Source organism: Phaseolus vulgaris, chromosome 9 (genome assembly GCF_051622355.1).
Source record: "Phaseolus vulgaris cultivar YP4 chromosome 9, ASM5162235v1, whole genome shotgun sequence".
Lineage (NCBI taxonomy): Eukaryota > Viridiplantae > Streptophyta > Magnoliopsida > Fabales > Fabaceae > Phaseolus > Phaseolus vulgaris.
Window position 1 is genome coordinate 27,608,220 of NC_143506.1, and position 71,278 is coordinate 27,679,497.

At 33.7% G+C, this 71,278-nt stretch overlaps 7 protein-coding genes and 3 pseudogenes across 9 annotated transcripts in view; 3 read left to right on the forward strand and 7 right to left on the reverse strand.

The window, feature by feature from the left end:
• Window positions 1-8,768: 8,768 nt before the first annotated feature.
• Window positions 8,769-11,082, reverse strand: SOBIR1 (Leucine-rich repeat protein kinase family protein). Its single transcript, XM_068624656.2, has one exon. The coding sequence runs from the start codon at window positions 10,942-10,944 to the stop codon at window positions 9,064-9,066; it is 1,881 nt and encodes a 626-aa protein (XP_068480757.1). The 5' UTR covers window positions 10,945-11,082; the 3' UTR covers window positions 8,769-9,063.
• Window positions 11,083-12,267: 1,185 nt separating this feature from the next.
• On the reverse strand, window positions 12,268-16,802 carry LOC137820711 (protein SIEVE ELEMENT OCCLUSION B). Its single transcript, XM_068624925.2, has 7 exons — window positions 16,518-16,802; window positions 16,281-16,379; window positions 14,742-15,190; window positions 14,548-14,657; window positions 14,203-14,345; window positions 13,637-14,116; window positions 12,268-13,139 (listed from the first exon to the last, which is right to left on the reverse strand). The coding sequence occupies exons 1-7, from the start codon at window positions 16,731-16,733 to the stop codon at window positions 12,522-12,524; spliced, it is 2,115 nt and encodes a 704-aa protein (XP_068481026.1). The 5' UTR covers window positions 16,734-16,802; the 3' UTR covers window positions 12,268-12,521.
• Window positions 16,743-24,114, forward strand: LOC150025234 (tRNA-uridine aminocarboxypropyltransferase A-like; annotated as a pseudogene).
• Window positions 24,115-24,199: 85 nt separating this feature from the next.
• Window positions 24,200-24,944, reverse strand: LOC150025235 (uncharacterized; annotated as a pseudogene).
• Window positions 24,945-25,924: 980 nt separating this feature from the next.
• On the forward strand, window positions 25,925-28,422 carry LOC137821714 (protein-L-isoaspartate O-methyltransferase 1). Its single transcript, XM_068626441.2, has 4 exons — window positions 25,925-26,214; window positions 26,521-26,791; window positions 27,390-27,554; window positions 27,923-28,422. The coding sequence occupies exons 1-4, from the start codon at window positions 26,017-26,019 to the stop codon at window positions 28,171-28,173; spliced, it is 885 nt and encodes a 294-aa protein (XP_068482542.1). The 5' UTR covers window positions 25,925-26,016; the 3' UTR covers window positions 28,174-28,422.
• A 4,462-nt stretch (window positions 28,423-32,884) lies between these two features.
• Window positions 32,885-35,230, reverse strand: LOC137820242 (28 kDa ribonucleoprotein, chloroplastic). Its single transcript, XM_068624207.2, has 4 exons — window positions 34,703-35,230; window positions 34,485-34,586; window positions 33,423-33,707; window positions 32,885-33,177 (listed from the first exon to the last, which is right to left on the reverse strand). Exons 1-4 carry the CDS (start codon window positions 35,150-35,152, stop codon window positions 33,109-33,111), a joined length of 906 nt encoding a protein of 301 aa, XP_068480308.1. The 5' UTR covers window positions 35,153-35,230; the 3' UTR covers window positions 32,885-33,108.
• An 8,072-nt stretch (window positions 35,231-43,302) lies between these two features.
• LOC137821313 (putative galactinol--sucrose galactosyltransferase 2) lies at window positions 43,303-47,240 on the reverse strand (annotated as a pseudogene). The gene is made up of 13 exons (XR_016515359.1): window positions 46,933-47,240; window positions 46,361-46,632; window positions 46,164-46,254; window positions 45,932-46,072; window positions 45,722-45,829; window positions 45,520-45,639; window positions 45,022-45,432; window positions 44,788-44,929; window positions 44,628-44,695; window positions 44,387-44,521; window positions 44,075-44,286; window positions 43,882-43,970; window positions 43,303-43,783 (listed from the first exon to the last, which is right to left on the reverse strand). The product of XR_016515359.1 is annotated as a putative galactinol--sucrose galactosyltransferase 2 (transcript).
• A 7,403-nt stretch (window positions 47,241-54,643) lies between these two features.
• Window positions 54,644-56,933, reverse strand: LOC137821025 (aldehyde oxidase GLOX). The gene has a single exon (XM_068625434.2). It carries the CDS (start codon window positions 56,745-56,747, stop codon window positions 54,984-54,986), a length of 1,764 nt encoding a protein of 587 aa, XP_068481535.2. The 5' UTR covers window positions 56,748-56,933; the 3' UTR covers window positions 54,644-54,983.
• Window positions 56,934-57,898: 965 nt separating this feature from the next.
• On the reverse strand, window positions 57,899-61,940 carry LOC137821026 (E3 ubiquitin-protein ligase RGLG2). The gene is made up of 12 exons (XM_068625436.2): window positions 61,623-61,940; window positions 61,108-61,344; window positions 60,647-60,731; window positions 60,426-60,566; window positions 60,222-60,335; window positions 60,030-60,127; window positions 59,238-59,317; window positions 59,040-59,145; window positions 58,799-58,926; window positions 58,526-58,697; window positions 58,299-58,355; window positions 57,899-58,190 (listed from the first exon to the last, which is right to left on the reverse strand). The coding sequence occupies exons 2-12, from the start codon at window positions 61,330-61,332 to the stop codon at window positions 58,110-58,112; spliced, it is 1,287 nt and encodes a 428-aa protein (XP_068481537.1). The 5' UTR covers window positions 61,333-61,344; window positions 61,623-61,940; the 3' UTR covers window positions 57,899-58,109.
• Window positions 61,941-70,661: 8,721 nt separating this feature from the next.
• LOC137820395 (Rhodanese/Cell cycle control phosphatase superfamily protein) overlaps window positions 70,662-71,278 on the forward strand; it is an 8,516-nt gene continuing 7,899 nt past the window's right edge. Inside the window, exons 1-2 of one of the 2 annotated variants that reach the window (XM_068624467.2) lie at window positions 70,662-70,992; window positions 71,083-71,178. In XM_068624467.2, the coding sequence (XP_068480568.1) occupies window positions 70,858-70,992; window positions 71,083-71,178 (231 nt within the window). In that variant the 5' untranslated portion in view covers window positions 70,662-70,857. The remainder of the gene's footprint in view (window positions 70,993-71,082; window positions 71,179-71,278) is intronic. The other variant, XM_090295426.1, reaches the window with a different exon arrangement.

A 71,278-nucleotide genomic window follows, 5' to 3' on the forward strand; every position in this document is an offset into this window, starting at 1 on the left:
AATATTATTTTTATATTATATTATCTGAATAATGTAAATATACAGTTCAAATAATTAAAACTAAAAATTTTAAGTTTTAATTCTTAACTATAATGAAGTATATTTTAACGTGAAAAGGTAATATCTGTATATATATATATAATTACAAAAAAGAAGTCGACTCGACTCTGCTCGATATCGGTCTGGGCTGACCCTGTTCGACATCGGCTCGACACCAATTTGGGTACACAATGCTCGACATTGTCCCGGGCTGATATCGAACCGATTCGACACGAACCCTGACTGACACGGCTCAACATGGACCCGGGCCGACGCGGTTCAACATCATTCTAGGTCAATTCAGCTCGACATCGACTTGGATTGATACGACTCTGTAGGGATATCGTGTGCGAAAGCGTGATAATTTCAACCAAAGATTATGAGAAATTAAAGTAACAAGTAAAGTGATAATGATACCAGAATTTTTAGGTGAAAACCCCCTTTAAATAGAGGTAAAAAATCACTGGCGAGAGAGCCAAAACTTTCACTATAATGATACTGGGAGTACAATGAATTCCTCTCAGACTAATAGATAAATAGCCCTAAAACAAATCCTCTCTATATGGGTTAAATTGTTTGTTTGTAGTGTTTTACATTGCTTGAAGGAAGCCACTATATATAGTGGTTCTAGGAGACAACAATAATAAATACAATTAATGGTAATTAACCTCCCATTGATTGCAATTGATTGCGGCAATTAATCTCCCATTGATTGCAATTGATTGTGGCAATTAATCTCCCATTGATTGCAATTGATTACGACAATTAATCTCCCATTGATTGCAATTGATTGTGGCAATTAACCTCCCAATTATGACAAGAAAACGGAAAGGTGAGTCATAAACCCACAAATCTCCACCTTGACTTGCCTTTGACTGATACACTCTCTCGCCATGAAGCCTTGATTAAGTATGGATAATACCAGCTAAGTTCAGGAAATGATCGAACTTAGCCGATGGAAGTGGCTTGGTCAACATGTCTGCAGGATTTTCGGTCGTATGAATTTTTTCAACAATTATATCTCCTGTATCAACAATGTCTCTAAAATGGTGTTTAATTTCAATGTGCTTGGTCCTTGAGTGATACTTATTGTTCCCGGTCAAGTGAACAACACTCTGACTATCTCAAAATATAACAAGAACATCTTGTTGAAGACCAAGTTCACTTACCAAGCCTCGAAGCCATATAGCCTCTTTCATACCTTCTGTAGCAGCAATATATTCAGCTTCAGTGGTGGACAAAACTGCAATGGCTTGAAGTGAAGAATACCAGCTTAGCAGACCCACATAGGGTAAAGATGTAAGCTGAAAGTGACCTTCTTCGATCTAAATCACCACCATAGTCAGCATCAACATAGCCAACTGCTCCTCCGGGATCGGCTCTATGTTGATCAAATACCAAACCAAGATCTGGAGAACCTTTCAGATAACGAAGTATCCATTTAACGGCTTCCCAGTGTGTCTTGCCTGGATTATGCATGAACCTGCTAACAATGTGATGACTTTTTACGGCAAGTGCACCGCGTTTGTCAGAAGTAATAATTGTCCCTAAGGACGGATATCGATCCCACAAGGAACAGTGAATTATCAAGTACAATAATCGCTAGATATATAACAAAACAATTAAAAGTGTATTGAAAGTGGTTGTGTTGGCGATGATCAATAAGAAAACAGACAAAGAATTAATTGTTTCAATTGGAAAAATAGGGATTAGGTTTCATCTCTCTTACTCTCATGTATTTTGATTAGCATGTCAATATTAAGTTCTTTAATTGAAATTGATGCCCGTATAAAAATCTTTTATATCGATTCCTCGCATATAAAATTCTTAAGAATGTTCCCTAACTATCGATCCCTCGCATAATTATAAGAACAACTTAGAACGAAGCTCAGACGTTAATAGCAATTAACATTTCAAGTCTATTCCTAGCACTTAAATATGTGTTAAGTATTGTTGTTTAGGTCCGAACCCTAAAAATACCTCCCGGTCAGATTTAAGATTCTCAATTTGTCACGGAAAATTAAAAGTAAAACAACAATACCAATAATCAATCAAGAACTGAATATTAATATATAAAATATCACCTCAATACATAAGAGTTTGAGCAGATTACTCCCAATCCCAAAGGGTAGAATTAGCCACGCATACTTCTATCACCTTCCATTCTCCCAATTGGGTTACAATTCACTCTATGGTGTTTTCCTATCAATCTGGCACCCTAAGGTTGAGCCTCTAGCTCTCTATTTATCCTAGTTTTCTAGGGTTAGGTTGTTTATTGTGTCGCGCTAATGGGCTAAATGATAAAACATAAAAAGGCCCAATCTTTCTTTGCATCTTTTTCCATTATGGGACCTTCTATCTTTATCTTTTTGGCTCAAATCATTCATCTTTAATCCAAATCTCCAATCTTCCTTAGAAATCTGCAATTAACACCAAATTTAGGAATAAAATACTCTTATTCAAATAAAGATCATAAAAAATGTAAAAAGGTATAAATTCATAAATTAGGGATTATTTTATATGTAAATTAGCAATAAATCCTCATAAGTGCCTATATTTTAATATGAAATATTACTGAAATTAGACACTTATCACAATGCTAACAGCATAAGCTAAATCAGTCTAGTACATACCATTGCATAATGAGACTTGCATTTGCATTTGAATACAGGACCTGTGACATGTGTCTTTTGTCCTTGTCTGATTTTGGACACTGATCTTATGACAACTTGAAGTGGGCGACAATTGGAGTATTAACAGCTTTGCAATCTCGCATTCCAAATTTGTCAATCATCTTAAGAACATACTTCTTTTGTGATAGAAAAAGTTTTCCAGCTTGACGATCTCTGTTGATCTCCATTCCCAAAATTTTCTTGGCAGGACCTAAGTCCTTCATATCAAATTCACTGCTAAGCTGAGCCTTTAACTTGTTAACTAAAAATTTATCTCTTGCAGCAATCAACATGTCATCAACATATAGCAACAAGTATACAAAAGACCCATCAGATGTCTTTTGAAAATAAACACAGTTATCATAGCTACTTCTGGAGTATCCATGTCCAACCATGAAAGAATCAAATCTCTTATACCATTGTCTTGGTGATTGCTTCAAGTCGTAAAGAGATTTTTTCAAACGACATACATGGTCCTCCTTTCCAAGTACAACGAAGGCTGCTATATGTAAATCTCTTCCTCAAGATTACCATGAAGAAAAGCAGTTTTCACATCTAACTGTTCCAGCTCCAAATCATACAAGGCAACTAAAGCAAGTAATATACGTATTGAAGTATGACGAACAACAGGAGAAAAAACTTCATTAAAGTCAATACCTTTCTTTTGATCAAAACCTATTACAACAAATCTTGCTTTATTCCTTGTACTCTCAACACCAGGGATCCCTTCTTTTCTCTTAAAGATCCACTTGCAACTAATGACTCGTTTTCCTTTTGGTAACTTCACCAATTCTCATGTTTCGTTTTTGAGAAGACTCTCAACTTCTTCTTGCATAGCAGCAATCCACTTTGTTGAGTCGTCACCAGAGATAGCTTCAGAGTAATTATTGGGTTCACCTTCTTCACCCATCTCTTGTGCAATAGTTAAAGCATAAGCAATGTTGGCTGATTCTGCAATTAATCTTTGAGTCGGTTTTCTTGGTCTCTGTTGTGGAAGTTCTTGAGCCATAAACCATGGTTGTGGTAATCCTCGTCGTTTAGGTGGACATTGCTCATGTGGACTCAAATGTTCATTTGTACCATCAATAACAGTGACTTGATCACCTTGAGTACTGGAGGAATTGGGAACGTCTTCCTCATGAGCGGGTGTTTTAATCTCAAACTCCACATTCTCTCGAGCATCTTCCTGGTCACCTGTATCAATTGAGGAGATAACAGTATCTTTTACAGAAGAAAGCATAACATTTTCATTAAAGGTCACATTCCGACTGTGAATTATTTTGTGAGATTATGGGTCATATAAACGATAGCCTTTAACCCCTGAGCCATAACCCAAGAAAATGCACTTCTTAGCACGAGGTTCTAATTTCCCCTCGTTTACATGAGAATAAGCAGGGCAACCAAATATTTTAAGATTAGAATAATCAACAGGGTTACCTGACCAAACTTCTTCTGGAATGTTGCAATCAATGGATCTGTTAGGATCGTTGAAGCCGCTTCAGCCCAAAAAGATTTGCTCAAACCAGAATGGGAGAACATGCAACGAACTCTCTCCAGGATAGTTCTATTCATTCTTTCTGCAACCCCGTTCTGTTGTGGAGTACTTGGGATGGTGAAGTGTCTGGAAATGCCTTCCTTCTTGCAGAAATCATTGAATTCATTCGAACAGAACTCAAGGCCATTGTCTGTCCTTAACCTCTTTATCTTCTTGTCAGTCTGATTCTCAATCAATAATTTCCACTCTTTAAAAGTGGAAAATGCTTCATTCTTATGTTTGAGAAAATACACCCATAGTTTTCGTGAGAAATCATCAATAATTGTCATCATATAACAACATTTACCTCTGGAGGGAACTTTTGACGGACCCCAAAGATCCGAGTGAATGTAATCCAAGGTACCTTTGGTTCTGTGTATGGCTTTAGAAAAACTAACCTTTTTCTGCTTACCAAAAATGCAATGTTCACATAAATCAACCTTTCCAGTACAGTGGTTACCAAGGTGACCCTTCTTTTTGAGGATTAGAATTCCCTTCTCACTCATGTGGCTTAATCTCATATGCCACAACTTGGTGTTATCTTTGTTGGGTGAGGCAACAGCTGCAGAACCTGTAACAGTTGAACCCTGCAGCACATACAAACTATCACATCGAATTGCCTTTAGTAACACAAGAGCTCCTTTAGACACTTTTAAAACTCCACCTTCAGCTGAGTATCTACACCCATGAGATTCAAGGGTGCCTAAGGAAATGAGATTCCGTTTCAACTCAGGGACATATCTGACACCTGTTAAAGTTCTAACAATTCCATCATGTGTCTTGATTTTGATTGTTCCTTCACCAACAACTTTGCATTGAGCATCGTTTCCCATCAAAACAAGACCATTATAAACTGGTTCATATGTGGTAAACCAATCTCTATTGTGAGACATGTGAAAAGTACAACCAGAATCAAGAATCCATTCATTTCTAGACCTCTGTTCAGTGTTGGAAGCTACAAAAGAATCCCCATCAGATTCAGTTTCAACAATACTAGCTTCGGAAAATTTTTCTAGTTGTTTACCATTTCCCTTATCTTCTCTATCTTGCTTATTTTTCAATTTATAGCATTCAGAGATCTCGTGTCCCTTTTTCTTGCAATAACGACAATATTTGGAGTTCTTGCCTCTAGATTTTGACCTAGATTTATGTTTAGTGTTCCTACCTTTCTCTTGGTTTCTCCCTCTAATTACTAATCCTTCACCAGAATTTTCAGAATGAATTTGAGTATCAAATTTTTCTTTGGCTAGTAAATTAGTCTTGACATCATCAAAGCTTAAGGTAAGATAATTACCGTATAACATAATTTCTTTGAATTGTCGGTGCGAGGGTGGTAGAGAAACAATAAGTAGAACTGCTTTATCCTCATCATCAATTTTAACATCCAAATTTTCCAAATCAATTATGATGGAATTAAATTCATCAAGGTGAGATTGGATGGGAGTACCTTCGGACATTCAGAGTGTAAAGAGTCGCTCCTTTAACCGGAGTTTGTTTGCAAGACTTTTGGTCATGTATAGAGACTCCAATTTACCCCATATGCCTGTTGTACTTTTCTCGTTGATGACTTCACGCAACACCTCACGGGACAAGCATAACTGGATTGAAGACAATGCCTTTTCATCCATCTCATCCCACTGCTCCTCCGTCATAGTGGTTGGTCTCATCATTTTACCTGCCAGAACTTTCTTTAAACCATTCTGTGAGAATAGCTAGCATCTGGACTCGCCAGATAGCAAAACTGATTTTACCATCAAATTTCTCAATATCCAATTTCGACATTATTGAACAATAGATCTTGGTTGAATTATCGAAAAGCTCTGATGCCAATTTGTAAGGATATCGTGTGCAGAAGCGTGATAATTTCAACCAAAGATTATGAGAAATTAAAGTAACAAGTAAAGTGATAATGATACCAGAATTTTTAGGTGGAAAACCCCTTTAAATAGAGGTAAAAAACCACCGGCGAGAGAGCCAAAACTTTCACTATAATGATACTGGGAGTACAATGAATTCCTCTCAGACTAATAGATAAATAGCCCTAAAACAAATCCTCTCTATATGGGTTAAACACTTACACAGAAATAGAGAGTATATGAAAGAGAGAGGAAGCAAGTGTGTGTTGCTTGTTTGTAGTGTGTTACATTGCTTGAAGGAAGCCACTATATACAGTGGTTCTAGGAGACAACAATAATAAATACAATTCATGGTAATTAACCTCCCATTGATTGCAATTGATTGCGGCAATTAATCTCTCATTGATTGCAATTGATTGTGGCAATTAATCTCCCATTGATTGCAATTGATTGCACAATTAATCTCCCATTGATTGCAATTGATTGTGGCAATTAACCTCCCAATTATGACAAGAAAACGGAAAGGTGAGTCATAAACCCACAGACTCGATATCGGTCCGGTCCAATTCGGTTTGACATGGGCCCGGGTCAATTTGGCTCAACATGGGCCAAGTCGACTCGGATCGACATCGGATTGAACTGACTTAGCCTGACATTAGCTTAGGCTGACATAGCTCGACATCTGTCTTGCTTGATTCGGCTCAGCATCATCCCGGACGGAGTTGACTCAACAGGGACTCAGCCCAACTCGGCTCGATATCAGACATGGGACTGGGTCAACCGAGTCGACTTTGATAATCTAAAAATGTATCTAATCTATATCTAATCCATATCCAACTAAATGAATTGAACTTAAAAATATAAATTTAAATTTGAGATAAATCAATTTAAATAAATTAAAAATAACATAAATTTGGATCAATTATGAATTGGATTTTTTTTGTGAGCCTTAATATTATTATTAATGCATTTCACCAAAAAGAAAAACAGAAGTTGTCTTTCTTTCACATCTTTCCTCTTTTGCACCTACTTTACTGTTTTCACTGTAAAAAAAGTGTGGACTTTCTATATTCAAAATCAAGAACTTGTTTTAAATTTCCCATATCATCTTAGTTCCCTTTTCTTCCCTTCCCCTTTTAGTCCTTCATATGTGAAAATCCAAAGAATAAAGGAAAAGTATATATAAAAAGTGAAGTGTACGATTAATCATCAATGTTAATGTGGATTTTTCTTTCATGGTATATGATTTATGAATTTCTCACACAACTCTTAAATAATATGTCTCTCTTAAATTATCTGTTCTTATAAGTTATATATTATATTCGTATACAACATTAGTAAAATACGTATCAATAAAATATTTAATTTAAAAAATATTTTTTTTAAGTTTATAATGATTTTAACACAATTTTAAAAATAAATATTTTAAAAATTTAAATTTATTATTATGATTATAGAAATAAAAAACAAAATCTATATATAATTAAAAATATTTAAATTATATAAATATATTGAAAATGTTTTTATTTAATTTCCAGATTCATATAATATAATTTTTTTTAGGTTAATTATTTTTTAAATGAATTTCAAGTATTTTTTAATAATAGTTTTCTATCATATAAATCATAGTAATATTACATATAAACGTGTCCAATGTATGCACACGTATCAAATAGTGTCTTTTCCGTTGAAAATTACACATATATTGGTGTCGTATGAATGTAGCGTACAATGTCTGTTTCAACATTGGTGCTGTATAGTCTGCAATCCTTCTTTACCTAAATTCTTTGCCCGTTTGATAATTTCTCCTTACACTTATTAGACTAACGAACTCAATCGTTATCTTTCCAATGACCCACTATTCAGTGTAAATTATATCACAGGCCCACTTGGCCTGGCCCCTTGTCCTCAATGAGGACATATGGAAACCTTACAAACCTTGAATCCGTAACGTTGACTTGGATATACATACTATATATTATTGACTATGGGGGCAGAAATTATATAGATACGACACGGACACCAAAAATACGTATAATAAAATACGAGAACACGAATCTATATATTATATAAATTGATAGTAAAGATTTATGTGCACAAGTATGTTTTATATTATATTTTGGAGAAAAAAATGTTTTTCATGACTGGTTTAAAAAGATTTGTTTTTTACTTTTATAATCATAATAAATTTGAGTTTTAAAAAAATTAATGTATTTTTTTTTTAAATTTTTTTAGAACCGCATTAGAATTGTCAGAAATCCAACAAATACTTTTGAATTGGACACTTTACGGATACGTGTTCTACAAGTGTTATACGAGTGTCGGTGTCCGATATGAATATCCGACACCACACGCCATTGAAAAGAAGTGTCTGAGCTTCATAGCTGTTGAGTCATCCGTTGTGGTAGTTTTTTTTTTCTGTTTTAGACTTTTTTAAACATTTTAGGAGATTCATTATGCATTACATAATGGCAAGCTAATTATGATTGTTTCACTTAGAGAAGATATTAACTACTTTTTATTCAATTTGTTGCCCCTTCCTGCCCCTATTGTTGTAGGATAAAACAGAATTTAAAACTTTTAGTGCTCTATTGACAAAGATGTAGCAAAGGAGGAAGGGTGCTTTCTTTTAGCCTATCAATTACAGTACTCAAATGAAAACAATGGTACCAAAATAGGAGTATTTTATTTTCAGGGTGGATACATAAAAATACAAAGTGCAAGCAAATAGTGACACAGAATAGATTAATTTTGGACATAGGTGATTGCAATGCTGAATTTTTCTTTCTATATCCTTTCCATTTCTGGAAATTCAGCAAATCTGTGATGAAGGAAACAATATTACACGGCTTCATTATTTACCTTATGAAGCAACATTGATCACTCAGCTATGAACTATATTCTTAAACACGAAGACGTTAACACAAATATGGTACGTACGTGTACTTATCCAACAGATTGATCAGTGTTTGATCTGAGACAGCATGCACCTAACTTCCTTGCTGTTAGGCCTCTCCTTGGGATCATCCATGGTGCAAAAGCATGCAATCTTCAAAACCAGAAGCATCTGCTCCTCATACCCATTTCCGAGCAGCTTTGTATCAATAGCCTCCTTGGGATTCTCAGAACTCAAAACCTTCCTCAACCACTTGACCAAACTAATCTCTTCAGTATGCTGAAAGAACTCATCGGAAGGAAGCTTCCCAATCACCAACACCCCAAGGATAACCCCAAAGCTGTAGATATCACATTTATCAGTGAACTTAAGTATCTGGTGATACTCAGGAGCAATGTACCCCACAGTGCCAGCAACATTGGAGGTGGTTATGTGAGTCTTATAATCCGGCATTGCCTTAGCCAGTCCAAAATCAGCTATGCGCGCTTCCATGTCATCATCGAGAAGAATATTTCCAGGCTTGAGATCCCTATGAATGATGCGAGGGTTGTGACTCATGTGAAGGTATTCAAGTCCAGCAGCAACACCAAGCATGATTCTATGCCGCGCCAACCAATCCAACTCTCCCTCACCCTTTTGAACCTTGTCCAGCAAGTCCAACAAGCTACCATTTTTCATGAATTCATACACTAGGTAGTGGCAATCAGGCCTAGAAACATGCGCTAACAGAGGCAGAAGGTTTCGGTGTCTAATCTGTCCCACAGTTGTAATCTCAGACCGAATTTGCCTCATTTTCTTATGCATAATCTTACTATCTTCCTCTGCCAATTCAGCAGCATCTTTGGGAGGTTGAATCACTTTCTTTATAGCAATCATTTTGCCACCGCTTCCTGGTAACTCAGCCTTGTAAACCTCTCCACAGCCACCGCGTCCAATGATTTCCATCGAAGCGAGCCCTTCTTCTTTCTCCAAGAAGGCCAAATCCTCTGCTTTCTTAATCAAGGGACTAAAAATATCAGGACCCGCTCTCTTTCCTCTTCCTTTGATCAACGCCAAAGCCAGCTTGAACAACAGAGAAAACACGAACCCTGATAAGGTTCCCGCCAGTGCCCCTGCCACAAACCCGAGAATCCACCCTGCGAGTTTTCTCTTACTGTGCTTGGGTTTTCGGTGGTTAGGGGAAGGACCAGGTGCCTCTGTAGGGGAAACATTGGAAGCTTGGGAGTTTCTCTTGTCTGAGGCAGGCGCAGGAGAAGGTGCATCACCACCGTCCAAAAGGTAACGTCTGGAGAGAACGGTGTCTGACGAGGAGGAATGTTGGAAGCGGAGAGAGGGTTCGAGGAAGCTGTTGCCGGAGAAGTTAAATTGGCGGAGGTTGCGGAAGGAGCGGACGGAAGAAGGCACCCTTCCGGTGAAGAAGTTGTCGGCGACGGAGAGGGTTTCGAGGTTGGGGAAGTACTTGAGGAAGTTGAGGTTGCCGGAGAGTTTGTTGGAGGAGATGTCCAACGCGCGGAGGCGCGTGAGAGAGGAGAGTTCGGAGGGGACCTCGCCGGAGAAGAGGTTGTTGGAGAGGTCAAGGAATTCGAGCTTGCGGCAGTCAACGATTTGGGGAGGGATGCGGTCAACGAGTTGGTTGTGGGAGAGAGAGAGTTGTTTGAGCTCTGTGAGGCGTCCTATTGCGGGGGACAAGACACCGTTGAGATGCTTGGATTTCAGCACCAACCTCGTGATTCGGAGCACGTAGGTTTCCTTGGTCGAGAGCCTTCGCTCGCAGAACACACCCTCCGAGTAACATGCCTCATTTGCCTCCAGTTCACCGTTGACTCCGAGGTCCTTTCGCAGAGCCAATAGTGCCTTGAAATCTGCGGGGTAGAGTTCAAGCTTCGCGTCGATGGAGATTAAGAACAAAAACAGTGATAGAACAAATAACCCACTTTTCACAACCATTGTGCTTTGCACTCACTTCTGCATCCTTTTTTTGTTTTCTTACTTTTATAGAGACAAAACCGTGTGGAAAAAATTGCACTTCTCTTTCTTCTTCTTTGATTTTTCTCTTCCACACCTCCTCTCCTACCTGTAAGTTTCTTACTTCTTCATTTGATTGGTTTTTATTTATTTATTTATTTATTTTTCTTTTCTCTTGAGTTTGTCTTCTTTCAACAAATGAGAAAAACAATAAAATAGTCTTACTTTTATGAAAAACAGTTTTTTGAAAACTCGGGTAATTAGTATTTTGTAAGGTTCACTTGCACTTAGATTATTTAGAGTAAGATCTTCTTTATTCATCATTTCCTAGTTAGTGCTGCTCGCACCTTTACAACTGACAACACCTACCTATAAGCTGCCATAAGTGACATTTTTTGTTTCGTTTCGTGTTTTCTGCTTTTATCTTTTCTTAGTAATATACTGACACATGGCCAGTAAGTAAATTTAAATTTTTTATCCACATCACTAAATTACGTTTGGAAGTATCCTTGCACAGCCGAATTAGTGAACCTCATCACCATCATATTCGTCTTGCTGAATAACAACCTCTGTTTAAAACATAATATGCAATCTTGTTTTCATCTTGGGAACTTAGAGTTGATAACGTTGTAGGATTCCAAATTCTTCAAATTTCAACACTATCTGCTACGTTCCTATATATAAATAAAATATTTTTGACTTGGTAATACTTTTGTTTTTTCAAGTATTATAATGGTGCTGGTTCAATTTTCTTAATTTCAGTCAACCAAATTGAGTCCATCAAGTATTTAATCATTTTCATTCATATAACTAGATAACAGCTTGTATGACAGATATTTTAACATGACTTAGTTATAAAATTTATCTCGAAAATTCTAATTAAAGTATTTATATTGCTGTAAAAAAAAATTAAAGTGTTGATATTATTAATAAATTGATGGTCGTGAAAATCAATGGTCGGAGTCGTGTTAAATGTTGGACGTATATTTTGGGGCATTAGTCTCAAAATCGCAATAAACGAGTCAAGTCTTTTGTCGTTTAATTTAAAGGTATGATTGGATTTTTTTCTTTGTTTTTAATGAAACTCATGACTGGGTCAGACTGGTGTGTTTCACGGTGGAGACAAACGCATTTTCTCTTTTCCATTTATTTTGAAATATTCTCCTCCATTCCTCACTCTGTCCCCATTCACTACTCCTATCTTTCTCTGTTCCTCTCTGATGGTGACTTCCATTCCACTGTTCTCATATTTGGAAAAAATTAAAAAGACATAAACCAAAGAAAAATAAATGTTTACCACTTGCATGACTTTAAAACCATCATAGCATAAAAGTTCTACAACACACTTTATTACCAAGGGGTCTCAGCTACCTAAACAGATGGTGCTTCTGAGGCCTCAAGATCAGCTAGTACACATAAACATTATCTTAACATATCTCACAAAAGGAACAACTTATGTTATGACACTAAAAACATTAAACTCTCAAACCAACATTAAACATAGTAAAGCAACGACAATGTGTGTAACAATATAGTACACTACACTCAACTTACTCTGACTACTCCACACAACAACGATACATGAAGTATTTCTCCATTTGGCGTCCACATTCAGCACACACAACTTTCTGGGGTATGCCACCAGTGCTCCCAGGAAGGATCAAGCGATTGCAGTGATGTGGGGGTTTGTTTTTGTCGAGATAATCTTTCATTGCTTGCACCACACCTTCTTCCTCAACTCTATCCTTCCACTTGTCAAAGTCCTGCAAGCATACCAGAGCACTGTCCCCCTTGGCTCTGGCCATTTCAGTGGCGCCGTTGCAGAAAATCGCCCACCCTCGATCACTGCCGTCGAAGCTCAGCACAGTCATCACTTCGCTCATGACCTCGTCGTTTTCCACCGTCCTTCCATGCTGCAACTTGGAGTACAGCATGCTCTCCAAACGGGTCCAGAAGAACCAAATGGACGTCACGTTAGGCCAAAAGTAACTGAACTTTCTCGTGTTGAACGTTTTTATCATCTTCTGCATCCGCTCCTTCGCGTTGCTCTTTCCCACGTACACCATCTCCAGCTGGAACTTCCCAGCTTTTGCCACACTCAATGCTGTTGCTGTGAATTTCTCAATCCACTCCAGGTCTTCACCTCCATATAGGCATACCAGTTTTCCGTCTGCCATCTATCAACAGACTTCATGTGTCAATATAAAAAATTAACAACTCACATCAATTTGGAATTTAATTGAGAGACTAAAGTCACCCTCCATTATAATTTCAGAGACTACACCAAGATTTTTTTCTAATTTGGATTAATTTCTTCTTACAACCATGACAATTAGAGTTCTAATCAGATCTGGTAAAATTTGAGGTGTCTACAAGTTTTAGTTCGTTGAATCAGCTGTGGAACTAATTTTCCATTTCACACTTAGTCAGACTCATTTCTCTCAAGAGAATTGTTCTGTTTTAATTTAGATGTATATAATGTAACATATAACTCCAAAGAATGTGGTTTGCATCTTAAGAAAACAATTGATTATGTTAATTTTCATGGATCTTGTTAAAGCATCCTTATAATTAATACTTTTTCTTATATGGTTTAGTGATAAATAAATAGTTTGAGAAGAAAAAATATTACACAAGTGGGAAATAGAATAAAATGGGCAGAGGATTTTGTTACCCATTCTAGAACTGTAGGATCAATGCCATCGACAAGCAGCTCAAGGCTCCAAATCTCTTGCTTCCACAATGATTCTTCTTTCTCACTTGTGAAGGGGAAGGCCAAATTGCCCCAAATCCATATCATATGGACGGCATTAGGGGAGGACAATCTGCCTTGTGGATCAAGGGCCACTAGAATAGCGGTCTTTGAGAAATTCCACACTTCTTTTATGTACTTAACTGCTGATGGTTCAATGATGAAAGGATCACAGACACTGTACCATGCCATCAATGACTGCAAATACTCAAACTTCTGTTTGTTCACATCATTCCAGACCGCTTTGTCTACAACTGGGATCCAAACCATCTCATAGTGTGTGTCACCCCTCGATCGTGCATCTTTGTACAAATTATCAAGTACCAGGATCTCTTCTTGTGAAAGATCAAGATCTGATATGAGCAGCAACACATGTTTCCTCCTTAGTACCTCCAGACTAGCCTGTTTGTCAATAAATCAATGTTTTCAACTCTAAAAAATAAGATTTGTTTAACAAAAGGACTACCTGTTACTAAAAATCAAAGTACCCTTGATTTTGTAGTTCCATCCACAAGTGGAAGGATATCATCCTTTGCATATATCAGTGCTCTCAGAATTTTCATGTTGTCCACATGGACTGTCTCAAAAAGACGTGTCAGATTGTGGAAGGCCTCTATATGCCTCTTGTCATCTGCAACGGGTTAAGGATATGCAATTGTCATTTATGCTTCATTTCTAGATAAATTTTATCCTTAAATATACTTACCGAAACTCTCAAACAGCACATCAATTCAAAACCCTTTAAATTAATCCAAGGCTATATTAAGACTCTTGAGTTCAGGCTATATATATATATGCAAATTAATTAACTTACTGAGTATAATTGTACCCACCTATATATTGGTAGCAAAGAATCAGTTGGTTCTTTAGGTGCTCATGAATACTAGTAACTTTGTGAGCAAGACTAGATAATTCCCATGCCTCAGTGGTAGATGAAATGGACCTGCAATTTGAGAAATTGGGGTCACTGATATTTAAGAAAAAAACAATTGATTTGAGGTGAATGATGGAAAGGAGGTGTGCTTACTCATTTCTTGTGCCTATGAGACTAGCAATTTGAGAGGCACAAGCCACAATACTTCTGATGACCCAATAGGAAGCAATAGGAATGTGAGTACTGGCAACAGACATGGGAGGTGTGTCCTCTGAAATGTATTCAGATGGAAGCTCCTTGAATTGAACGATACAGGTGGTTACTTCCATTGCAGCCTTCACGAGCCTAATGAGTGCTTCAAAATGGGGCTTCAAGGACATGAAATTCTCAGCAAGATCTGGCAGTTGCTTGAGGAGGGCCACAGACTTGGCAAGAGTATTTTCAGCACTCAACTGAGCAACAAGCCAAAACTCTCCAAAAATCACAGCAAAGGCTGCTAAGGTTAGCACAACTTTCGCATGCCATGCATAGCTAGACATGTAGCCCAGTAACACCATCGTCGATGAATGTGCATCTCCACCTCCCGAGCATTTGCATGATAGCTGCCAATATATAGTGAGGAATTACATATCTAGATCCTTTTATTTTAAGACTTTAGAGCTGAGAAATTTTGATCAAATCAACCATAATACTTTCACATATTCAAGAGAATCACTTGGTGAGATAAATATTCCAAAATATCCCAAAAGACAAAAACACAAGGCTGTAGCTGTAAATACTAGCAAGAAAATGCATATGAGAAGCCGTACACAGAAAAAAATGCATATGAAAGCCACATAACTACCCTTTTAGGGTAATTATTATATGTGGACATTCTATGTTACATATTTAATTCACGTTCTTTTATTTATGTTATTATCATCGCATCACCACTATATGATATTCAAAGAAATATAAAGATTTTGGTACATGTTATAGGCCCAAAGTTTTATTAAAAAATTGATATTTTGAAATTTACCGAAAAAGGCACTCAATTAATAATTCAAAAATAATAATATTTTAATTATATTTATTTTATTTTTTTAACTTCAAATCTTAATACACATTATTATGTTTCAAAATATTCTTTTTCAAAAAATAAAAAAATGTGAAAGACATTTTTGGAATACCAAGAGTCAATAATTTGAAACAATTGCATGTCAACTAAATCAACAGGTTGAAAATCTAATGAATATAATAAATGATGTTATATAACATAAGACGAAAGAGAAAATGAGTATATTTCAAAGGATAGAAAATATAAAAATATGATAAAATACAAGAAAGAGAAAAATATTATCAAACTTAAGAAATTATTACACGGCTTAAGTCTATCAGTCCAAGTCAATTTCCATTAACAAATTATTATAAATAAACAAATAAATGTGATTGTGTAGGAGAGAGATTTGTACAAATTGGACATGCCATATTTTTTGTTCAAGAGGATGTAAAAATGAAGTGTAAATAAGAAGGTTGATATCAGTTGATCACTGTCATAAGAATCAAAGAAAAGTATATTCTATGCAAAATAAGGAAAGTAATAACTCTTTCTTCAGTGTGTATAGTTTGAGGAAATATGGGAACACATTCTATCTTGGTTACAGTGTCGGGTAACTTTTATAAAAGTTAAGAAGATTTTCATAAGAAAACAACCTCACACGAAATTTTGTTTATGATGTAAGCCAGCGAGTCAAGCATGTCAAATTCAGCCAGAACAGCAGTCATCTCCAATGCATCTTGGTCTCTTTTCACCTACCAAAAAACCAGATATTATAATAATAATAACAACAAGAACAGATAAATAAATAAAATGAGGAGTTAATTAAAGATTCATCACATGCATGCAAAGTGGCAGAACGTAAACATGGTACAATAAAAGGTAACTCTTACTTCATAACCCTCAACAGTGCGAGCAATAAACCGAACCAGAATTTCATCCACAATTTGTAGAATAGGTTTGACATCAATTTCACGGCCATCAGGGGCATGTGTGGCCTGAACTTGCTTGGTCATGGCACTGTCATCAGAAGTGGAGAACATGCGTCGCTCCTTCCTTTGGTTTATCTTAGGGGTAGTAGCTGTTAGCTGGCGAGTGTGGTTACTCATGTTGCTGAAATGGCTGCAGATATCAGAAAACTCAGTGGGAGGGAAATAGGTTTTGGCTTGAGTATTCGTGGTTGTATTAATACCATATATATATAGCAATATGAAGTGGAATAAAGCTTTGTTGAACATGTACCTTGCTTGCAAGAGGGTATTAAAAAAAGCTAAAGCGATTCATACGTGCCCTATTCATTAGGATAAGAATGCACCTAATTTAATTATCTGTTGTGGTCCCTGCTCTCTGATTTACCTTACATGCTTTATTGTACTTAGAATAGAGTCACACAAAGTTTGTTTTCTATCATCCTTAATATTTTTGGTAATGGCATCAACATTGAGCTAGGTTAAAAAGAGTGAGATCTGGTGCTTTTGTGACATCAGTGATTGCATGTCACTAAGCTTACCTCAGTAATTTTGTCTATTGGAGGACATATCATTGAAGTAACTTTTGTAATAGTAAGTATTATATAGGACTTGTCATTGAAGTAACTTTTGTAATAGTATGTTAGAGATTAATGATGGTAGTGTAACTGTTATGCTGTTTAATATATTTTTTAGTAAATGCTATTTTTCTGAAATCTATGGTTAAATAAAAAAAAATCATATATATTATTTTTCAAAAATTTATATTAATTAAAAATAATTTCTTACTTTTTTTATATAAATCAAAAAGATGTAATATATATTTTTAAGAATATATGGAAACATAAATTATTTCATTATTTTGATATTATTGTTTAACTTTAATATGAATAATTATGATGATATGGGATTAATGAAATATTCAGTAATACATATTTAATTACTACATCACGAGTTGCACAGTTAACCTAAGTGCATGGAGAAAAAAACTCAAAAATATTTAAATTGGTGAAAATTTTAAAGTATGAATTATTCACATTTATGGTGTATTTATAACCTCACCTTTATTACTTTATTACCTTATGCAATTATATAATGTTGTTATTGGAGGATATAAACGCTCAAGCTTAGGGTTCTCATAGCTGTTGGTTATAACATTTTTGCATTCATTATGGGGTACTATGAAACATTTCCCAACACTTCTTTTTCATTTACGAGTAAACTAGGAGTTATTTAGAACTAAATTACACACATATTTTACAAGCTTTATGCTTTTTAAGAGTGTTTTATGCATTATTTTAGTTTTTCTATAAAATAAATAAATTTGATATATAGTTTGTCAAATGTTCCAATATATTTCTTTCTAATAATTTTATATTTTCATCATGATTCTTTTTTATTTCTTTTAACCTACCATTTTGATCCTACTTTAAAAATGTTAACTTCATACTGTAGAATTTTTGGGTGTATCAAATTTCCTCTAATTTCATTCACTTTATATATATTATTATTTCAAAATAATTTATATTTCAATAATTTTTTTTTTTGTTATGGAAAGAGTTTTGCTTTATTTTTTTCCATCAAAGTAATTAACACGGTTTATTCTCTTGTCATTTATATTCGTACCTTCGCCTGGTATTTAATTTGTCTAAACTCGTATTTATTATAAGGAAAAATTGAAATCATAAAATATAAATACTTTAATAATTTTATTAAGATCAAGAAAGTTTACGATTTTTTTTAAAGTATGCTATCTTATAAAATTAGAAATAATTTTCTATTATTATCTATTTACAAACATGATAAAAATAAATATTTTAATAGGCAGTAATATTTTTAGCTAAGCTAGATGGTTGCCTAATTTGGATATCATAACAGGAAACTCCAATGTTTTTGCAAATATCCTCATCATAATCAAATCCTAAAGATCTCTCCATTTAAGAAAATCACTTCTAATGAATCCATCAATGTATATGTAAATAACACGTTAACCTGGACAATTAACTACACTAAATTCACATTATCACTTAATCAAGGAAACCATCACAAACACAATTTGATTATCATCGGAAAATAAGGGCACGATCTTATATGATTATCGAAAAAGAAATATAAATAAGAATTTCCAAACCTCAAAGCACTGACTGATCTTGACCAACAATTTTGGGAATCAAAATAATAAACTCAAATTCTATATATATTATCATTGTCACTAATACAATAAGAATAAGTATATATATATATATATATTAATTTAACTATAATTGTAAAAAAAATCACACATATATTATGTCCTTAGTTCCCTTAAATTTATATCAGTCATTGAATTAGAACTAAAATTTTAAGACACTTTACGGGAAATTTGTGATAAATAAGTCAGACTTAAAAACTGGTTAAAAAAATATAAAATATAAAATTTCATTCTATGTTCCTAAACAGAATTTCTATACAAAAATATAAAAAATACTTAAATTAGTTAGAGTGTAAAAACTTGAAAAAATATATATAATTATTTAAATTTTTATAACATATTTTTGCATATGTAAATATAAAATTAATATTTCACTGTCAAGTAGGTAAGAAATAATTACCTTTTTGTTCAAAAATGGAATATAAAATAAAGAATAAAGTTTCTTTTCATACCGCAAATACTAAAAACAAACTTACAATTATTTTCTAAAATAAAATATTATATTATAATAAAATAATAATTTATTTAAGTATAAATGAATGGTGTCTAGATATTATGCTTTAAAATAAATGACACATTAGTATAGAAACAATGATGTTTGCTTTCCTTCATTTCTTTATACAAAAAACATGTAAAAATTAAGTATAAGCAATGAGTTTTATGTTTTACTATTAAAGAGAAGATGGGTTGAAGTGGTGAAGAGAGAAAATATAAAAAAAATTCTTCATTTTCTTCTTCAATACGTTTTTTAGTTATTTATTTTTTATTATATTTAATTTTATATTTTAATATTTATTAAAATTAAATTACGTACATTATAAATAAATTAAAAAACTTCCTAATTTATTATATCAATGTAAATGTCTACCTACCAAGGATTAGAATTAGTCAAAGAGAAAGTAGTTGAATTAAAGTTTTGAAGGGATTTTGATACCTTATGAAGCAAGTTTACAAAAATGTGAATCTTATGTATCTTAGTTCTTTCTATAATATTACAATAAGAAAAAGGAGTTAGACTGATAAAGAAGAAAGAGTGGTGAGAGAAAGAATGTTTGGACTTTTATAACCAAACCAATATGCAGCTACCTTTGTTGCTGGTCACTGTTTTTTATTATTATCATTATTATTTTCATACTTTTATAAGCTTTTGAAATTTTGTATGTTTTTTACTAATTGGAAATTACCTTTGTAGAACATGTTCAGAAATTGTGAGGGTGATGTTTAGGAATTAAGGAGCTTATGAAAAGAAAACAAAAGAAATCAAATCGATATCACTTTGTACGGATTAGTAAAAAATATATTTGTTTTTTTTTAAAAGCAAGTAAAAATACAGCTATGAAGAATCTTGAGTATTTTATACTTTTAAAGCTTACACGAGTAACATACTAGTTCTATATTTTCTATTTTAAAGAAAAATTTCCATGTTCTTTTTGTATAAGGATTTTGCTCTCAATTTTTTTTTTAAAAAATAGTCTCCAACTCTAAATTAAATAAATTTATTTTTTTGAAACTATTTTAGTTATTAATGGTAAATTTAAGAAGCTATTTCTTAAAAGAAAAACAAAGAATTAAAAATTCAGGGATCAAGATCGGACTCATCACCTCATATTTTAATGAAGAAAAAAGTAGAAAAAAAATATTAAAAATAAAGAGAAGGTAGTAGGGTTCTTTATGTGCTGATGAAGGATGTGTCCGTTATTGCATCATATAATGGAATCACCATTACAAGAAAAAGGAAAAGTGCGTGAGGCATTCATTTAATACAATACATTGTTAAACGAGTGTTGGGCTGTATATGTTTAAAAAACTAATTAACTTTGGTTTGTGTATTCCGTTTTCCATTTGCAATTTTAATTCTTTTCTCTTTTTTTTCTTTCTTGATTTTAATCCTCCCATTTAAAAAAATCTTTAATTTTGATATAATCTTCAATTTTACATAATTTTTGTTTTGAAATTTGAAATTTTCATTAATAGAATAGTTGGTATGATAGTTTAAATTAGATCTAAAGTTTAATTAAATAAAGAAAAGCACATGTGAACTTTATAATATGATATTAATTGTAATAACTTTATATTTTTTACTTATAATCAATCCGAAATATTTAGAGGTGAAATTAATTTTATCCAACAATATCCTAATAGCTATAACTTCACTAAAATCATGGGCAAGAAACCAAATCAATGATGATCAATCACTAAGCCAAACATCTCATCTAAGCAAACTTAATAGATATTTTTTTGTATATAAAGGATTTATGAGTACAAATGTAAGTTATACTAGTATAAAAGAGGTTTTTTTTTTTATGTAAGATACTTAGGGTTAATTATGTTAGGTAGGAGTTTTATTTCTTCTCAATCAATTTCCGAGAAGGAAAATATGAGAAAGGCACTTCAAGAATGCATACGGTAACATAGATTTATGTTAGACATTTTATCAATTAAATTTAATTGATTTTACTTAAAACCAATACTTGAAATGCAGAAAAATATCAATCTACATATTCATATAATGTAATAAGTCAAACATTTCAACAAAAAATCAATAAAAAAAAATCTAATATAACCTACAAATTAGATAAACAAGAAAATAAAGTTAATTGCATTATCTATGTCGAAGAAGGAATGTTGTCCATTATTGTCTTATTTATAGGATGTCATCCTGATACAATGGAGATTGATAATTGAAAATCTGAAACATTTCATGTTATTATGTAATAGTTATAAAAGTAAAATACACTTTAGCAAATGTTGAAATGTGTTATCTTTATTCAAGAGGTAGTAATACTTGTCAAAATGATGACTCTCATAAAGTACATAATTTAGTAGTCACATTCGAACGAATCAATTTGTCTATTATAGTAAAATGAGAAATATGTGACAAATTATTTCTTATAATTTTTAAATAAAATAATTGTTGTATATGAATTGTAGTGACCTTGTTTTGTTCATTCTACTTAAAATATTTATGCGAGCCACAACTCTAATTATAGTAATAACATATGTTAGTCGAAATACACTTATATTTGTTCAGTTACACTTACCCTTGTAATAAGCTTTTCATTTTCAAGTTGGGTTTTCTTTGAAGCAAACAAAACCACAATACTACGTAATTCCTAAGTATAATCACAATTAAATGGCAATAGGACCTATGTTGAATGACAAACAATTAGTTATATGATTAGCATAATTTTAAAAAATACAAGTTAGAAAACTAATCCTTCAATGTATAGAGCCAAGTAAATATGCTTCTATTAGTCACTCATCCAATTTTACAAGTATTACTAGATTTGGACCTTTGTATTTTCATATTCAAAGATGGATTGAGACTCAACAGATCCATATATTTATGATTTGCCTTACTCCGCACTCAATTTGTCCATGTACCTAACACATTGAGTTATAAGTTAAATGTAATTATTACAATACGAAAAACATAAATAACATAATATGACTTACATGACTTGTAGTTATATCATTGAAATATTTTACATTGAAATTCTTCGAACAACCTCCAATGTGCTTGCTAAGAAAATGTACAAAGGATCATCAAAAGTATTTAACTCCAAACACTAGTGCAAAAAACACTTTCTACAACGACATAGTAAGCCGGTTAAACGAGAACCGATGTAAACAAAAATGGGGTGACATTTTTGTAAATATTTTGTACATATTACATCGATTGGATGGTACAACTGGTGTAATATACTAGTGTAATACTTGAATTTTTTTAATTTTTTTTTGTTCTTAGCATGGTATATTACACCAGTTGGGTTATCCAACTAGTGTAATATATTCTACCAACAGTTCAAAATTTAAAATACACACTAGTGCAAAAAGAAGAAAAAGATACACTTTATTTAGTGCGGCTTTTGCACTACCCACTTTCGTAAAAAACGCGGTGGCATTTTTGAAATTATTTTGATTTACGAATGCGGTTATTTGAATAGCCGCATTCGTAAATCAAAGCACTTGATTTACAAATGCGGTTATTTGTATAGCCGCATTCGTAAATCAAAGCGCTTGATTTACGAATGCGGTTATTTGAAGCGGTTTTACCTTTAACCGCATTCGTAAATCCTTTTTTACCCTAAATTTTGAAGCGCGCCACACACAATTTCAAACTTTATTTCTCGTCTTTGCCTTCGTTTCGCGTTCGCACTCTGAGTTCGTCTCCTTCTGCTGCATCTGCATTCCATTTGTGCAATGTAAGTTTCTTGAACTCTCTTTCTTCCTCTTCATCTTCACAAATATATGCATAAATGTTTTTCATTTTTCTTATATATGTTTTTTTCCTTGCATTGGTGGTCTCGAAACACTGTTTCGTTGGTTGACATTCGTTTTTCTTACATTGTTTGGTTTTTCGCATTGCTCAGTACTCTTTCATTGTCTTTGTGGTTTCTTGTGGATTTTTTGGTTTGCTCCGTTGCTGCTTCCCTGTCCGCCATCGCTTCTACTGCCGCCACCGTTGTTGGCGCTCCCGTGACTCTTCATCAACGTTGGCTTCACACAAGATTGACGATGTTTTAAAATTTTTAATTTTTTTTAATGATTTGGCATATACAAGTGCGGTTAAAGCAAATAACCGCACTTGTAAATGGTATTTATAAATGCGGCTATATAGCCGCATTTATATTTCTTGATTTACAAGTGCGTGTTGATCAAATGCGGCTATAAAGCCGCATTTATAAATTCGAAATAGCCGCATTTGTTTTATGTTTCTGCACTAGTGACAAGCTCTTTCACTTGAACCTCGCCATCGCTCCATCTACACCAACTACGATCGTCCTACGCACGTTTGTCTCTACCACATGCTTCCCCTTCCTCCTTCCTCCTATCCAAACCGTCACTCCCATTTTCATCGTTCAACACCCTCATGAGGCACGCCACAAGCTTTCCACCACTCCAATCCTCAACAAGTCCTTTCTCCTCCTCCTCCACCACCTCCCGCTGCCTCCATCATGCCTCTCCCCTCACACTCTACCTCTTCCCTTCCTCCGCCTCCTCCACAACCCTCGCCCTCCACATTTCAATCGTGTGCCCTCCGCCGACCTCGTCCTTATTGCCTCCGACGCCATGTGGTAGCACGCGCGCGAGATGGTATGGGCCAACGAGGGCTTTCTCTCCCAGTTCACCACTAGGGTTTGTTTGGGCGTGGATGAAAGTGTTGGTGGCGAAAGCATTTATGACTCTGAATTGATTTTGCGGAAAGAGCCTTTCGTTGGGCACTTTAGTACCATTGGGCCTGAGACTGAAGAGAAGTCGGTTAGGGTTTTGAGGGAGATGGTTAGATTGCAAGCTGGGTTTGTGAAGCCCCCATATTACATTGGTTGACTCGAGTAACCAGTGTAATATGGGACTACATATAACATTGGTTGCTTAACCGATGTAATACAGGGCTACATATAACACCAGTTGCTTAACCGATGTAATATGTAATTGACATTTTATCGTCCACATCAACACCGGTTGTAGGACTAGTGTAAAATACTTTATTGTCCCACCGTATATGCAAAGATTTCCTCCCCAATCTAGGTAATATGGTCAAAAGGTGAGATATGAAATCATCCTCAACTTTTGCCATGTCATCATCATCAATAACAGATTCTCTAATACATGTTTATCATGACAGAGAAAATCCTAAACAAAACGTTAGTTCAACATTGATAGAAATTATAACAATAAAAAACTAAATAAAAATAACACAATGTAATACATATTCTCGTACTAAAACTGACATGACCAAATATCAAAGTCAAGCCAAAAAAATATGCCTAAAGCCTCTCCTACCAATTGAACCTCTGTATTAGATATATGCACTTAAGCAACAACATCTTGAGTTTCATCAACCACTAGTGGTGTCCATTCGAACTATATAGGGACATCATGGATGGTTATCGCTCCCTTTATTTGTAGATTAATTTCCACTAGAGGCATGGGGTTATCTTAAAGTTATAACTCACATTGCTTTGGTAAATCAAGGTGAATATGATTTACTGATGGATCTGCAATAGCACAACTCCCTTTAATGCTCACTCGAACAACCTCACGAACTGTATAAGGTGTTCCATGAGTTTGTTGCTGAGAATGAGTAGGAGATTCTAACTTATCATCAAAATTTTGTTGCAATGACATATTTGATTCAATTTTTCTTCAAACCACATCTCCATCTTATTCAAAGCCTCTTGATTGTAAAGTCTACACTTCTTCGTGGTGGTGGACCAAAGTAATCACGAAGTCCCCAAGAAATACAAGTATCGCACACATGTCCTGGGCGCTCTTGTCTTTCTATGACTGTCGTCAAAATATCATCTCGATCATGGAAAAAAAATGAGTCAAAGATGTCTTGCTCAACTAAAGAATCTTGCAACATATAAACAGTAATTACGTATAACCCTAACTTCTATACCTAGAAATATTGAGGAAATGAGAATGGTACTATGCATATATGTACTTATGATTTTATCAACAATGTTATGTGCAAATTGTGAAGTCACCTGTCCACCTGATTTCGTGTGAGTAGCCTTTCACATTTCATAGCAGAGCCACTATATAAAATCGTGTAAACAATAATGATTTTAATATGACGATTATTAAAAACTGTGATAATTAATTGTATAATACAATGTTTTAATAACTTTCACATTTCATATTCAAAATATAACATTCACAGCCATTTTATAAAATACACAATTTTCAATACTTCATTTTCATTCTCTCCATCACATTTTATTACTTTATTTTCCCCCCATTTTTTTAGTTCCCACAACCTTTTAGTCAAAGTTACTTTCCAAAACCCATCGAAACCCTAGTCTTTATCATCATTCCCACTTTAATTCTCATTCATGAAAATTCCCAAATCTTTGAACCCAACCCTGATTTCCTCAACAAATGCTCCATCGTGTCGCATTTTTTTATATAAATATAAAAAAATATAAGTTAAAATTAGATTATGTATAAATATTAAATTATATTTAGATTTGTAAGAATATTTTAAAGTAATATAATTAGTTAAATTTTATTTAATATTTTGTTAAATTTTATAGAATAGATGAGTGGTGAAGTCGGAGTGAGGAACTCACAGAACTCAATGGATCCAGAATCTACAGGAGAAAAGACCGTTATGGTTGTCCACGTGTGGGCTGAGCCCGAGGAATGGGCTAACACGTGTGGGTAATATATGGCGAGAGCGTGTGAAGGGAAAAGCGTGAAAAGAAAGAGCGAGAAAAGAAGAAAATGAGCTTGCACTTCCACTACTACCCTTTCCCAGCGTTGGCTTATGGTTGCAGCTATTACGCTTCTTATACAACAAAACGCACTCTCTCCACCCACCGTCGCATTCCACCGCACTCTTCCACCTTCTCCGTCATCACCAATCTCTTTTCCCGAAATCCTAATTTCCTCACGCGGAACACTCTCTTCCTTAGGATGCAGGTAATAGTCATTTTATCAAACCACGCTTCCTCTTTCCTTTTCGCAATTCTAAGTTTCTGTCTCTTTTTCTAATTGAAACCACGCTCAATATTCATTTAGTTGAGCAATAAATCGTAGAAATACAGTTGTTGAAACTCAGAAATGGCGATTGCGTCAAGTTCATGTGTTTTTTTTTTTGTCTTTTTAGGTTTCTTGTTTTTAATCTGGCCTTTGTCTTCTCTTAGTGCGCTCTTACCAAGAGGAGAACAAAAATAGAATGTTTTCTCGTTTTTTGTCTAGAAATTATTGAATTCTTTAAAATTGCAGCGGTTTTGCTCTGTGAGTGGCGTTAGTAAGAACAAAGCGATGGTGGAGCGGTTGCAGCGCTATGGGGTGATCACATCAAGTAAAGTGGCTGAAGTAATGGAGACAGTTGATAGAGCGTTGTTTGTACCGGATGGAGCTGCGCCTTATGATGACAGCCCCATGGCCATAGGGTACAATGCCACTATATCTGCCCCGCATATGCATGCCATGTGTCTTCAGTTACTTGAGGAGAATTTGCAGCCTGGGATGCATGCTCTGGACGTTGGCTCTGGTATATGCTCCATGAATCTATTATAATCAAATTAGAAAATTATTTACTTGTCTAATTTTATTCGAACACGTTCAAAAGAAGTGCGAATTGCTTGCTAGTTAGTGAATGGAGATTTTCTTGGTATTCCATTATGTGTGTGTTTGATTTGCTTTTGATGACTTCCCTAGGTAAAGTGTGAAGCACTGTCCCGTCTGTTAATGACGCTGATTATTAAAATAAATGGTAGAACATGTTATACAAGTTGTTTATAAAATGTATTAATGAGGGTCAATTGCTTGAGCAATGGGTGGATTGCATAAAACGTGCATGAGGGGTAGTTTCTAAGCTCTGCCACAGCCCCCTTCTTTGGAATATTTATATAGGCATAGCAAAAGAAAGATGGTGTGAAGATGTAGAACTGTGACAGTGTTCATTGAAAAGCATTTAGATTTAGGTTCCCCTTATTGATTTGAATATTCCCAATTCTAGGTTGATATTTTGAAGGATCTATGATGTCAGGCTACATGGATCAACTCTTGTTCTGTTTACCAGTCCTTTTGGCTTTTCACATTTTTATCTTTAGTTGGTGGTCACAATTCCAAATTTGACTTGTGTTCAGGAACGGGGTACCTGACTGCGAGCTTTGCCTTGATGGTTGGACCCCTAGGCCGTGCTGTTGGTGTAGAGCATATTCCTGAATTGGTTTCTTCTTCGATAGAGAATATTCAGAAAAGCGCTGCTGCTACACAATTGAAAGATGGTTCCCTTTCTGTTCATGCTGGTGGTATGGTTTTTCAAGTTTCTTTTTGAATGGAATCTGAAAGATTGAATCTTTTCATTTTAGCACAATAACTGAATGCAATCCTTGTTTCTAGCATAGGTTTTAAACACATAATGCCATAGTTTGAATACGTATAGTTCTGTAGAACGGTGAAAACATAACCTGTTTGTCAGGATTTTCAATTTCTTTGATGTTGAGTCCATTAAAGTGCATTGTTCTTGTTATGGTTATCTGAAATATCCGTGTGACATTGTATGCACGACAATAGAATCTACTGGATCTACTACTGTTGCATGATTATTTCTTAACCAGTTAAATAAACGTCTACTTGGGATTATGGATTGGAGGATTGATAATTGTGGTGTTGACAGATGGGAGGCAAGGTTGGCCAGAGTTTGCACCTTATGATGCCATTCACGTTGGAGCAGCAGCACCAGAAATTCCCCAGCCACTTATTGATCAGTTGAAGCCTGGAGGTAGAATGGTGATTCCTGTCGGAAACATATTTCAAGATTTAAAGGTGGTGGATAAGAATTCTGATGGTTGTATCAGTATCCGAACTGAGACGTCTGTTCGTTATGTTCCCCTCACAAGTCGAGAAAACCAACTGCGTGGTTACTAAAATGGAGAGCTAAAATACTGAATTTTGGAAGTGATGTCACAGTTTGGATCTTGGATGAACACATGCTGTTAGAATTTGTATAGTTAAAAGTTTCCTTAATCGTGTAAGGTTAATGTTTACAGTTACAGATATAAGTCGTTGGAACATGCACCCTTATGCGGGTAGAATTTGTATAGTATAAAGTTTCATTTTCTGCTTACTGTATTAATTCATATTCATAATGTGCATTAATAATAATTTTGATATCAAGTATTTTTTTGACCGTCTTCTGCGTATAGCTTGTACTTTTTGTCCAAAGAAGACAAAACTACCTGGGCATTAAAGCTATGTAAAGTCAATTCTTCAAGTTATTTGAATTACGGTTTATTTCCATATTATTGTAAAAGTGTACGTGTCTTTGATTAGAGAAAGACTAGTTCTCCATTTTTTTTTTCTTTTTATAAAAAGAGAAGTCGAGTTCTCCATTCCATTTTTTTTTTATAAAAGATAAGTCGTGAATATTAACCATGATTTTAGTGTAAAATTAAACTTTTAAACAACTAAAATCATGTATAGGGTGATGACTTACATTTGTTTAGTGTTGTTCTGAATACATAACTCCTCTTTGTTTTAATTTTTTTAGTTTAATGAGATTGGGAAATTTAATAAACTTTTTAAATAATTTTTTTTAAAAATAATTTGTTTAATAACTGTGTAATAAATTATTAATATTTTGTTTCCTTTTTAATTTTTTTTAATAATAAATTAGTTATTATTATATGTTAATAATAATAAAAATTGAAAAAAAAAACAATTTAGTGTTAATGAATTATTTAACAAACTATTCAATAAATAATTATTTGATTTATTTTAGAAATTATTTGATAATAAATTAGTTGTTATATGTTAATGGATTATTTAACAAAGTATTTTTAAACATATGAAAAAGACTCAACATAAAAGGGACTCTAAGTAAAGTTGTCATATTGTTAAAAAAATAATTGTTAATTTAGGATAAACAAAAATATATCATTAAAAGATTTGTAAATGAACTACATCATCGCCATTAAATGTTGCTTGTAAAGATGATTTGTAACGAATTATATACTAAATGTATTGTCATGTAAAATGGAAATGTATTGTGATGTAAAATGGACATTTCTTTTAAACTTACGTGAATTAGTTGATTATGTCAATTATTTTATATTAATATCTTCACTTTTTATAATATTGTGGTGAATATCTATATAAGTTCTTCCTCTCATGTCGCTTTGTAAAACTTATCTAGATTTAATAGGTTGGTTGAAATATTTTATTAAAATCTAAAGTGTTTGCATGACCTAATCAAGATAAAATTCTATATTGCAAAACAATCACCAAACTTATTGGAGAAAGATCAATAATAGTTAAGTGATTAACTTCATCATTCTAATAATAGTCTACAAAAATTATTAAGACATGTGATTAACATCAATAACTAAAAGATAATAAGTACATTGGTGATTTCATAAACAACTTATTTCAACTGCAGGTAATTAAATGTATTAAATATTTGAGACTATAGTCTAATTGTGTTTTTCCTTTTCTCATAAACAAAAATTATACTATACTAAACACAAAAGCTATGAAATTTAATGTAACATGGAACTTTATAATGTAAGTGGACAAAATAAATAAATAACATTTCTACAAGTGGAAAATAAAGACTTTGATGCAATATTTTTAGCACTTAATACCTTAATAATCGAATAAATACATGTAATGTGATTTTAAGCTCAACACAACAAAAGTAGCATGAAACCTTCAATGTTGTTTTGGTTGAAGTCAATCTCATAATCTAGAGCATGATGCAAACATGCCAAAGTAGTTGAGTTCCTATAATTTGACGTGTAATTGAAGTTAATCAATAATAATAGATACATCATATGAATTCTACTAGCTTATGTATATAATATCAATAAAGATCCAATAAATGTTAAAATGTGTGTTTCTGCATATTGTGTTATAACAACATCGTTTACATCATAAGATAGTTGGTGAAAAGAATTGTTTAATCAACATAGTTTGATTGAATCATTTTGTCACCATTGTATGTGACACTAACAATTGTTCACATAGGGAGACCAAATCATCACTACTCACATTAGTGACAAGTTTTTCATCAATTAAAAGACCAAGTTGCAATATCACATATTCTAATGAGACGACAGATTCTCCTAGTGGAATATGAAAGTGTGAATTTTTGTCCTCCACCTCTTCACTAATGTTGTAACCAAGTGGTGGTTGATGTCGATATTTGTAAAGTCAACAAATGTCCAAATCTAGCATGTTAAATACAAAATTTCACTCGTTAGTCAAGTTGATCATGATGCTTGAAACCCAAATTGCATAGAGGGTGCAAAAGTCTTTTTTTCCTTTTCATATAACCTTAATGACATATTTTTTTTGTTGGAGACGTAAAAGGGACATGATGGAAATCCTCTAAGATAGAATTAATTCCAAGCAGTGGAATGAATGGAGGGATGCAGAAGCGTTGCAAAGACGGTTGAAAATATGCCTATAAGACTATTGCAGTTTCTGAAAGTAAGACTCACATTGCATATAATTTTGTTGATGATGTTGAAGTGAAGAATGATTTTCATATAAAAGTTGATTTAACATAGAAGTTAAATCCATATTAATTTCAAAATCAAAATTAAGAGGAAAAGTTGAAAAACAATGAGATGTTTCATCAATAGATGTCTATTTTGAAATATGTTTTTTTATAATAATGAGATCATTGAGAAATATGAAAAATTATGCAATTAGAACAGAAAAAAATAGAGTTAGATATGCAGAAAACATAAAAATAAAAGTTATACAAATACAAAAAAATTATGCAGATATTGATAACCAAATTCAAATTGGATTCTCCAACAACGACACCAAATTTGATAGTTGTCATTTTGTTGTCAAACTAAAATAACATTGAGTGTAGATTGTGTAATGCAGTGCTAGACCATCTAACAACAAATAAATAGTAGTCTAATTATGGTCAAATAATCACAAGTTGTTTATCAATTAATCTAATAGTAAATCTAGTTAAAACAATATTCAAAACTTATCTGCAATAAAAAAAAGTCAGAAATAACAATGAAAATAAAAGGGAGTTGAGATTGTTGTGCATAAAAGTAAAGTAGACAACTGAAAAATAGTAAAAGAAAGTAGATTGACTCTCAAGTTTATTCAACAATGAATTCATCATTGATTTTCTTAAAATTTTCACTATTTCAATTTTTACACAATGTGATCAAACAAGCATCAATCAAATTCAACAAAATCTTATCGGTAAAACAAACATCTCCTCACTAGTTCCAAGCTTCTACTCGTGATATGTTTATCTTCTACTTCTTGAATTAAGTAAACAAGAGATTGATTAAGACTAAGTGAATTAACTAAGAACTCCAATTAAGGAGAATAACTTAATTCTCAACAAGCATTCAAAAATAATTCTTTTGACATTTGTGCTATTGTTAAGACAACATTTAAAATAACAAAATCATAATTGAAACTAAAACAAAGTGGATGATATGAGTAGACTATCAATATCTTGAAGATATTTTTTTCTTACTAAGAAAATGAATAACAATATGTTATGCGTAATGTACAAATGAATAATTGAAAAAATTCAGAATTTGATATTCTAAAAATAGTCACTCCTCAGCTTGAAAATCAATCTATCATACATCTTTAAATAAAATTATTGATGGTGTAATTGTGAAAAGTTTAGGTACTTAGACTATCTTCTCCTTATTATTATCATTGTTTGTTCATATTGTTATCATTATTTGTTACTATTATTATTTATAGCAAATGATATTTGTTGACCCAATCTATAATTTGCATAGTATTTATTAGTTTTATGAAGTAAAATTTCATATCAGCCAATTTTAAAGAAGACAAAAAAATATTTTTACTATCAGTATAAATACAAATAATTGTCTATATAGACAATAAAACATCAACTGTTGTAATATTTTGTACTCGCTCTATTTAAATTGGATTACTTAATTTAATACTCGTATTTCTTTTATTTACATCTCTATCGTGACAAAACAAATATCATATAGAATTTGGTATTCTTTTAATAGACATGCAAGAAAATTAAAAATTAAATTCATTTGAACGCAAAACTCTTCTTTCTCCCTCGCAACTTCACACTATCAGTTTCCTAATTAAAGTCGTCTTCACTAACTAATTCACAATTTCAAATGAAAGCCATGCAACCAAAAGTATTCTAATTAAAGTCTTCTTCACTAACCATGACTTCTATAATTCACAATTTCAAATGAAAGCCATGCAATCTACCATCATTTTTTGACCAAACTTGAAATCGTGTTTCACGGCCACACAACTTACCCACCACAGTAAATTTTAAAACATTTACTCATTTCAGTAATTTGGAGATGAAATTACACCGAAATGGTTAAAAAGCCCGTAAGAATTAATACTGACACTTACCAAGAACCCACATCAATGATTAAAATCAATAAATCATCCGCCGTATCGGATGCACCAAAAATTAAAGTATCATTATTAGCTGGATGAACTGAATCGTCTCCGGTGACTGAAAATAATGGTTTTTTTCAGTTGAATATTTAGTTCAAACGAACAAAGCATTTCTACAATAGTCGCGACAGAACTCTTCTCTCCCCGTTTTCTCATTTCATAAATTAACAAATAGCCCCAGAGAAAAACCCAACAAAGTATACATTTTTTCAAGATCTTAGAGTTCGAATTACAACTTACTCTTCATCTGGACATTACACTCATAATAGCATACTAAATAAATCTAATATGAAATTGGCGCCCCAAGAAAGAAATTTCCTTTAAAGAAAATTGTCACTATATCCTCAGCCATTAAAAAAATGCAATAGAACTCCAGCAGCTGAAATGGGGAACTACCTGAGGTGCAACTCAGAAGGAGCTACGCCTGGGGGGTCTGTCCTCAGCAACATTCACCCTAATTGTTCTTCCGTCCAAAGTCTGAAATAACAAAACCACCATATCAGAAAATCATCCAAAAACAAACTGTAAAAGTAGTCAATTTGATATCTTGTTTCAACCTGCCCTCAGACCACACACACTAGATGCAATTTCAAAAGCAGTACGTTTCAAGCTATTTTCCTTATGAACATAACACATAACAATCCTGTACCTTTCAGCTTTCAGAATATTTAATTATCAATGAATGTAACCATTGATAATTTAACAAAAAACTTAAGTAATACCTGACCATCAAGAGCAGCAACAGCATCATTCATTTCTGTTTCAGTCGACATTGTGACAAAGCCAAAGCCACGAGAACGACCACTGTCCCTGTCATAGACTACCCTAGCACTCACAACCTTACCATGCTCACTGAAAACTTGCTCCAACCTTGTGCTATCAATATCCCATGGCAAATTACCAACATAAATAGAAGCGGCAGGCTCAAAGTTACGACGAGGTGGGCGTTCAGGTTGAGCTCCTCTCGGAGAAGCCTTATTAACAGTCAACTGTCTTCCATCATAATCCTGTCACAGATAATAAGAATAAGATCCAAAGAACAACACAATAAAATAATTTAGAAATAATATCAATGGCAATATACACATTCTTTTGCATGTGAATGACATGTTAGATACATTTGACTTGTACAACTTTAAAAAACTTCTTCGCGAAAAGCAACAAAATTTTCATAGCAACAAGAGATGTGACGTGAGCAAACTTATAAATGTTCTGTAGCATTTGATTCAGTCAGCCTTCGAGTCATTGGCTAACAAACAAAAACATTACAAATAGTTGAATGGAAGTCCGAACTTCAAGATGTGTAACTATATATTTAGAAGGAATTAAAATGACACAGGCACAAGCCACCTCATCTTTATGACACAAGTTATGCAGACAACTCTACTCACATATTAATTAAAGTGACCTTCCTTATAAAAAAAGCACACAAAAGAAGTCTTGTTGCAGGTTCATAGATGCAAAGAGGAAACAAAGAGACTTCAAAATGGTCATAATCATATCGTTGCTGTTTACCAGTATGGGTGGATGGAATGCCACAACAATCAGACAGGTAATATAATGCATATGGGTTTAATTCAAATAATCCACACAGCCTCTTCGATAGGAAACACCAGCCATTCTTTTTTTCTCCATTATTCCCAGACATTCATACCATTGCAACACATCAATCACAAAAACAACAGAGTCCACCAGAGATAAACACAAAACAAGGATTCAATACATAGCAAGCTCCTATTCTCACTATTTAACATCAGAATAAAAAACAAGTGATATGAACTTACATAGCCACTGAATTTCTCCACAGCCTTCTCAGCTTCTTCAACAGTACTCATCGTCACAAACCCAAATCCGCGACTCCGGTCAGTTTCCCTGTTATAAATCACCTAAAATCACAAATAAAGGACAACCACACGCGTTCATGTCACTCTTAAACCCTAAATAACATTAACAAAAACCGAAATTGAAATTTGAGAAGAAAACGAGGTTCTCTCTTTCTAACCTCGGCGATTTCAACGACTCCGGCTTTGTCGAATAGCATGGCCAGTTTCTCACTATCAACGTCGTAAGGCAAGTTGCCGACGAAGATTTTGGCCTCTTCTGGCGGTTCGACGAAACCCTCATCTTCTTCGCCGTTGGGCTCCCAGTCGAGGAGACCAGGCTCTTCTTGTTTTTCATCTTGGGCCTGGACGGTGTCGGCGTTGCCTTCTTGCTGGGCCCAATCGGAAGTTTGGGCGACGTGGGTGAGGACGGGGGAACGGTGGGTTCGTGCAGCGAGGGAAAGAGAGAGCGAGGGTGAGGAGTTGAGGCATGAGAATTGGAGTGTGAGGGGTTTGGAGGGAGGTGAGAAGACGTGGGATTTGGTTATGTTGTGGAAGAGAGAGGAGGGAGAAGAGAGGAGGCAGGAATCGGCCATGGTGAGGGACTTGAAGGCAGTGGCAGTGATAGACATGTAAGAAACTATGCACCAAGGAGAGAAGAGTGTATCAGGATAAGAAAACCAGGGAAGCCTTCTGATATCTAAAATATCATACACAACCCCAAAACTAATTAATATCACAAATCTGGGCTTTTCACACGGGCTTCCTGTCCATACTTTTTTGCTTGCACTGCTTCTTTTTGCACCTCCATATGTTCTTGTGCTATCATTATAATAATTGTGAAAATACGATTTTGTGCTTCAATAAAAATAAATAAAACCCTAAAATTCTAAATAGCTTTTTACCTTCTTTCTATTTTGCTTATCCCAGCACCCCAAGACACCCTAATACCTATTTAACCTTGTTGAAGATTTTTTAGGTGATTTTTTACTTATTTTGAGAGGATTTCACAGTTTTTTTTTTTGTGATGAAAAAAATTATTTTTTGAATTATATTTTACTGTTCTTGTCCATTGATTTATCAATATACTTTTAGTCATTTCATTTTTTTTTATTTTGTAAATATTATAGGTTATGTATGTTGGAAGTTATTTTGTAATTCGAAATTGTTCATTAAATTTGGATAATGGAAGTAATTTCTTTTTTTAAAATATACTATGAATTATATAAATTGGAAGTTATTTTTGGATCTGATATTAGCTTCCAGTTCATGTAATTCAGAATATATATTTTTTTAAAAATACTTTTGAATTCGGTATTAATTTTCAGTATATGTAATCCATAATATATTTTCATGTAATTCTAATTATACCTTTGCCTTATGGATTGTCTAATCCGAAATATTTGTTTGAATTCGATTATAAGTTTTGGATTCTCCGATCTAGAAGTTATCCCACCCTTTCAATTAATTATGGATTGTGTAATCCAGAGATTCAACGGATTACACAATCTGGAATACACACAAATCCACACATTCTTCAGATATTTAACTTATTTACAAAAGGATATTTCTAGCATTATATAAGTTATGAGAATTCCACAAGAACATATGAAGTTGTAGGAAGAAGCAACCTCTTCGTAGAAGAAGAAAAATGGTAATTTTACCCTTTCTTCATTTTTCTTCATTTTTTCTATTGAGCAACCCCCACCTCTAATGCTACCGCCGCAACAGCCTCCATCGCCACAACAACTTCCACTTTTAACGCCATTGTCATAACAACTCTCACCTCTAGTGCCACTTTCGTAGAACCCCCTCACTTTGTCGTCTAAGCACACACAATTGTATTTCATATTGCACAATTTGGAATACAAAAAAACATAGTATTCCAGATTGGACAATCCAAAATATACTTTTTTGTATTCTGGAGTTTTGTGCTTAGATGGCAAAGGTAAGAGTTGAGTGGTGGTGGCGCTTAAGGTGGGAGCTGGTGTGGCGGTGGCGTTGAAGTTAGGGGTTTTTGTTGCTGAGAAGGGGAAAATGAGTGCTATATGGAGAAGATGAAGAGGAAGATAAACTTGTCATTTTTCTTCTTCTATGGACGTGCATAAAGAGAGTATGGAGATACAAGAAGAATTTGTGTAGAGAAAAAAAAAATAATCATTGATTTTTTAAGTCACCTTAAGCTTTTGCTTCTTTCACCCAATCAATTCGAACCTGCACCATGGCCATATCAATTTATGAAATTCTAGAATTGCCCTTGCACGTTTGAGTGCATATTGGAATTGGAAATCTAGAATTAAGAAATATGTTATGGAAAAGGAAATTCAAAAAAGGTTGTTTTGCATTCTGTAAATCAAATTTCAGTCACCTTGAAAAGGTAAATTCATAATACAAATAATACATTCCAGAAATGGGATTCTGAAAAATAAAATCTAGAAACATATCAAAATACTAAGTGATGTCTCCTAAAGTCACCAACCATTCCACTCTAAGAACCAAGTTGCACCAACTTGATGGGATTAAGAGTACATCAGACATAAATATTGTATGTTATAATTTTCATGAAAAATTCTTAACTATGGAAGAGACAGTGAACTTGTTAACATTAGCCATCATTACCATCAACAACTCACCTTCCTCAATTCGGCATTCGAACTTCTTGGCAACCTGAATGTCCAAGAACTAAGGCATACTTACATTATGCAACAAAATATGTAGTGAATATTTGTTGAAATAGTTCATCACTCTCATAGTCCTTAAGTTAGGAATTCCTGTAAGTACACTGATTGATATTTAAGGACCATGGTCAACTAATGTAGTTGTGTTTTTTTATAAAAGCTTTCATGTTAGGAATCACTATGCAACTTGATATCTCAGTTAGGCTAACACCTCAAGTAACAAAAATTATCTATTATCAAATGAAAAAATAATTATTAAAAGAAAAAGAAAAAATAAAAAAAAGAAAGAAAATACAAAAAAAAAATATGGGAGACTAGACCAAAACCCATACATGTAAACAAAAAACGATACATAGGTAGACTATACCTATTTATAAAGAATTCTAAAAACATACTAGATGAAAGCCTATTATACCAATGAAATGATTCTCTATGAATAAATCCTAAATTAGCCAACTTATCGGCACACACATTCACTTCACGAAAAATATAAGTAACCCTAAACCTAATTTTCCTACAGTAATTAGGACAAGTATTTCATCGAATATGAAGCATCCACGAAACATTAATCCTAACAGTAAATGCAGCACAAACTAAAGCAAAATCATATTCAAGCCATACATTAGTATGCCCCATCTTTTGAGCTTCCTCCATAGCATGTATAACTCCATAAAACTCAGCAACCATAGCAGTCTGAACTTCAAGAAACGCAGAGAAAACACCAATAAACTCACCATACTCCCATGAAAAATACATCTACAAGTAGCAAAACCAGAATATCCCCTAACAGCCCCATTAGTGTTAATTTTAACCCAACCTAGTGAAGAGAACTCCCATCTAACAAGAAAAGGACAAAGAACTTTACCAGTACGAGTATTAATACCAAAATACTTAATCATGTTGAAATCCAACATATCATTCTTCATTGAAGCTTTAGACGAATTCCTCACTAGACAAGTTAAATCTTTAATTGTCGAAATAGCCCTAGAAACATCAATCTTATCCTAAAATCTAGCATAATTCCTCATATGCTATATCATCCAAATAGAAAAAGTTATTACAACAAGCTTAATCAATTTAACCAAAGGACTATCATCAGTCTTAATAAAAGAAAGAAGTTTGGTAGGTGTAAATTTTTGTTCTTCTTCCGTTTCTTGAATTTCCATGACATGTACCTAGAGTTTCTTATGTGTGAGATTATGTTCCACTGTATATGGTTCATCACAGAAGTAGCAAAGGCTTTTGGCCCTTTGTTCACTCATAAACCTAGGACCAACATTCTTGTAGATCAAAATTGAGGTTTAACATTGTCGACAAGTTTAGGTATGTATTTTTTCAAGATGCCTCAGTTTAGCACCCAAAAATCCCTTATCATTGGCCAAAAAGCCTGTAGAATCCGAAAGCATAGATGTACTGACTACCTCATAGATTCTTGCTAAAAGAAACGCCTTTTGCACCATTGTAGGTTGGAACATCCTCACCAGCATTTGGATGTCTTTTTTAAGCCTTTAAGAAAACAATTGATAGTGTATGATTCTAAGAGGTTTAAGCTATTGATGATGTCATAGAAGACTTCATGGTATTCGTCCACTACGTTGGTCTGTAGTAACTTCACCATTTTTGTCATGGGATCTACAAAACATCCCCAAAACATTCTCTAACCAAAGCGATGTAAGTTTTCCAAGGTAGTAAGGAAAAGTTGGTATATTTCACTATTGTTGTATGTCACTGAAGGACACGTCCTTCTAGATGAATAAATGGCTAATTGAACATGTACATACCCCCAATTACAACTTGATACATTCATACCAATAATTGTTTGTTTAATATTATATTAAGACACATAAATCACACCATAACTCGATTATAGATTACTAGCGGTTATAGGTTACTATTATAAAATCAATTTATATCTCATGATAATTATTTAATGTTTTTCTTAATGGTATGAGTCCAACAAGACCTATAAATAGATGATGACTCTCTCAATAAAGGGACACATTAAACTTTTCATACTCTTACTCACAAATATTTTATATTCTTATTGACATAAGCATCGGGGAGTCTTTTGTAGGTGAACGTCCCTTCTCTCCTTGTGATTGGTCAACACTACAAAGCTTGGTCCACAGAGAAGTCAGCTCTTCTCCACCTCTGAACTCTCTTAATCCATTTTTGGTAAGAACATTTGGTGCCCATCGTGTGCCTTGGTAAAACTTTTCCCCAGGAGCACCATAACAACTAGACGTACCTTATCAACATGAGTTCTTCACAAAACAATGTGACCACCCAATTCGAGGCTATCCTCCAAAAGAACGAGGAAAGCATGCAAAAGACAATGGAGAAAGTCCTTGGAAAAATGCATAACAAGATTGAAAGGGATATAGCATCCCTGAAAGAGCAACACAGGGTGGAAGTTGAACAAAATCGAGCTAAGATACAAACTTTACAAGATCAATTGGTGGCAAGAAATGACGACCACACTCAGACTGGTAGGAATCCTACCCAGTATACGACAAAGTCCCAACAATTATCGCTTGAACCATCTATTCAACAAGGACATACTTCTCCTTGCACATATACTCCCAGATCATCTTGGAGGGAGACTTGTTATGCTCCAACTCCAAGATCATCGTGGAGGGAAACTCGAGGACACGAGCAAACACCATTCAAGGCGGTACTGAATCCTCCTCTCAATGAAACGATGAAAGCTAATCTAGAAGGTTTCCACCCCTTTACCTTTGAGGTCATGAGAGCTCAACTACCCCGAAAATGGAAAGGGCCTAGGTTGGAAAAATACAACGGGACTTCAGACACTGAGGCTCACATCAAAGCACATGTGACTCAGGCGAACTTGTTCTTAGGTAGCATGGTCGTACATTGTAGACTCTTTCCAACCACGTTGATGGGGGTGGCCTTAAAATGGTACTACTCCTTGCCCAGAAATTTCATTGACTCCTTTAACGCACTTTGTGCATGATTCTTGGCCAGATTTGTTGATTACAAACCAATGGTTGCGCGTCGACTTCATTGCACAATGTGGTTCAAGGTGAAGAGAAAAGCCTGGACAATATATGACATGATTTGCAAAAGCAACATTAAATATTCCTGGCCTCCATCTGGCTGTAGCCATGCACACCCTACTGATATGATTTCGTTAGGGGAAGTTCTTAGACAGCCTTTACGTGGATCCTTCAGCCAACATGGATGAACTTCGCAGCCGAGCTGCTTGATACATCAATACTGAGGAGAATGTTGATGTAAGAAGAAAAAATAATGAAAACCTCGAAAGTTGCCACTTCGGAACAATATCCCACAAGAAAACTAAGAGATTTGAAAATTATACTCCCTTGAATAGAAGTCGGATCGTGATTTTGCACGAAGCATGCAACCTCAGGTTGGTGCAACTTCTGCCTCTGACAACCAGTCATCCATCAGCTGACTTGACCAAGAAATGCAATTATCATCAAAACATGGGCCACATTATGGAAGCATGCTTCAAGGTACGATATCTAATCGAAGAACTTATCCGATCAGGTGCTCCTAGACATTTCGTATAATAGCCATAACTCGATTTTGGAGGACACTCCCCAAAACATCTAAGAAGGGTTTTTTCCAAGTAAGGTTTTAATGAGACTTATTCTTTTGAAATAAAGTTCTTTTTTACACATAATGGTTTACAATGATACTTATTGTAAGCTATTATTCGATTTCAAACGAACATCGGCAAACTTCATCAAACTTGAACCAAACGGTTAATTCACAATCCGAGTTCAAACGAACATCAGAAAACTTTATTAAACTTGAACCAAATGGTCAAGTCACAATCCGAGTTCAAAAGAACATCAAGAAACTTTATCAAACTTGAACCAAACGATCAAGTCAGAATCCGAGTTCAAACGAACATTGAAATTTTTATGAGACTTTAACCAAACGGTCAAGTCAGAATCCGAGTTCAAACGAACATTGAAAAACTATATCAAACATGAACTAAACGACCAAGTCACAATCTGAATTCAAACGAACATCGAGAAACTTTATCAAACTTGAACCAAATGGTCAAGTACTATTGTTCGAGTTCAAACAATTATCAGAATAATTAACAAGCATTACTCTAAATCGAAATCAATGTTTGACATGTGCTAAATCCAAACTAAGCTTGTTCATCCTTCAAATTAATCCACCTGTATGTCTTCTCAGATTTCAACACACTATACTCTTACTCACACACAAATATTTTATACTCTTATTACGCATCAGAGAATCTATTGTAGGTGAATCTTCCTTTTCTCCTTTCGATCGATCAACATTACAAAGTTTAGTCCACAAGAAAGTCATCCCTTCTCTGCCTCGAAACTGTCTTGGTAATAATAGAACCTACACTAGCGCAGAAATGCTAATCAAATGCGGCTATTTTACATTTACAAATGCGGTTATAGAGCCGCATTTGATCAGCACGCAGTTGTAAATCAGAGAAATACAAATGCGGCTATAGAGCCGCATTTGTAAATGCGATTTACGAATGCGGTTATTTGAAATAACCGCATTTGTATATTCTTTTGAATGAGCTCGCATTTGTATATTCTTCTGAATGAGCTGGGGTTTTAGGGGCACGTTGTTGGTGAAGAGTGGAAGGGGAGAAGAGGAAACACGGCAGCTGCGGCGAGTGCGGCGGCGGAAGCAGCGAGAGCGAAATGCGACAGCGGCGGAAGCAATGGAAGAGTACACCTTCAAAATGCAGAGCGAAACCCATTAAAAACGAAAGCAATATGGAAAGCGAAAGCCATTGAAGTTCAATGCAGTTGTTAGGAGCAATGGAAACAAGAGAATAAGGGGCAATGCAGTTACGTACCTTCGAAAATGAAGAACTTCGCAACCAGAGAAAACGAAGAACAGATATGAGCGCAAACGAAGAATGAACGAAACTGTTGAGCGCCTAAAATTTTTAGGGTAAAAACCATTTACAAATGCGGTTATTTAAATAACCGCATTTGTAAATCAAGCTTTTTGATTTACAAATGCGGTTGTTCAAATAACCGCATTTGTAAATCAAACATTTTGATTTACAAATGCGGTTATTCAAATAACCGCATTTGTAAATCAAAATAATTTCAAAAATGCCACCGCGTTTTTTACGAATGCGTTTAAGCGCTGAACCGCATTAAATAAGGAGTATTTTTTTCTTATTTTTGTACTAGTGCTATCATTAAGTGTATTATCAATGAGAAAAAAATTCTCAACTGATCTACATTGTCACCATTGAAGTTAGGAAAGTAAATTCTTGGTAATCTTACCTCTGCCCATTTTAGAATTTGATTTGTCTAAAGAAGATTGGCGAATGAGTTATTGCACCGTTTCCTTTAAAAAATCATTGAGATTCGTTGAATGGACCCTGCTAATTCAATTAGTCTAACATCGAGAAGTGTAAAATGACGTTCCTCCATTCTTTAATCACCACTGCATTACTTGTAGAATCAGCTATAAGTTCTCGAGTAGAATTGTCCAAGACTGATACCAATTGTTAAGGAGAGTGCAGCTAGGGTTACAATCTGGAACAAGGGAGCGCGAGAAGAAAGATTGAGAAAGAACGAGAAGAAGAAATCTAGGCACAACACACACAAAGATTTACAAAAACAGAAGTCCAACGTTCAGACTTCATGAGATTTATTGATGTAAGAGAATTTACATAGCATTATTAGAAGAATAGTTTGCTCAATCTGTTCTTTATACAAGGTAGTTCCTATATTTATAGGAATTGGCAGTTAAGTTTTAGACTAAATACCGTACAGCACATAACAGTTTTGCGTTCAATGGAAAAACATCCTTATGTCGTTTCTTATTCAACAGAAGTTTGGACGAGAACGAGATTCAAATCAACGAGAAAGGAAATTGTCAAATGAGTGGATGCAGTCTTGGATAAGGAATGAACGCTTGTTTGGGTCTCCAAGGGAAAACCAAACACACCCTAAGTCCCTGGAATCTTCTATAGTTAGATCAAAATCAACCTAGTTCTTGTAGCAGGAAGTAGCAACTGCTTCCTTAAGTGACTTGGTTCCAGAATGGTAGGAAACTGATGAGCATGGTTGAAGGACGAGATTGTACAGATGTTACAACGAATAAGACCGTGTCACATTACTGGTTACAGGTGTTAAAGAAATATTTGCAGTTCTATAACACCAAATTTAAACATCATCTTTTTTTCCTACAACAATAAAATTCCATTTAAGGTTACTTCCGGGTTTAGGTAATAAAAAATGGCTCTGAAGAGGAATAAGATTACATTTACTTTGACTTTATAGAGCCACCTCAGTATACAAATTCTATATCCCTTGAATTGCCTTCACCATCAAGTTTAATCGTTAATAGTCCATCTTCTGGGTTGTAGGAGAACTCCTCCTCCTTCATGTCTACTACACAACGCTTTGGTCTAACGTTGGAGTAGGCTCCAAAACGGCCACAACCTCTGCCTTTGACTTTTACTATAAACTGTGAAACATCCATGTTGCAGTCCAAGGCTTCTACTGCTCCTCCCGAATTGTACATGTCAAGCAATCCTATTGGTGCAAAGTGCACATCATGACCAAACACCTGTTTAGACACACATGAACACTCTTGCCCGTTAGATACTTGGTAAAGATGGTTTTTCACAAAACGTAGATTGCAAAGTAGGCCTATTGAGTACTGACCCTTATTGGAGATACTGTATATATTTCACATTGGAGTGTCTCCAGGGACGTTTCAAGTTTTCCTCTGTGAGAAACCATGGAAAGTAAGCCTGCAGTATTGTACAGTAGTTAGTTTTGGCATTTCTAGAGAAATGAATGTGTTTTAGGTTCTAAAAGGAAATGAAATGTGATTAGTTGATGCAGGAGTTTTCACCTGCATTGAAGGCATATACTATGCAACTTCCACTCCAATTTTCTCCTGCAACTTCTTCAAGAAATTCAACATCAAGGGGTCTCACTTTCCCTGAAATGGTTATGCGCAAAGGTGCGGCTTCCAACGATTTCAGTGGCCAGCTTCCTGCTCCTTGGCAATTGAAGACGCCTACCACCCCGGTCAGTGCATTCAAATTCCAAATTTTCAGCAAACTGCAAAATAGTCAGTAATATGTTCACTGTTCAGTAAGGAATGAAAGCGCAGCAGAAAATTCAGGCCATTCTTAGAGACAGACAGTAACTTGTTACATACCTTTTACCATCCATCACGGGGTCTTCAAATAAACAATCTCGAGTAGGACGGCCAGCAAATCTTGCTCTCAAGACTGATCCATTAGGTAGCACTAGCTTCTTGAGGATTTTAAAATCATGATTGCCGGGCTTGTCACTGTAATATATCAAATTTGATAAAAAAAAAATTTTTCAAACTTTATTATGATTAAGAAATTGTTTTCAAAGGGGGACCAAGACTTCAATCTGATTTGGTGCCTTACCTTACATATACTGCACAACCACCAATTGCTCTTGCTGCAGCATGGAACTCCGCTGTCTCGTGCTTGCTCTGAAATAGAATCATTAATTAATCGTATCAAGCGACTCATTAATATGTTCATACATGAAACATTTGAACAAGCAATGAGACGGGAATATTACATGGAACATGTCCCAGTCTGGCACAAATATCTCTCCCAGTAGAAGGCTGTTAAACGCGACAGAGGCAATGTGTAAGGTTTGAAATGTTGGTTCTCTTGGCATGAAATCCTCTGATGCTCTTGCTGTTGCACTCTTCTTTGAACTGAAAATTGTGAACGTAAAATAAACTAGTCAGAAAAGGGATTCAAACAAGATTTTGGATTGTACTTGCCTCTAATTAGACAGACTGCAAACCTGTAAATTGAATCCGAGTTGTGAGACATGCAGCAAATGATGTTGTTGTCCTTAAAGTGCCTTGTTACAGATTTCTCTAATGCTTCTTGATACCGTTTGGTCAATGAAACACGACCACCGTACCCAGAACCCAACGTTTCCATCAAATTTTGGACATCTACTTTGATTCCATCCACACCACAGCTGGCAAGGTAACTGTGGTAGTCATTGTAAAAGTCATATATATTTTCTGGGTCAATGATTCCCACTCCATATTTTTCAAGGCTGTCCATGGCTATATCTCTAAGGTTCCCTGTGGCACCAGGTGACTGAATTGGATAGGCAAGCTTTGGATTATATTTCTTCATTGTATCTGATGATGGGAGTACACCTCCCCAATAACCAGCTAAAGCATGCCACATGTAAACGTATCTAAAGAGTGCACCATTATATTCATGGTCAGTTCATAAGTTTCAATGTGGTAATGGAATGGTATCTTTATGGGATCAGACAGCTTACTTTACATTCGTATTATGTTTGATAGAGTCAACAAAATCGTGGAGATTGCTGCAAGAATTGTCAGAGCCTGCATTGATGAACTTTTTGTTTTCTTTGATGTCTGCTAGTCTGGTTGCAAACCTTACAGTTCAAAAAAGATGTGAGCAGATGACTAAAAGAATGGAGGAAAAAATGTGCGGCCTCGACTGAAAAGAGAACTTACTGGGTTCCCTCGATCACTGGTTCACCTTCTTTGTGAAACGTATTGAGGATCTCTTGCCATCCATCATCAATGATGATAAACTTTGGCGAACAACCTCCATTTGAGAAACTGTGATAACAGGCAAAATCGTCATTGTCATGGATATCTTCAAAATTTGCAGGCCATCTATCAATAGGTGTACTTAGTTAAAATAGTATGTATGTAGTATACCTTTGAAGGCCCTCTTTAATTCCTTGTGGACTCACTTCAGTGTAAAAAGCATCCCAAGTGCACCATCCAAACCAGTCAAGATGTGCAGGGATCCTCTTGTTTTCAAGATGACAGAAAGTCCCTTTGTGTTTCTCCAGTATCCTATGCCATTGTAAATTGAAAATTAACATTTCCTGACTTCTAAACAAATAAGTAGTTAGAGACTAAGGACATTATAGAACAAGAAGCATACTTGATTGAATCCCTGATTAACTCAAATGGATTGTCCCCTGAATTTACAAATACTGCTTCCAGTGATTGGGAAGTTTGAACACGGGCATCTCCTGCAGCATTCAAAATCTAAAGTCATACTCATATTACTATCAAATAGCTGAGCTGAGGACGATAATAACGGGAAGGAAATCAAATAGTAAAAACTGAAGTAACAACCGCTTTCAGTGCAAAACTGGAGCTGATTTGATTGAGTTCCTTGTAAAGTTGCGCGAAACTGTCCATCCAAAACAGGCAAGAAGAGAATGTAGGAAGTTTTATCTGTAGCTAGCTCTTCAGAATCAGAAGAAAGCTCATCCTCAAGTGAAGATTCTTCTTTTGCTTCCAGGAGCAGCAACTGAGTTTCCTTTGGAACATCACTGGCAGATCTCCCTAGACTTGGTATCATCCACCAGATTTTGACTCTGAACAAAGATAGCAACTTATATCCCCTGCATTTTTTTGTTTTGTTTTCCAAAATAAGTTCAGTGAACAACTCTCAGAGTTTGGTGCAGATTTTTCATGTAGTTGGTATATGAAGTAAACTAATAATAGACACAACCAGAATTAATTAACATACAAGCATAATCTATCAGAATTTATTAACAAACAATCAGATCGAGCATTCTGAACTACTTAACAAGGTGTATAACACGTCAACATGATCATAGAAGTTTGATATGATTCTAGAAGCATTTGGTGAACGTGAGAAAGCCAAACAAAGAAAAAGGTGAATAATATCAGAGCCTCACTGAAGAATTCCAAGATCGAAAACATGACGAGAACTTGAAACGGTTGAAGTGGCACCCAAGAACGCGGACTCTGTTCCGATCGGAGAAACAACAACGTTTCCGGGGACATGGGACAAAACGGTCTTGCCCCTCACCGTAAGACATCCGTCACCGTTGGCGCCGCCGTGACAGTCATATTGACACAGAAAGGTTAAAACGGTAAAAAGTACGTGAAACAGTAACGTGATAGAATGATTTGAATTAATGAGGATGGAATTTTGAGTTGCAAGGTTGGCAACAATTTATAGTAAGTTGCATGGTGGTGTCATGGTGGTAAGGAAATGATGATTTCATAATCCATGGTTTAGATATAAATATATATAATAAAAAAATAAATTTATAATTAAAAATATAAAAAGTATTAAAATAATTATATTAAAAATTGTAATATAAAATATATAGGTTGTATCTGCTGACGCTGGGAAGGTGAAGAAAGTTGATGACTTGCCCATGATCGAAGTCATTGTAAACGGTTGTAAGGTAACGAAGATAAATTTCGATCCGTACGAAAGAAAGACGTAGTGATCTAAACACTCTCTGAAATAGAAATGTCTGTGTGAAGATGCGTGTGGTACCGAAATTCTTTGTCAGGTAAGTTTTCGATCCGTACCAAAGGTAGTGATCTGAGCACTCTCTCAGACAATGAAATAGACATGTGTGTTTTTTCTTTGAAAATATTACTTTCATAAAGTGTAAATACACACTTTGCAAATTGTAATCACAACTACAAATGTAATACATAGTACACTGTAATTTTAAAATTATTTATCTCTCATATTATAATTTAGTGAAAAATTATGAACGTATCAATACTTTTTTAATATATAGACCACTAATAAAAGTTCAAAATGATACAACGATTTCATTGACTTGACATATATAAAAGTGTATTATTTTAAAATATAGTTGTAGAGTGTTTGTTTCTAGTGAAATTTTAGAATAATAAAACTTTATCACTACTAAAAGACGAAATACATTTACTTAATATCACTAAAAAACAAAATATTTATTTATTTTTAACATAAAATTATAATATATTATTATACTATTAAAATTGGTTGTTAGACAGGAGTTTCTTTTAGAAGTATGAAAATAATCCTTTTGTAAAGTTTATCCGTTTCAGAGATTTTCTGTTTGGCAGATGGGAACAGCTATGATCAGTGATGGACTGTGAAAAAGTTGAACGTGGAAAAGTTGAAAATTAGCACAAGTTGAAGCTGAAAGGTCCTTAACCTAATCCGTGCCTCGTCAATGATGAGTCAGCTTAATATAGAAAAACTAAATATATTTTTAATATGTTAAATAATATAATGGATTGATCGAGAAATTTTATACAAGATTAAATAAGTACGGAAATCATATAAATAACTCAACTTTATAATTCTTTTTCAATGTGATTAAGTTAAATTTTGTAATATTCATAAATTTAGTTTTTTCATAACTTCTATCCTCTTACTTATGATTAGTGCCAAAAAAATTATGTCTTTATATATATTTTTAAATTAATAAGGATAATTATTCAAATATTGAATAATTTACAGTGCGTGTAATTATTTTTAATATTTAGATATTTTTATTTTAAAATATAATTTCAATATATTAAACATATAAAATTAATATATATATATATAATATTTATCAAGTGATTTATTAATATTATATTAAAATTAAATTGATATTATTACTTGTTATAAATATTTTGTTAACCTAATAACTTATTATTTATAGTATACATATAGTTATCATAATATATATCTTACAATAGAATAATTTCTTATATATTTCATTTTAAATATTATAACCCTATAATTTGATGTTGGATATATCAACCCTCACTCTCTATACATACATTAATTTATTTATATATAATAGAATCCAGAATATTAATGAATATTTTATTTATCTATTTAATCTAAAATTTCATCGAATTTTTATTATTATTTATATAACATATCATATTAATTTAATAATATCCTTGTGGTTGTTACTAAAACCATCCCCACATGTTCCAGAATCATTCACTAATTATCATTTCATAATAATCAATGTCATGTTCATATTAATGATGTTAAATCAATTTACATCGTAAATACAGTAAATGAAATGACGAGTATTTAAATTCAAACAACTAATTATAGATTATTCAATTTAACAATGAATTTTAGAACCAACAAGGAAGTGATGTTTGATATGACTTCACTATTAATCCTCATTGGAGGTGATGTGATGCATTATTAGAGCATTATTGAGCGATAGATATAGGAAATATAGGAAGATAAAATAATTTATTTAGATTGTTTCTTGTTTAAGGTGAGAATATGAAACTTGAACACTTTCCTTAGAGAAAAGAGAATTATTTTAACATGTTTAGCTCAAACTTCAAACCCTAACTTGAGTGATGAGAATTATCACTTGATTTTGTTAAACAGTAAACTTCATCCTATTGTATGTTGATTCTGAATGATGATATTCTTTAACATCATATCTTATATTTATCATTGTATTATTAACAATAGTTTCATAAGGTTTATAAAGTTTATGATTAGAAAAGTAGACATATTTCTTATAATATTCCTCTATTATTTGTCCATTAACACCACAATATGTACAAACTTTGCTATTTTTACTACCTGTACTTCCAAGAAAGTTTGTACCCCCTCTACTAAAAAGACAAATTATTATAAGAAAATCTATTTTTGCGAAAATATTATTAGTATCTAAAACAATTTATATTATTAATAAAAATTTATAAAATAATTTTTTAAATTGGTATCTAACTATTAATTATCAAGGTTTTGGTTACTAACTAACTATGTTATAAATTAGTCTCCATTAGCCTTTTAGAGACTAATTTAGAATAAAAAGTATTAGTAGTTAAAATTTTGGTAGTTAATTTAGATATTAATTTATAAATTATTTTATAATATTTTATTAATAATAAAAATCACATTAAATACAAATATTTTTTTAGTCTCTAAATTAGTATTTGATTTAGTTAATACAGTGACTAATTATTTTTATCTCTACATTTAATTACTATATAATTTTTTTTTTACAACTAAAGTTGTAGTAGAATTTTCGTCATTATACGAACTATGAATATTATTCTGACCTCAAGTCTCTTAGAACAAATATTAAAAATCGCTTTAGAATCCATACTAAAAAAAAAGTTAAAAAAGAGAAGGTACCAATCTTGATAATAAAAAAGAAACGAGATACACAACAAAACTCCTTAAGTGAAGAGTTCATACCATAGTGAATGATATGTCGTGAATGAAGAAGAAAGCAACAAAAGAAAATAGAGATTACTTCTAATATTATGATCTAATACTGAGAAGAGAAAAAACTCTATACTTATAGATAGATAAACATAATTAACTATGATAACTAACTCTAATAAGAAATAATTAATATATTAAGAAATTAATTAAAGTTAATTATATCTTTCTTGTTTCATCTTAAAATTTGCCCATACATGTAAGTTATTAGTCTGAGTTTAATTAGAAGTAATCCATAAAAGAGTGTTATCAATGGGATGGGCTAGGAAGTAGATTAAATTAGTTAAAAAGGTATTCGAACGAAAATTAAACTAAATTATTTTAATAAAAGATTATATTTATAACTAATAGACAGTTTCAAAGTTGGATTTATCCTTTGAAAGTTTATCCACAGTTCTTACAAGACAGTGGACCTTACTCTCAAGAGTTTTACAATTTTCTCAAACTTTAGAGTCACACAAGTAAGAGGAATTTTTGCAATGCATTTAAGGATTTTCAAAATCAGTTTTTGATTTTTTCCAATTCTTCTTCAAGAGTCTTGACTCTATTTTCAAGCCAGTTATTCAACATTTTCAATCGGTTGTTTAAGAGAGTCAATCAGTTAGCTTCTTCATGAGTTTCTTTAAAAGCTTGAAGTAATTGACTATAGTTTTCAGCATTTAAGAAGGCACAAGAACTTACATTGCTTGAGCTGCTTGAATCATCATCTCCTTCAGCCATCAAACACATATTGGTTTTTTCATCTTCACTTGATGAGGAGCTTGATGAAGAGACTTCATTTTCATCCCAAGCAATATAGGCTCTTTTTTATTTCCCTTTCTTTTCCTTATTGCTTGACTTCTTTTCCTTGCCTTTTTTATTTGGGCAATCAACTTTTATATGCCCTTGTTCTCCACAACCAAAACAAGTGTAATTGTTAGAATTGAAATCACTAATTTTCTTGTTTCCATACTTTTCTTTGTTGGATTCCTTGTTGCGGTTTCTCTTCAAGAATTTGTTGAACTTTTTGGACAACAAACTAAGATTTTCTTCCTCACTTTCATCACTTGAGTCTTGCTTATTCTTGTGTTTGGCAGCTTTCAAAGCAATGTTCCTTACATGCTTGTCTTCACTTTCTTGAACATTGAGTCTATTCATCTCCAACTCATGTTCTCTAAGCTTTCCAAACAAGGAGGTTGTAGTCAAAGATGTCAAGTCCTTTGATTCTGAGATAGCCGTGACTTTAGGTTGCCAAGATCTATCAAGACACTTAAGAATCTTGATGTTCAACTCCTCTTTGTCAAAGATTTTTCCAAGACTCATTAGATGATTGACAATGTGAGTGAATCTCTTTTGTACTTCAGCAATTGATTCTCCTTTGAGCATTCTGAACATCTCATACTCTTGTATTAGAGTATGTTTCATTGCTCTCTTCACATCATTTGTTCCTTCACGGGTGACCTCTAGAGTATCCCACATTTTCTTAGTAGATGCACATTGTGAGATCTTGAAAAATTCATCAGAGTTCAAAGCAGAGGTTATGATATTCTTGGCAATGCAATCAAACTTGGCCTTTTTATTTTCAGCATCAATCCATTGGGACCATGGTTTTTCAATAGAAGATTCATCCTTTTCAAATTTAGGAATAAAAGAACCATTTTCAATTGCATCCCAAATTCCTTTATCAAGAGATTCAACAAAGATTTTCATTTTAACCTTCCAAAACTGATAATTCAAACCACAAAACAAAGGTGGCCTGTTAATTGAGGCACCCTCCCCAAAAGGTAGTTTTTCAGCCATAGAAAAAAGATTTTAGGATCAAACTTGAATATTTTTCAAGTACCAAGCTCTTGATACCAATTGTTAGAATATATGGCCTTAAACAAGATGGAGGGGGGGTGAATTGTTTAAAAGGGGTTTTTGAAAAAAATTTCAGGTTTAATGAAGTTCTTTGTATAAATCCAGAACAAGAATCAAGTTAGCCAAGAACTCAAGCAGTTATACAACAATACACAGAAAACAATTGGTTGTTTCTTCGAAACAATCGGTTATTTATATCAGTTAAGCTTAAAACATAATTTAAATGAGTTTAGGGTAAGAGAGAAACACACAAACAGTTTATGCTGGTTCACTCTTAAGCCAAGAGCTACATCCAGTCCCCAGAATACCACTGGGTAATCCACTAAGCAATCAAACCGGATTACAAAACACAAACCACCAAAGTAGTGACCTTGAACCCTTCAAGAAACACACTACCTTTAACAAACCACACCAAGAGTATTGATCTTGAACACCTCAAGAACACACAATACTCCTTGGCAACACAACACTAGAAATACAGTAGTTTTAGAAGGATTACACCTGATCACAGTACAATCTAAATTGAATACAATTGCAATCCTATTCCACTCTCTATTGAAAATCCAAAGCTTGATGTGAATCTTGAAATCTTAGAATCAAATCTGTTAAACTGAATTTCTCAAAATTGTTTCTTACTTATTTGAAAACATAAACAAACCATTTATATTTTTCAAAGATTGGTCAAAGAAATTAATGAAGGAGTGTATTCAGTTAGAAAACATTTAAAACAGATTCACCATTCAAAACATAATTTTGTTAGGATTTTCAAAGAAACAATCGGTTGAAACCACGAATCAACCGATTATTTTGGCTTGACAGTTAAGTCAACCAAACCAAAACAATTTTCAACCTTTTTCAAAACTCCCAAGACCAAAACAACCGATTGATTCGACAAAATAAAAGGTTGTTTTTCACTTAGTTGGAAAAACACTTGATTTCAAAAAGGTTTTAAATCACATCAGTTTTAGATTCAACAAAGGAGTGAATCACATTCTATTATACCCAGATCTCACCCAAACATAGCAGCAACACTAGCCTTTCATCAAACACCTTGGATTTGGATTATTCAAAGCACATGATCACTCTTGATCTACAGTATGGTCACAAATATAGCAGAATGCATTAATTTCGTGCTTAAGAGAACTCGTTCCTTGTCAATTTTTGCTTTGGTTAAGGCAACTTTTGAAAAAACAAAAACATGGTTTGTTAAACAAGACTTCAAAGAGACATCATGTTACGTGCAAGTCATTATTATCCAGAAGATATCAAAACTTACTCAGAAAAAATCAACAAGATTCGACTATGTGTTTTGTGGAAAGGTTTAATGCAAATAATTCTGGATTTGATGTCCAAGAATTAGCCACCCCCCAACATGGTCGATGACCTCAGTCATATACAGTTATATTAAATGATTGGTGGTGTGATTGCTTCCCTGCCGTCATGTTATTGTTGTTTGTTCCTCTTGTCATCATTGATCCAATTTACAACCTCCACACGATTAAAAAGGAATATCATCCATCCCGTTTGAAACGAGGTTATTGCTCTACTTATACTGGACCAAATTTCATACCTGACCCCCACATGCGACGCAAAGAGTCGGGACGACTAGTTACAACTCGTTTGCATAATGAAATTGATCAACAAATTCATAACAAGGCAAAAAAATGTTCTTACTATCGCAATGAAGGTCATAACAGAGGAAATTGTCTATTTAAACAGTAGAATCATCCTTTGTAATGTTGTTTTCATAAAATATTTTAATATCATCTTCTTTTAATGATTTATTCAATAATTTAATTTATTTTTTAATATATTTATTTTAGCATAAATACATGTATATTACTACTTTTTATATATTATATAATCTATATATTATATAATTGTATCGATCCTAAAATTTTTTAAATTTTAAATTGTATCTAACCTAAAATGTAATTCACAAACATAATTTAATTTTTTTAAAAACAACAAAAATATTTTTAACTTTAACAATATTTAAAAAATAGTCAATATTTTTAATTTATCACACAACTTATTTTTAACCCAATTTATTTAAAATATTTTATATACATTTTTAATATATCAAAACTTGGTTTAGGGTAAGTTTATTTTCTGTGAAAAAAAAATCATTTTAATTCTTCAACTGTATATATGATTTTCTTAAATAAAACAAAATTAAATTTTTGTTATTATTTATAAAATAAAAAATTTCAAAACATTGTTATTTAGTTCAAGTAATTTTTTTAAAAAAATTAAATTATTATTATATACATATTTTTATTTTAAAAAATATTAGTTATTGTTCGGGAAAGAAAAAAATTCAACTAAAGTTGCGGGCTAAATTGGTACTTTAGTTTAAATAAAATACACCAAAGTTATCAATCCAGTATATAATTTCTTTACATTTTATTTAAACTGATAACTTTAATTAAAAAAATAAAATAAAATGAAGTGACAAATTAATGTGTTTAATTAATGTTGTATATGTCATTGACAACTTTGACCGAGAGATGTCCATTTTTATAAAAAAAAAATTGTATTTGTCTACTTTTGTAATTTTCTTATTAAATTACACATTTTGTGTGAATAATTTTCCCTATCTTTCACCTTGCTAAGACATGGTCTTTGAATCTGTGATCACATATAGCAATAAATTTTGGGCTAAAGACAGAGAGAACGTTCACTATATCCAAAATAACGTGTTAAAAAAGCCTGCACAAGAACCTTCAAATTATTTTGCTGGCATAGACTTTGATCTAGGAGCTTCTAATCCCTGCGGAATATAACTATAGGTTTTTTTCGTTTCATAAATTAGCATTCCTTTGAGGTTTCTCCCTTGAGAAAATTTCTTCTTTAATTACTACTCTGGAACACCATTATTGAACAAAGACAGGCCTAGGCGTGTCCAAACTGAACCCACTGAGACATGCTTGGAATTCCACCATTGACAACCGTGAGCATGTAGTAACCAGAAGGTGCAACAAGGGATGATGGTGGGGCTTCCAAGACTGCAACCACCCACCCATCACCACTTCTCACCATGCTCCTGCACCTCAGCTTCAGCATCCTCTGATTCATGGAAAAGGAATGAGTGGTAAATGGTGGTGCATAGGCACTGAACCCCATCACATTGCTAGGCCTCCTCTCTAGGAAGAACCTAACAGTAAACTCTTTCCCATACTCAATTGCATGGCTGGTGGCACCAGCATATTGTATGGTCAAGTTACTAGGCCTCCAGGTATGATACCTCCTTTCCATGTAGTGTGGAACAAAAGCTTGAAGTCTTAGTTCAGTTGGGTATGCCACATTGTGAAAGGTGTACCTCCCATGAGGGTTACTACCCGCAACCAAGACCCTCCCATCAGGAAGAAGAGCTGCTGATGAGTGATACATTCTGGCTATCTTGGTGGACATAAGGACTGTGAACCTTGCTCCAAGTCTTTTCTTGGGGCTGTAGAGATAAGGTGCAAGAGAAGCGTTTCTAGCATTGTCATATCCTGCAGACCCTCGCTTCGCCCCATTTATAATTAGGATGTCACCTTTAGGGAGAATCAGCATGTTGTGTAAGAGACGTGGCTTTGGCATGTGCTCCATATCCCACTTGTGCTTGTTTCCTGTGATCACCATTCTTCCACATGATCTTAACCCTACCAAGAATCTTCGCTTAGCAGCAGCTGTAAAGGCTCCAGTAGATGAACCTCCACACACCATAACTTCCACCCTTTGGAAGTTGTCTCTATGGTCCAATGGGAGTATCACAGATGAGCCTGAGCTTGGATAGTTTCTTGACCCTTCTCCCGGAATCCGAGGGAAGGTCTTGATCACTTTGTTTCTTCGCAAGTTGAGTAGGATGGAATCGCGGTTGGCGAAAATAAACAAGTTTCCATCTGATGAAAGGTGGAGGAAGGGGTATAGGTTGTTCCCTCCTTCGTTCCTGTCATTGGTTTGGTGCAAGAATGGAAGGTCAAAGGATTTTTCTCCAGGACTAATTTTTGGTACAAATTCATATGTTAAAGCTCTTCTTCCACCAACAACAACCACCCTATCATGTTCTGGTAGTAGCAGACTAGAAGCATACCACCTCCTATCAGATAGTATTTTCTTTGATTGCATCCAGTCACATTTGTCATTCCCACAGGGCCTAAAGAATCTGATCCTTTTGGCACCTCTGTCATTTCCACCCGTTTGTAAAAGAGTACCATTGCTTAGGAATGAACCAGAGGAACACCAAGGATCAGTGTCAAGCCTCAGAGGCCTCACTTTATTGATACTAATGTCATACTCCACAGCATGAGCATAGCATGTGGAGTCCATTATATCATGGCTGCCTCTGGTGCACCTGCCTCCATTGAAGCGTTTGCGAAGTTCGTAACTGGATGGGCCAGCTCCTGTTTGATCAAACATTATGACAGTGTTTCTGTAGGTTAAAGCCACATGCATGCCAACCACGCCAGTGCTCTTAAGGAGCAGTTGCCACTGCCCTCTCCTCCCCTCAGAGGGTGTCACATTGGCACCATCGCTGAATCCAAAACAAACCAAGAAAAAAAGGGCAGTGATCATTATTTTACTGCAAGATGGGAAGAACATGTTGAAGGCGATGGTTATTAGACTCGAAGGGAGAGTCCTTTTGTAGCACTGCGTTTTGCTTGGAGCCGACATACTTGGCACTCATGCACTTGAAATGGTGCAATCATTTTGGCTGAAGTTAAGTGAATCTTGAAATAACATTTTAAAATTGTATTAACCTTAAAACAATACAACTTCTCTTTCTTTTGTATGCATCACAATCTTTTAATGTGGTATTTTTTAAAGAGGGAGAACATGATAATTGTTCTTTAAACTATAAAGAAAAGGGCATCTTAGTTATATTTAGAATGGATGTTACATCATCTCTACAGCAGTTTTTTTTTGGTGCAATTATTTTTTATTTTTAGAAGACAAAAAAAAGACAGTTAAATTTGAAATAGAAATATTTCTTTTATACAGTTAAAATATTATATTTTCTATAGAAAAATGTTAATTGTTAGTAAAATATTATAGTGGTGTAGCTTTTGTCAATCACAAGACAAAAGTAGTGCTTTTTTTTCCTGCACCAACAATTTTTAAAATGACCATTTTATCCCTTCCACAACTTTTTTCCAAAGCACACTCTTCAGAATTCATGAAATACATTGTTGAACAAAATTTTCTGGAATAGATATTCAAAAACAAATTTTCCAGAAAATGTTTTCTAGAACCAGCTTTTCATAACACTAGAAAGAACTTTCCAAAACAAGCCTTTTTTTGCTCCTGTGTAATCTTCTCCTTCTCTTCTTCTACAGCAGTGATGGTGCAGCAGCAGCAGAGGTGGCAGCAGCAATGATTTAGGTGCAGCGAGGGAGAAGGAGAACTATTCATTCATTTCACCCAACTGTATGGGTGCAGGTTGAAAATCGAGGGGTTGCAGGAAGCAAAAGCCCAAAAGTAGTCTACAAAATGTGAAGATAAGAGCCAACACAAGTAAACTGAAAGCCCAAATCCAAATGGATTCTAGGACTGGTAAACTTAATTTTCTTCTTTTGGATATACACAGAAATATCCATTTAATTAATCAAATTCCAGAGACAGGAACTTGTTTCTGTTATTTACTTAATCAGCCCCTAAAGCAAGGGCCCTTTTTACTTTTGCAAATGTCAGAAAGTCTTAACTCATTGTGCTATCGTTCACATTCTCAGCACGTGACAATTGCACGTGGAATAATGGCGTGAGAAATTAACTCAATGGAACAAACAAGAGATTCATAACATAACCATGAAAGAAGCCACAAGATCTACAGGTATGAAATATTATATTGATGAATTGCATAAAATGAATATAGTAATAACGCAAATCCAACTCCAGTATAAAATGCGCTCAAAGCATAGACTTAAATAAATAAATAAATACCAAAAATATGTACAATGCGAAGGCACTAAGCAAATCGTTTGGACTCAGCCCCCTTCCTCTGAAAACCTGGTTTCATACCTCAACATGAAAAATCATCTAATAAAGTTTTATTCTAGTATCAATGGTACTCCTGCAAATGGGGCACAATTCAAGATCTTGTCCACACTCACAGCATGTCTGCAAATTAATAAAAGTGGCTCATAAAAAAACTAGTACTGTAACTAATAGGCATTCAGTTATCTTTTCTATGTGAGAATCAAAAGCAAACTTCTCTGGATTCCTTACCTGATGCCCGCAACCAAAAGCCATATCCTTAGGATTGGTGAGGCAAATGGGACAAACCTGCAAGGATTACACAACAGAATAGTTTACTTGAGAATTTGAGTGTGCATTAAATCATGTATATGAAAACTTACTTTTGAGTGCCAACGTGAACAACAAAATACACCTTTGACAAGTGCAGATCATTCTATAGCAATGACTGCAAATAGCAAGAGAAAGAGTGGACATACCTGATTATCAGAAGCAGAAGTTGCGGGAGGATTCGAACGAACATCATGTCTGCTAGATGGTGCACTGGGACGAAAACTGTTCTGACGGGATGTTTTCGGGGAATTGAAAGATGCTGCACCATATAGAGGGGGTGGCAGAGGAACCCTGTCGACATCTTTCCCGCTTCGAGTGCTGTTTGAAAAGTTATACAGCTCATAGATGGCTCCATAAACGGATAATGTATTCAATGCAGCAAAAGCCTGTGAAGAAAAAAAGAATTCAATATTTGTTACCCCAATGTATTAAGCTCTAGTGTTGCCTTGTACTGGGAGGGTATTTCCATCAAGGCCGCCAGTGCAAACTCAGTTTCCTTTCTGGACCGATCCATGTTCTTCGACATTATTTCTGTGAAATTCACAAACTAGAGAAGAAGGAAAAATAAAAGAAAAAACATTTTGTCATTATTGTGATCATAAACAAACCATACTTTAAAGAAACAACAGAACTGACAAGTTTTGAACAGAAGATACATGCCTGGAAATTATCAAATGCTCGGGCAGGGATGTTATCGTCAAATTGTTTCATCATATCCCACGGCCCATCTCCAACTCCAACTAATATGATTGACAAGGGATATTCACTGGTAATAGACACATTTTTTATGATGACAATAAACACAGTTAGAAATCTCATAACCATAGAAAGGAATAGACAACACAGACAGCTAATTACCTAGCTTTCACAATAGCTTCTACAGTTTTCTTTTCTTGTGCACTCAACTGCCCATGCTCAATGTCAACACTTCTCGTCACCTGCAACAGGTTGACACTATTCAACATCAATTCATTTAACATACCTAGTCTCCTAATACTAGATGAGAGTCAATGATAAACATGACCACACCATGTCAATATGTTGCTATGCTAAATATCATCTCTAAGATTTTTTATAGTTCGTTATGAAAACTACAGCTGATTCTTTTTTTTATTTCAATTAAAAACCAAATCTTATTATGACTAAACCACAGAACTTGAAGAGTGCATAAAACAATGCTTAAGAGATAAAAGCATCCAATTTATCCATAATCTAACCTTGTTTTGAATTATATACTGCTTTCTTGGGTTATTAGTTATTACCACTAGGGGAAAAGGTCCTATATGCCGTGGAGAGGGAAACAACAAACTTACAAGTAATTCTTTTTTTACATAACAAAGCCTGATTTTCGTCTTTATTTAGGCCCCCAAAAGAAAATTCTCTAGCTCCACCATTGACTATAACTAATGTTTCATTGACTTGGTTACCTAAATAAGAAGTGTTAAAGTATTGTAATATTTAAGGAAGGTCTAAATGTTCAGCACAAACATACAGCCTATTCCTCCATGAAAAGGTAAAAACATCAATATAAAAAACTCCTGCTCAATGTGTGCACACTATTTGGTGTAAAATTTGATTATTTGATCTCAAGACACAGTTATTGAGTAATAAAAAAATTATTTGTCTAATTCAATTCAAATAATTCTCAACCTGCCCATCGGCTATAATCACTAAGACATGGTATTGGCCTCCACTTTGCTCGACTATAGTGATTGCCATCTCAATGACTGGAGCAAATGATGTTGGTCCTGCCAGTCAAGGGCAAAAAAATACAATAAGCAAAGAGCTAATAACAGATACAGTAAGAGAAATTGAATTGATGTTTGACCAATGTTCCAATACCTGCAAGCTTTAATTGAGGGACCAATTCCCTATATCGTCCCAACACTTCTTCAAATCCTTGACAAAATCTCTCATCAGGATAGAAACTAAAAACTTCTTGATCATGTGTTGATGCTGCCATATGAAAATCCCAACACAGTATAACTCACGGGAACATTATACTAGATAGATGAATGTAATTTACAACAATGGTTCTTATATTACCATCTCCGAAACCAAAACAGGGAATTAAGTTATCCTCATCAAAGGATGATAGTGTTTTCCCAATGATAGATATAGCTTGTTCATACGGATTTTGTTCATGACCAATGTGATGCAGGCATCTCCTTTGAAATGACCTTGCACCTAATACAGAGTCACATTATGCATGTTAACACAATTACAAAGGAGGGGATATGAAGGTGGTTGGTCGACAAGGGAAAAACCTGTCCACTCATTGCTCTTGGTAAAATCAATACCAACAATGAGATTAGAAGATTCTAGGCCAGCATTTGCTAAAGCTTCAGTTACCTTAAAATATGAAAAACTACTTCAGAATGTCACACGTCAATATGAGAATTTCAAATTATTACTGGTGCAATACCAGAAGTCAGCATAGTAATCTAACATTTACGTCCTTCAGAAAGAGCAATGGCACGAACTATGACAATGTCAAGATAACAATTACCGAAATTAGTTACAACTTATTCTAAGCGATTCGAGACCTGAACTGAAATAGGCTCTTGTTTTTCAAACCTAAGAGCTTAAATTCAAAATACAAGGACAGTTGCATTGCATGCATTAAGTGCAAACAACAGACTATACAAAAACCAAGAACACCCAAGACCCAAGCTTCTCCGTTTAAGCAATTTCATACATTGAGAATGAAGGAGCATAAAAAGTTTACCTGGTCCAAGCTCTTATAATTATCACCTATCCTTGAATACTTCCCATCTGATCTCTTTCCTTGCTCTGGAGCAGGACCACCACCATTGCTTTGGGATGAATACCCGTAATGCCTCACAGACCCTTGATCTTGGCTTTGTGGCAAATAAGGCGATTGATACCGAGGGAAAAAATTTGAGGACGAACGTTGCCTAGAACTCCTTCGTTTTGAAATTGATCCGCCCATAAATTCTCTATCCTAAACAAACCCAAGAACCCCATTTAAGCATTCAAACCAAATCCCTCAGAAGTCAGAACTGTTCTTCTTCAAGATATCTAAAAGAAACGTTAACTTTTTTCTTCTAATCTGAATTTAATCCACTCACATTGGTTTCAAATATCCTCCTATACCCATTATCTTTCTTTGTTTTAATTTTCTCTAACTCATGCCAATTTTCAAAAAGAACCCTACTTTGCAAAGTTAATACCACCCCACATGATAAATTGAAAGAAAAAAGGTGAAACGAAAAGTGATACCTTGGAGGGGCTGAGAGAGGGTGAGGCAGTTGGAGTTGAAGGGCATTAAGGTGGAAGGTGAAGGTGTCAGTATCAGGGTGGCAGTGACTGAGAAATGATAAGAATGGATATTGTTTTTGTTGTTGGATTGATGAAGATGATGAACGGTGAAGGTTGTTTCCTCGAAGTTTCTCTCTCCTTCTTTCTCTGTCACTTCACCCACTTTGGGCAAAAAAATAAACTGTTTGGTGCTCAGTTGTCCTACCTCAAACCACGTTGCCTAATGGGTTGGTGGTTTCTACATTTCATAATAAAGATATTTTTATTTTCTAAAAGAACAATTACTTTAGCTGGTGTTAGGTTTAAATAATCATATCTCTCAAATAATTTTCTCCAAGACAATATCTAGTGTTACCTTTAAATAATAAGATCACAAACACTCACTACTTGATGCTATATCAGTGTTGGATTTAGAGAATATTTGGTGAGAGACAAAATATTTCTTATTTTTATTTTATATTCTGTTTGTACTAACATGTTGAAGTAATATTTTCCTTTTCCTTTTTATTTTCAATGTTGATTAATCTTGTATAAATTTCAAAAATAGAAAATAAAGTAAAAAAAGGAAATGAAAAATCACTGTTTTCTTTTTCAAACATTATATCTAACTATCATTTACTCTGATTCACCATTAAACTCTTTAAAATATACTATGAAATTAAAGAAAACTTATTACTCGCAGAATATATATTACCTAAAATATAGATCACTGAGTGTGTCATTTATTTTACGTTATCTTGTGTTAATGATATTATTTGCTTTCTTTTGGTGAAAAATTGTTACTTATTTCCTTTCTTTATAGACAAAAATACCCAGAAAAAGAATGAAACTTTTCCTTGAACTACGCCAGACCTCTGTAAGTGGTGGATTATTGTATTAGTTTCGTGCACGTTTTGAAACTATTTTTCATAAGTTAAAATTCCCTTAGAAATAATAAATAAATAATTGAAAGATTACGTGAGTTTATTGCAATGCAAACTTACTCCACTATGTGAGAAACACTGCCTTCTTTCTAATGAAAAGGTTATTTTATATTAGTTTTTTTAAGACTTTTTTTTTTATAAATTTAGCTTCAATAAGGTTTGTGAAATCTATAATTTTACAATTTTTTAGCAGAACTTTGGAGTTGTATATTGATATGTTTGAAAGACCCTAAGTAACAGTGGGAGATATTTTGACAGTGTGAAACTTTATTCATTTATTAAGGGTGGCTGCATAGCATTACCATGGGCGAAATTGATTGTTTTTTTATTTGTCGTGTAATGAGTATCATGGGAAAGATGATTTAGCCACAGGCACTGTGGTCGGTGACACAGTGACTGCACAGTTCTTCAATTGGTCTATTGATGTTGGAGTGCTCCATTTCTATACGTATATTTAGTTTTTCTTTCGTCGCATTCACTCTCCTTGTATATATATTTTTTTGTGTAATCATCAATAACTTTTGAAGAAAGAAGGTGGTGTAACTAAAACTTGGAGAGTTAAAAGATTTAGGATATATTTGGATTAGGCAGGGGGTGAGGATTTGAGAGAGTGGATGTGTGAGGAAAGTTTATGAGAATTTGTGAGGGATGTGATGGTTATGAGGAAATTTTAATTTTTTTTAAAGGTGTGAAATGTTACTTTACAGATTAACCCTTGCCTATTAAAAAATTAATAATAAAATGAGTTGTTTTTGTTTAAAAATGAAAAACTTTTACACATTAAATATGTATAATATAAAAACTATAATTAGAAAAAAAATATGTATTCAACAAATTAAATAAAAACAAGTAATAAAATTGAAAAATAAATCAAATCTTATATAAATAAAAAGATATTTTTTTTTAATATTAAAAACCCTCTAGAAATGAAAAATAAAAAAATACTACAACAACAAAAATATAACGTAATTAACAATAGAAAAAAATTTCATAAAAAATTATAATAAAATAAATTATAACTCATAAACATAATAACTATATATAGAAATATTTTAATATAAATATAACAAAAATAAAAATAAAAACAGAATTTCAAATAATTTCATTAAATATTAAACATATACTATAAAATTAAAAAATAAATCACATCTTATATAAATAAAAAATTACTATTTTTTAATATTAAAAAACCTCACAATAAAGCAATCTAAAAAATACAACAGTAACAAAAATATAACATAATACATAAATACATATTTTAATATATTAATTATATTTTCAGTTTCTAATGAATAATTTAAGTTAGAATAAAATTATTTTAAGTGATGAATTGTTTTTAGGGATTTTTTTTATTAAATAAATTAAATATTTAGTATAAAATAAAATGAAAAATGTTTAGTATAACCTTTTGGTGATGACCATGATCCAACCCAGGTAATATTTTCAATTTTAATTAGATATAGTATATTCTTTTCTTTAAAAAAAACTAAATCCAACCACATTTAATAAAATATCTGATTAGAACTTGAAAAATAGGTATCACCTGATCTACTCTAATAACTAATATATAAATGGAAGATTTTTACATTCAAATGAAACATTGTGATACATTCAAATGAGGGTAAATTTGGAAATAAGGGATGCTGACGTGGCTTTCCCTCTACATCTCTTCATTTTGAGGGGAGAAGATATTTCCTGTTCACAGGTATATCCTCTTTTTCACTTCCCTGCACATCCCTTGATCCAAACCATGGATATCCACTCACATCCTTCCTCTTGAACAGTACATTCATGGAAGCAAACAAGGGGTTAATGTTTACCACACTAGGAAAGAGTAAAAGTTGATGATTCATATATTACCTTATTTGCTATCGTTTAGAATTATTAATTAGAAAATAAATATAGAGATGAAGTTATTGACTTAAGATTAATCTTTCAACTATTGATTTTTTATTGTAAATATAGAGATTACACAAGTAAAAGATGTAGATATGATTCCATACGAAAGTGTGTCTTCTCTATACTTTTCTTTTACTTATTAAAGTAAAAACTTTATAGTCTCTAACATAATCAACTTCTATGGATGTTAATTCTTGAAGTTAAGTTTCTCCATCTTTACTGCAAAAGATAATAATTCATCACACACTCTCACATCATCGAAAACATATTTAAAACTTTTTTATCAAATTTCTTAGAAAGATATTCGAGAGGTCCTCACTTCTAAGAAAGACACAATAAAAACAACACATGCATTTTACCATAGTCATATTCTTATTTAAAATCTAAAGTGATTTATAAGAGGACGAGATGCCTTTACTTATAACTAGAGGAGCTCCTGACACATTTTGATTTAGGAGATGTGAGACTAATTTGTAAAGTGTAGATGCATGTGATAATTCTTAGTGCCTTGTGTAAAGTAGTCACATATCTCTCAAATCAAACTCTCTTCATGTGTTATAAGCTTCGATGCTCCTTCAATTGTTAAATGGTGGTGTGACCTTGTTAGTGGTCGAGGTCAATATTCAATTTAGTACAATGATTTTTTTTTAAAACAATTTGGTCCCTATATTTTTAAAAATGTATCCAAATTGGTCCTTTCTGTTAAGTCTCAGCTTACGACGTCAAGTATTGCTTATGTGGCAGAGAGATGTGGGTTTCTCTTTCTCTATCAACCATGCCTTCAAGTTCACGAACACACACGGTGTCTCTCCCCAATATTTGTGTGGTAGCGTCACCACCGCAGCCTCCACCATCTTGGAGAATAGAGCAGTTCATCCAACATATCATCTAACCTCGGAATTGGGTGTCTATATTTTATAGTGATGTCGTTGATGGCCCTGCAATAAGTGCTCATTCTTCAAGATCCGTCTTTCTTGGGGACCAACAACACGGTAACAAAACAAGGAATTAGACTTTTTTGAACTTAACCCTTCTTCAACAAGTCAGAAACTTATGTCTCTATCTCTTTAGTCTCTTGGGGGTTTGTTTTGTAAGCTAACCTATTGGGTAGGTTGGTTCTAGGGAAAAAAAGATGTTTAGTTCCCTTAAAAGTGGAAGTCCATGAGGTACTTCCTTGAAAAAAAAAATATCATCAAATTCTTTTAAAATGTCTTGCACCCCTATTGGTAGAGACTCAAGATCCTGACTTGTGCTAGCAAGTGCCTCCTTGCATTGGAGAAGAAAAAGAGGTTGTTCCACCATAAGAGATTTTATTTTATTTTCATTTTTCAAAGATTTTTGTGGAACAACTTCTCTACTTTTAATTCATTTGGAAAGGAGAGTTTTTTTAACATTTTTTTCCTCTCTCTTATCCTCATAAACTTTTTTAAGATTTATTTGGTCCTCTCTCACTTGTTGATGTGAAAGTTGATAAAGAGTTATTTTTTTTACCCTTGTGATTGAAACTAATCTTATTGGTGAGACCATCGTGAATAATATGCTTATCAATTGTCATGGTCTGCCAAGTAAGATATGTCCAACTTCTATTGACACAACATCACACAATTTTTTTTTCATTATAGTTACCAATGGAAATTGGAATACTTACTTGGTTCTAAATTAATATTCCTCCATCCTCTTTTATCCACTGAAGTTTATAAGTTTTGGATGTCGAATAATGGTTGAGGCTAACTTGTCAACCAATCTAGAGCTACAACAATTGCAACATGAACCACTCTCTATAATTACTGAACAAATATTTTCAAAAACCTTACAACGAGTATGGAATAGGTTTTCCATTGAGATTGTTCCAACTCCACAAGTTGGCTGCCAAGTAACCTCCTCACCATTAAGAGGCTTCCTTCACAAGGTTGAATTTCCTCTTCAGATTCCAAAACTTCATCCTTGCTGGGTGGGGATGCAGTCACTAGTGCCATCAATATCACAATCCTTTAAAACCATATTTCTTTTTCTAGGACACTCAAAAATACAGTGTCCATTTTCATGACAGTGAAAGCACTAGACATCTTTAGTTTTGACTTCCTTGGAGGAGTCTTTTCTATATTTTTCCCTTTCTCTTTCTTTGTATTTTTCTCTGTCCTTTCCCCTAGATCCTTCATACCCAAATTTGGAGGGGTAACCCTCCCTCTTATGCTCTATCTTGGAATAGGATGTGTTAGGATAGTCTTTACTAGAGGTAGACCTTCTTTTAATTTATTGCTCTAGCCTAACACGTAGTTGAACCAAATCATTTAAATCAGTAAAAGGTAATAGTTAAACTTTATCCTGAATTTCTAGGTTAAGGCCACTCTGAAACCTAGCAATTGTGACCTTAGGGTCTTCCTTAATACCAACCCTTAGTATAAGCAATTCCATTTTCTTCCTATACTCCTCTACAATTTTATCTTTTTGTTGAAGTATTTAGGGTTGATACATCAACTCTCTTTCATAATAAGAAGGAATATGGTGTCTCTTAAGAGCATTTTTCAACTCATTCTAATATCTAATATGAACTAGAGGGTCTTTCATTAAAGCAACCCACTAGTACATTGTCAGTCCTTGAAAGCTAAGTGTAGCCAAGGAGAACTAGAATGGGTACATGGGTTAATTTATCTTTTAGAGTTTTAAAAGAATTTTCTAGTTTTTCACCTCATACAAAATGCACATCCTTCTTAACAAGTTTTTTAGGAGGTGGAACTATAGTAAAGAATTCCTGGATAAATATCCTATAAACACTTGCCAGGCCATGGAAGCTTCAGACTTCTCTTATTGTTTTAAGGGTGGGCTTGGATGACCTTTATTTTCTCTAGATCCACATGAACATCCTCTTTCCTAACCATGAATCCAAGAAAAAATAACATTTTTTTAACCAAAAGTACACTTTTCAAGGTTGACAAAGAGATTGTGGTCCTTAAGAATAATTAAGAGTTGTTTAAGATGAACAATGTGTTCATCTAGAATCCTATTATATATTAAGACATCATCAAAATAAACAACTTCATTAATCTTATGAATGAGCAAGGGGAATTGTTCAAGCCAAAAGGCATGACTAACCATTCATCTCTTTCTTTAATTCTAATATAATGATAACTTTTAGGATCAATTTTGGATAAAATGTTTATCCCATGCAATTTATCAAGCATATAATCCAGCCTAGGGATTGAGTGTCTATATTTTACTATGATGTTGTTAATGGTCTTGCAATATGTGAACATTCTCCAAGACCCGTCTTTCTTGGGGACCAACAACAGGAGAACAACACAAGTGTTAGAATTAGTGGCCCTAAACAAGTGGGGGTGAATTGTTTTTGAAAGATTTTCGCAAGGATTGAAGGTAGAGTGAAATGCTATGAAGAATCAATCAATTGATATTCTGTTCAACTCAATAAAATTTCAGTTTTAAGTTTGTTTCCAGAAAATCAACCAGTTGTTTTCACGTAACAACCGGTTGTTTATATCAGCAGAATGCAAAACAATGTTAAAACCATGTATGAGTGTAGGGATAGAGAGAATCACACAAGATGTTTATACTGGTTCACTCTTAAGAACTATATCTAGTCCTCAACTAAGCACTGAGAATTCATTATGTAATAAAACCTAGATTATAAAACACACACAAAAATTGATGATCTGAACCCCTTAAGAACACACACTACTCTTTGGCACCACACAGTTTCCAGAAAACACCTTTCTTGAAATTGCCTTACACTCCAATATAGAAACACAATGTTTTAAGAAGAATAGGAATAGAATACACTTGGGTAAATCAAAGCTTAAGGTTCAGAAGTACAAAACCCAATCCTATTCCACACACTTGAGATGATCCAAAGCTTTTGAAATCTTGAAAACCTTTTTTCTTTATTATTCTCTCTTTCTTAGTTAATGCTAATGAGCGTTAAACAACCTTTATATGATCTCAATCAATTGGTCAAAGCACTTAAAACAAAAACCAAGAGCAGTTGAAATCATTTAAAACAGTTCAAACCACTTTACAAAATTTTGTTAAGGTTAAACCCATTTGATTTATTAAAACAACCGGTTGGTTCTGTTTGACAGCAAAGCCAAAACAAAGCTAAGCTTTTCCAAACCATTTTAAAAACCACTAAGTATAAAAAAACAGGTTGATTCAACATTTTAACAGGTTAAAATTTCACACGCTTTTAGAAAACCCATATTTTTAAAAAGGTAAAGATTCAAATAAACTTGGATCATCCTAAGGAGTGAATTAACAAGTTAAAAACTATTAGACAACACACACATACCCAACAACAAGTTCTTCAAGCTTTCCACATGGATTTGGAGGCATCAAAGCATCTTGTACAACAAGAACTAAGACTCTTATGTACCCAACCCTTATTCAGTAAGCCAATAACTTGTTTTTCTATCTCTTTAGTTTATTGGGGTTGGTCCTATAAGTTGACCTATTAGGTAGCTCTAGGGACTAAGTCTATTTGATGTTCTATTCCTCTTAAAGGTGGTAATCCATGTGACACCTCCTCAGGAACAAATCTTCAAGTTCTTTCAAAAGATTTTTCACCTTTTTTGGTAGAATTTAAGTTCATGATCGATGGCAACAAGTGTCTTCTTACAAGAGAAGCAAAAAGGTTGTTCCACCAAGAGATATTTTATTTTCTTTTGGGTTTTTAAAGATATTTGTTGAACAACATCATTGGAGGAGACACAAGGCTCCGATCTCAATCCCTTATCTTCCTCTACTTTATTTGCATGAGAGAGGTTTTTTTACTTAATTTTTTTTTCTGTCCTAATTTTTTTAAGAATATTTGGTCCTTTCTCACTTGTTGAGGTGTGAGAAGACAAAGGACACTTTTTTTGATCGTGTGAGTAAAACTTTTCTTGTTGATAAAACCATCATGTACTGAATGCTTATCAAGCTGCCATGAATGCTTACCAAGCTGCCATGGTTTGCCAAGTAAGATATATCTAACTTCCAGAGGCACAATGTCACATAAAACATTTTCCTGATAATTACCTAAGATGTGTTTTTGGAGGTAGAAGTTAAAAAATTTAGAGTTCTCTCAAAATCATCCTCACATCATGTTATCTTTTCCCCCAAATTTTTTACTTTTGTTGCATTAAAGAATAGTACATCGATGTATTGATTTTAGATGAATATAAATCTAAAACCATAAATCTATTTTTTTTTAAAAAAATCTAAAAAATAATAATTTGGATGAAATTTGAAATTATTTTATTTTTAGTAATCTAATTACTTTTATAAAATTAAAAAAAAAAAATTTGTTTACATTTTTTTTTTACCTAAACAACACGTATTACCATAAAATATTTCAATTTTTTTAAAAAAATTATTTTCCTAAATTTTTTTAAACATCATTTTCTATTTCTACGGGGGAGCTCATTTTTCAAACTTTTCATGTATTTTACTTGGAGATTTTATTAGTCTAAATTTATTACTATTGAAGGGGACGATGGGAGACAGGAAAAGTGAAAAAAAGTTGATTAATTTGATTGTAGTAAACTGTAAGTCTTATATATGTTTTCCATGAAAAAGTATTAAGGAAGAAGTGGAAGTGGTACACCACATATGTTAGACTTTATCATTAAATATTTTTTTAACGAAATTATTGCTGTTAATTAAAATCTTATATAACGAATATCATCTTTACACAAAATTAGCTAGAAATATCGAAATCGAATTACCCGATTTCTAAAAAAAAAAATCTCGTGTTTTTTGAAAGTGCTTTATTCCTATTAAGGATGTTTTCAGTCCTCAAAATTGAATGATTCGCATAATATATGAGTTTGTAGTCTAACCATTTAGGACAAGGACAATTGAGCATGTGAGAACAATGATGTTTAAATTTGTATAATAATGTAACATTAATTTCTAAAATAATTCTGATATATCTAGTTCATGTGATAAAAAAAAGAATTATCTATCCACAAAATACTGAAAACTGATAATTGTTAAATTAATAATTAATGATTCCACCATAAAATAGATTGTAAAATTATAAATTAGCCAAAAAAAATTGTAAAATTTATAAAACTATTTATAAATTTCGTTTTATAGTGTAACAGGTTAAAATGAGTATGTTTCTAAAAAGAGGAGTCACTATCATGCTCCAAGTAATAATATTGTAATAAAATATCAAAGGTTTGATTTTGAAGCAAAGTCTTCAATTGAAGTTTATGAAAGTGTTAAATTAAAGAGGTGTATTAAATTAAAATAAAAAATTACTGTTTGAAGGAAGATGGTTGAAGATGAGGTGAGTAAGAAGAAGGTAGGGTATGATGCAGATTGCAGAGGATAGGGAATTAGAAGAATCGGAGCTTCTTTCGTCCTTCTGAGCTCCAATGGAAGCACTATCTCTTCTTCCCATAAATACTCTCACAAATAACCACATTTCTCTCTCTGCTTCTTCTAATTATGCTTCACTCTCTTCTTCCTTACAACTCAATCCTTCTGTCAAAGCTAGAACCCTCACTTTGGTATTCATTCATTCATTCTTTCTTTATAGGGGTTTGTTTTGTTTTCTGGGTCCCACTTGGAATAATGATAACTGGGTTTCTGTTTTGCAGAGAAAGAGCTTGGTACGTGTACAAGCAGAGAATGAAGATTATGAATTGAAGCAAGTGAGGGATATGGCTGCTGCCAGAAAGAGATGGGAGGCTCTGGTATTTTTCAATTTCATCAACTTGTTTTTTTCATCACAGCCACAATTGTAGCTGCATTTGTTCGCAATGCTAAGAATTACTACCAAACCACTACTGTAAT

What these genes read in the sequence shown, in the direction of transcription:
- LOC137821714 (XM_068626441.2), top strand. Translation starts at nt 26,017, where the DNA reads ATGAGCTTGCACTTCCACTACTACCCTTTCCCAGCGTTGGCTTATGGT. An exon ending in TGCTCTGGACGTTGGCTCTG is followed by an intron (nt 26,792 to 27,389) that starts GTATATGCTCCA and finishes ACTTGTGTTCAG; the next exon opens with GAACGGGGTACCTGACTGCG. An exon ending in CCTTTCTGTTCATGCTGGTG is followed by an intron (nt 27,555 to 27,922) that starts GTATGGTTTTTC and finishes TGGTGTTGACAG; the next exon opens with ATGGGAGGCAAGGTTGGCCA.
- LOC137821026 (XM_068625436.2), bottom strand. Translation starts at nt 61,332, where the DNA reads ATGGGCGGATCAATTTCAAAACGAAGGAGTTCTAGGCAACGTTCGTCC. An exon ending in CAAGAGCAATGAGTGGACAG is followed by an intron (nt 60,567 to 60,646) that starts GTTTTTCCCTTG and finishes ACTCTGTATTAG; the next exon opens with GTGCAAGGTCATTTCAAAGG. An exon ending in GAAGCTATTGTGAAAGCTAG is followed by an intron (nt 59,146 to 59,237) that starts GTAATTAGCTGT and finishes GTCTATTACCAG; the next exon opens with TGAATATCCCTTGTCAATCA.
- LOC137821025 (XM_068625434.2), bottom strand. Translation starts at nt 56,747, where the DNA reads ATGTCGGCTCCAAGCAAAACGCAGTGCTACAAAAGGACTCTCCCTTCG.
- LOC137820242 (XM_068624207.2), bottom strand. Translation starts at nt 35,152, where the DNA reads ATGTCTATCACTGCCACTGCCTTCAAGTCCCTCACCATGGCCGATTCC. An exon ending in TGGAGAAATTCAGTGGCTAT is followed by an intron (nt 33,708 to 34,484) that starts GTAAGTTCATAT and finishes TATCTGTGACAG; the next exon opens with GATTATGATGGAAGACAGTT. An exon ending in TTGCTGCTCTTGATGGTCAG is followed by an intron (nt 33,178 to 33,422) that starts GTATTACTTAAG and finishes TTGTTATTTCAG; the next exon opens with ACTTTGGACGGAAGAACAAT.
- SOBIR1 (XM_068624656.2), bottom strand. Translation starts at nt 10,944, where the DNA reads ATGGTTGTGAAAAGTGGGTTATTTGTTCTATCACTGTTTTTGTTCTTA.
- LOC137820711 (XM_068624925.2), bottom strand. Translation starts at nt 16,733, where the DNA reads ATGAGTAACCACACTCGCCAGCTAACAGCTACTACCCCTAAGATAAAC. An exon ending in TAAACAAAATTTCGTGTGAG is followed by an intron (nt 15,191 to 16,280) that starts GTTGTTTTCTTA and finishes ATATATTGGCAG; the next exon opens with CTATCATGCAAATGCTCGGG. An exon ending in ATCCTACAGTTCTAGAATGG is followed by an intron (nt 13,140 to 13,636) that starts GTAACAAAATCC and finishes GTCTGTTGATAG; the next exon opens with ATGGCAGACGGAAAACTGGT.